Genomic DNA, 72,089 nt, shown 5'->3' on the forward strand with positions numbered 1-72,089 from the left:
AGTCTCCTCCCTGCATGTCCATGCGTTCTGTAGTCCTCCCAGCCTCCCTCCCCCTGCCTCCCTCACTTGATTACGGATAGTGCTCCTTGAACTGCCACCACCCACACTGGACAGCCCGGTTCCGCACTCCATGAATTCTTTCTTACTCTCTACAAAATGGGAACTTCTTCCTACTCACCCAGAAAGCATCCTGGTTTCTGCTGGGAAAGCCTGGCCTCTTGGAAAAAAAATCACCCCAGCATTCAAAACTAAATTTTATCTGTGAATTCTTCTTTGTTTGTTTGCTTTGTTTTCTAACTTTCAAAGCATCACTCGACTGTGGCAAAGGCAGGCACATTTTGAGCGCTATCAGCTGAGAGTGGAAACACTACTTCTGTGTATTTGCTGTCTACTCTTTACAGGCTCTGAGTGGAGATTACTCTTAGAATTAGGTAGGAAGGTGTAGTAAAGAGAGGGTTTCATGGAAGAGAGGATTTTCAAAGAATGTAGAACAGAGTTCCAGTGGAGGAGAGTTAAGGAAAACAAAGCAAATAGTTTTGTACAAAAATTAAAAGGAAGTTACACACAGATACTGGAGGAGTTCAAAGCCATTTAAAGATTGGCCTCTTTTTCTTTAAGTATCATTTTTCTTCTCACAGATTTCCCAAGCAATCCACCTGGCTGACCTCACTGCTCTCCCCTCATCCATATGGAGGTCTCTGGCAAAGTCCGTGGAGCTATAAACAAATATAAATACATAGATTGTGTGTGTATGTATATATATATATATATATATATATAAGAGCCCTGGAAATAACGCTTCAACTCCCAAGCTATGAACACATCTCGTAAATGATGTGGCATTACTGAAGAGTCATTGCGGTCCTCCTGGCCCAGATCTTATCAGGCTCATTCATTCCTATAAATGTGCCCGTGTAAGCCAACACCTCAGCCAACAGCCTTTTGCAGGGGAAAGGTATTTGCCTGCCCTCTCTCTCCTTCCTCTGTCCCTAGGTCTGTCCTGAGATGTCATTGTCAGATCCTGGGAATTACAGTGTCTGCCTGTCTCATCAGTTATGCGGTCAGCGTGAATACATTTTTAACGTGTGCGTCACACACAGTAATTCTGCCAATGGCCAGCATTCTCCATGCCCCCTCCCTTCCCCATCACCCCCACATCCCCCTAGCTGTCTGGAATCTGGGGCCAGCCTTGGGAACAGTCTTGCCTCTCAGGGGAGAGACTGATTTGCTACACTCTTCACCCTGAACAAGGAGCTCTCTCATTTCAAAAGGGAAGATATTTTATTTCCCCCAAATTAGAATAATGAAATATTTCTTGTAAACCTGGAAGTTAAAATGCAGACAATACATGTCCTTCAATTTCCTTTTATTGGTCTTCAGGGGTGAACCCAGGCACAGTTGTAAATATGTATTAGGGTAGCTCCTGGCCTGGAGGTATTGAAACTCCACTGACAGCAGTGCCAAGTGTTGCTGTCTGGCGTCTCCAAGAGCCCCCTCCTGTCCCTCCCTGCCCTCCATCTCCTTTCCATCTCTCTACCCTGTTTACAATGACTTTGAGGCTGGTAAGACGCATTTTGAGGTGACACTCAAGCAGCTGTGTGGTCCAGAATACATGATAATTTTATGTCTCAATTACAATATTCTTCAGTTGATGCGGAAGGCAGGCACAGCCGGGATGCAGCCTTAGAGTGCACTGCCATCTCCTGGAAAACACTCTATACTTGAGGCCTGCTGTCACTGCTCCTTCAATGCCACCAATAGGACAACAAACCCTTAGTCATGGCCTTCTGTCTTTAGAACCAAAGATCAAGGTGCACAGAGCCATCTTCTCCTGTCCCTTCCGGTTGCAATGCTCCAATTCCTGAAGGGTAGGAAAAGGTGTTGTATTGTCATCTTAATTAAAAACAAGTAACTGGGTTGGGAAGGCCACTGGTGCCTTGACCGTGATCATACTCCCGCCTTCTGCTCCCGAGGCTGCTAACAGATGCTGCTTCCTGTAAATGAGGGCCTGGCACCAGGACGATCCTGCCCTTGGGATCTTCAGAAGAAGCTGTAACATTATTTACACCTTTAAGGGCGGCGTTGAGGACTCGGGACAGAAGTCACCTGTTCAGGTGGGGCATTGGAGAGGAGGCAGCCTTGAGCCATTCGCTCCGTGACAATTGCATATTGAGATCCTGCCTTACAAGCATGTTGGGATGACTAATGAGGCATTTTCAGACAGCACTGAAGACACAGAGAGGCATATATGAGTTTCCATTTAAACTCACAACGTATGAAAGCCAGCACACATGACTGTGTCTGAGAGGTACAGTGGACCTTCTAAAACACAGCTTTATTGATTCAAGCTGGCTCGTTGTCAGGTTTTGGCTACATTTGAGAAGATACCAGCCTCGTCATCACAAATGAGAATGGGGTAACGGTTTTCTCTACCAACAGCTTTCTTTTGAATAAACAAACGATTATCTGCATAAAGACAAATAAAATATTCTCATTAACTGAAAGAATTGATTTCAGTTAATTAACTGAATTCTTTACATTCAACTAGTGTCCCTCTGAACCAGTAGTTCTTATCTTTTGGAAGACCCTTTGAAAAATGTGAAAATGAATGTATCCTGCCCCCCAACAAAATGCATACACACTCTGCATAGGATTTAATAAAGTTCCTTCTTCCTAATACAGAGCTTCATCACTACCATTGACAAAGCCAAAGTGATCTTAATGGCACTCCATTTAAAAATACCCTTTGTAGCTAGACTTCTTTGCAAGCCCAGGTTTAGGTTTTGGGCTTCCTGGTTAGTTTAGGGGGAAGTGGGAGCCACAGGGATGTTTGCAGATGAGCTGACCCCTCGGCTGGAGCCTACAAGGAACATTCCAGGGCTATTGCTTCTCTTCTGTGCCCTGGTCTCATATTGAAAGTAGGTTTAAATATTCATCCTTTGAAAATCCTGGACTTGCAGAGGCACACATCTGAAAAGCTCTGATAACACCTTGCTCCAGCCTGGTTCCAGGAAAACAAAGCAGAATCGAGGGGGTTCTGCCATGACACCCATTTAGATGTGTCCTTTGTCTCTACCCCTTGGAGAGAAACCCTAATTAAAATGATTTGGAAACACAGCTTTCCACATGGCAGGAGGATATGATACCGCCTCATCTGACAAGGTCAAGGTTGTCACTCTGCAACCCTCCCAGGGCGATGGTCGTGTATGAAACAAAGGGCAAATTTCATGGCACAAAGGTGAGATGAATTGTTAGAACTTCCCTGCAACAGCAGTAAAATACAGACGTAAAGGAGTTACTCCAGGGGTTCAGTCTTCTAACCCAAGGCTTGTGTCTTCGGCTCCTTAGGCCTATCATCAAGTTCCTGGAAGGAAGTCTATTTTTCTTCCATTCCTGATCTGTTGTCAGAGGCCGTGTGGTGGTCACATGGGTAGACCCTGGTTTGAGCTTCCAAAGAAGTTTCACGCGCCACCTGCTCTTCTGCCTGGACCACTTCAGCAGGTCACTGAAAACTCACCCTTGTTTCTGTCCCTGAAAGTGATAACAATGGCAGACTCTCATATTTATATATTACTTTAAAAATGTGCTTAATTAATTTATTTTTAAACTTTGTTGGGAGGGGGAGTAATAGGGTTTATTTATTTATTTTAATGGAGGTACTGGGGATTGAACCCAGGACCATGTGCCTGCTAGGCATGCGCTCTACTACAGAGCTATACCCTCCTCCTCTTATATAGTACTTTTAATTCTTTTGGAATTTCATCAATTTAAACCTCCTCTCTCTCCACATAGCAGATGGGAAAGCTGAAGCACACGTAGATAGGATAATGAACCTAAACTCCTGGCATGTAGTGATGATCATAACAGATAAGTACTGATTGGTTCTTGGGAATCAGGCAGTTTATTTAGCACTTTATATGCATTCTGTCATTTACTTACTCCGTGGCTAGGGGAGGGGGGAGTCTAGGGCAGACATGTGACTTTGTCCTGGAAAACCAACGTGGTTCAAAGTGCTTTACAAACACTGATCTAGATCATGTTCCCAACAACCGTACAAGGTAGGTCCTCTTACTATTCCCATTTTATCAATGAGGCAGTTGAAACACAAACAGGTTCAGTAACTGGCCCCAGATATACAGCCACGCAGTGACTGAGCTGAGCTTTGAACCTGGGCAACAAGGCTTCAGCATTTTTCCCAGTAACACTGCCCCACCGTGTTCCGCACATACATGAACCGGGAATTGTCCCGGAAGACAGCTACGTACAGAATTTGTGGAAGGGCCCAGAGACACTGTTGCTACAATGAGGTCGACACTATGAGTAGAATGACTTTGGCTTTGCTCTGAGACCCTGAACCTAAATTTGGATGTATGCACAGCACACAGTTCATGAAGCAAACTGTTGACTTACCTCTTGAGGACATGATACTCTGACTCTGCTAGGGCAAGACTTGGGCAAGGCCTTGCCCTCTTCCTGGTAGAGTAGTCACTGTTGGTTTTTGGCTGACCAGTGTCCATTCAGTCTTCTTCCAGTCCAAGCAGCCTGGTTTTATTTCCCATCTCAATGTATGTGGTTTGTGTATTCCAACTTCTTGACCCCAAGGAGTCCCATTTAGTCCCTATTTGGGAATTTTATTGGAACTATTGGAAAGGAGAAGCACTTTTCCTCCAGGATGCAGAGAGGCTAGGATGCGGGCCTCGAGCTGCTGGGGGTCACTTGCCCCTACATGGAAAGAATCTGCTTCAGTTAAACCAACAGAAAAAAAGCTGATGCAAAATTAAAATATGGAAAATTACTAACCCTGATAACATCTTTGGAATTTCCGGATCCTCCTCTTCCTGAACTCCCTCTACACATTTCTACTATTATACAAACCAATAAATCCCCCCTCCTTTCTTTTTTTTTTTTTTTTTTTGGTTTAAAGCCAGACTGTTTTGGTTCCAGTCCTTTGTATCTGAAAAAAACCCTGCCTACAACACCTGTGGTCCCTTGGAAGAAAGCACACCCCTCTGCCCTAGGGCTTAAGAACTCCATTCCTTCAAGAGCAGGATCCTGGAGATTTCCTCCTGTTGTCAGGGACAGCATCCAACATCAGATGCTTGACTTTTCAAGAGGCAAAGATCCAGAGACAACCAGGTGTTTCCTGACTGAGACTCACATTCCGCCTCTTCTTGACTCTGAGAGAGGGTTTGTGAGGGTTTGTCCAGGTTTGTCCCCACCTCCACTGCTGTCCTACCAGCCCAGTACTCCCGACTGCAATCCCCTACCCCATCCCACGCTGCCTCAGTTTGCCTCCTAGAAAACTTTCAGGGTATTTTTCTTTACAAAAGCATAAATGAATGGAAAATCCGTGGCTAATATCAAGGTCTTGAATTAAAGACTGTCTTGCATAGAGCACAGACAATGTAAGCAATCAGACCATTTCCAAGTTCTGCTCCAGCTTTAAGACAAGGAGGTGAAACCGTCCCAGGGCCCCTCAGATACTCCCCATGGGGCCCAAGTTCATGGCTTTTCTACTCTCAGCTCCGTGCACTTGGCCTTATGTGATATCTGATTGTTTGTTTACTGTTCTGTGTTTTGAACTAGACTCTAAGACCTTAAGGGAAGAAACTTCTTTTTAGCTTTTACTCAAGAAAATAAATCAAGGTCCCCCGTGTCTCCCCAGTGGCAGCTTGATCCTCATGCTGAACATGTGCTCCAGTTTAATGTTTCCCAAAGTGTGTTTCCCAAAGCAGCAGCCTCCACATCCCCAGGGAACTTGTTAGAAATGCAAATTCTTGGGCCCCACTTGCTGAATCTGAAACTGAGCTGGAGCCCTGCCAGCCATGTTTAACAAGCTTTCCAGATGATTCTGACGCGTACTGACGCTGGAGGACCACTGCCCTGGCCTCCTGCTACTCAGTGTGTCATCATCCAAGTACCAATAGTACCAGCCTCATCTGGGAGCTTGTTAAACGTGCAGAATGCCATGCTCCACCACAGACCTGCCGCTGTGGCCTGAAAATCTGTGTTTGAACTCACTTCCTAGGTGATTTGTGGACCTTCAAGCAGTGCTTCCTTTTTCAAGATTTCAGGAGCATCAAAGTACTTAGGGATCTTGTTAAACCCAAGCTCTGATGCTTGAGAATTTGGAATTTCTAACAAGATCCCAGATAAGATTGATGTTGCTGGTTTGTGGACCACACTTTGCGTAGTAAGGGCCCAGAGAGAAAACAGAAAGGGCTTCAGGATTGCAGGGAAATTGGGGTGGGGTGGGCGGGGAGCGCAGAATCATCTTCAGATCCACTCACTGCCCATCCCTCTCCCCAGATCAGGCACAGCAATTCTGTTTTCATCTGATTCATATGTAACATGCTTTAAGGGCAATTTTTGTTTGAAATAAGAATTCTGCTGCAAAACAAATCTTCTAAGCAACTGCATTACAGAAAATAGTCAACCTTTAAAGTGATAGACTTGCAAACCTAATTATAAATTAAATGGCATAGGGTAATTTAGTGTGTGTGCAGGAAGAAGCTCGTGGGTATTATATTTTTTAACTTTTTAAAAGCTTTATCAAGTTTCCACACTGAATTCAATTTTCAAACATAATATTGAAATGAAGGTTGCTTGTTCCTACAGACCTGATTTAAAGTCAGACAACAAACCTGAAGTTTCACCTGACTCTACAGTGCAACAATTTTGCATTTCTTACTTCCTGTCTGAGATGAAGTGGCTCCTCATTTTCCCTGCTGCTTCCCCTGGGCTCTATGGCCCTGGACGTCCATATTCAGCACTGGTCCGTTATACCTCTCTTGGTTGGGATGAGATAAAGATGACTTAAGGCAAATTCACATGATCTTATAATATCACAATTTTTCTATTCAGCCACTCACTATAATTTCATCTCTCCTTTTTCCACATGTCCATATTCAAAGAGGCCCCATATTGAATTTCCTGAACAACATCTCTGATGTCTGTCCCTTTGTTTCCATCCTTTTGGCCACCAACTCAACTGAAGTCTTATTCAATTATATGTGCACAGTATAATATTTTCTGAATTGTTTGCCTCCAATATCTCCTCTCCAACTGTCTCATTCTAATTCATCCCTCCAGACTAATCTTTATACAACAGGTGTTTATTTACCTTCCCTGTGCAAAAACCTGGGTACTCCCTGGATCCCATAAGAATAATATCTAGAGGGGAGGGTATAGCTCAGTGGTAGAGCACATGTTTAGCATGCACAAGGTCCTGGGTTCAATCCCCAGCACCTCTATTAAAAACACATACATTAAGAATAATATCTAAACTCCTGCCCAGCATTCAGGACTTTCAACCACTGATTCCAACCTGGTGTTCCACCTTACCTTGTTGGGATCCTGCACCTAGCCAACTGGGCTTTTTTTTGAGGAGGGGAGGATTCAACCCCATGAATACATATTCCTCTACATCCTCTGTGTTTCTGTGGTTGCTTTTGTCCCATTTATGCAAAGAAAGAGACTGTTCATTTTTTTAATCTGTACCGTTTTTAGAATTGACTTACACAAATGTATTTTTTTAAAAGGACAAATTCTCAGAAAAAACATAAGAACTCCAAGGGAAAGGAACATGCAGGGAGGAAAGGGGTTAATACATTCACCGTTTAAGCTCTTTGGAGCTTTATTTTTTACTATTATTATTTTAAATGAATGACTCCTTAGAAAGAAATAAAATTCCCTTTTCCAGGGTAACTAAGAAAAGACTATGCAGTCTTGATTACAGCCGAGTGGAAAAGTGTTATAAGTGGCTATTATTTTCTCGTAAAGTCTTATAACACCAGATACTTCAAAATTTACAAGTCCATAAAGGCTAATCTTTTTTACTGTGCCTTCAGTAGAGACCAAACTGGAAATGCATACGTTTTCCTGAAGTGAATGTCTTTTCTGGAAGAAGATTCCTCATGGACCAGAATGATAACATCTTCAAAATAAGAATATTTCTGTCCATATCACATTGTAATCCCCAGGCATACTCTGAATATTAAATAAGAGCAATACTTTTATTGAAGGTTGTTTTAGGAAGTTAAGAATGTATGATGTTTTGGTAATAATTCCCAAGAGGTTTGTCTTACATTGCGTTCCCAGAGGTAGACCCAGAAGTGGGAATTCATGTACAAGTGGCTTATTCAGGAGATGCTATCAAGAGAAACTGACACAGAACAAGGAAAGGTAGGAAGCCATGCATGGGTGTCACCTCAGAGGAAGTTCTTTGCAGGATAATGTCAACCTTATTCCACAAGATCTCTGGAACATGGGTTATCCTTTGGAGTTTTCTCCAACCCACTGCAAGGGACTGTGTGTTCATACTCCCGGATCCATCAATTTATATCCAGGCAGGGGCTGGGAGTTTCTGGTGGTGGGTAGAACCCCCAAACACTTCTAGCTTTCTGTGGCTGCAGACAAATTATGTGCAGTAGCCCAGGGCAGTCATCGGGGAAAGAATCCCACTTGTATGAGCTGTTGGAGGCCAAAAACACATTAAAGACAGAGAAAGGTGCAGGAGGAGGGGCTGAAGGGATCTGGGTGAAGCACAGTTAGTGGCCACTAAGCCCTACTTCCAACATCCTAGAACCAGAAAATTCCTATCCCAATAAATTATCTGTTCAATCAACAATTATTAAGAACACTGTGACCCCAGGTGTGCTTCTTACCTTCTCTTTGTCTCAGCTTCTTCTTCAAATTAATAAAAGTACCTAACTCAGGATGCTTATGAGTGTTACACAAGGTAATACATACAAAGTATTCTAATCACTGCATTTGGTATCAAATTAATTATTATTAATTTAATTTTAAAAAAACGCCTTTGTATTTAGTATTGCAATTTTCTGTACTGGGGCTTTTCTTAGTGCCATAATAACTTTATGCCAGATTCAAATTATAGGCAGATCAGAATAATACCAGGTGACATGAAGAATCGATTTTTAGTAACATTTCATAGGGGATATGCTAAACTGCATGAGAAAAGGAAGGGGAAGAGGAGCTTGGTCATACAAAGTGGCACCAAAAGCAGAACTCATTTTGACACTGATGAAGAAAAAAATTAGAGCTTGAAGGTTGGATCCCATCTGAATTTATCATTTTGCATCATTTTAAGCTTTAAATTCACCCATAGGTCAAGAAGATCTTGATCCTTTGAAGGAATAATTATGGGGGAAAAAACAGCATCAACCAAGGTGGGTGGAAAGAAAGAAATAGTAACAGAAAATGCAATATGTTCAAACTTGAGAGCAAGAGGAGCCAGTGTAAGCAACGTGCTGATGATGGTGCTTCCTGTGCAGCGGGTAACAACGTCCTGTCTCTGACTCAGGGGTTTCATGTCTTCTAACACCCATGGAACAGCAACAAGCTAACTTCCTAGCTTTATTATTATTATTGTTGTTGTTGTTGTTGTTGTTATTATTTTTAGTGGAGGTACTGGGGATTGAACCCAGGACCTGGTGCATGCTAGGCATGCACTCTACCACTGAGCTATACCCTCCCCCACTTCCTAGCTTTAAAGTAGGGCAAAATCAAATCCTGGACCCAACAGAGCCTCAGCACGGGAGGCTTTCAAGATTGCATTGATTGCATTAATTTCATCAGTTGTAAAGTTTTCCCAAACTGTTACCATTTAAGACCAGAAAGTTGAAAGCATCCTTAAGAAAGATCAGTGTGGTCATCCATCATCGTTCTAGCCTTGCTCTTAGTGTCTTTCCACATAAAACACTTTTAGAAGAAGTAAAAACCACGTCATGGCCCTCAGTCTCCCAAGCCCTCAGAGACATGTAAAGCACACCCACCTCCGAAAGCTACGACTGTGTCTTAGACTTGTGGGAGGTTTCAGGCAGGCTGATAGCTTGCATTTCCACCTGTTCCCCTCCAGCTGTATTTGGCCGTGGACTCAAACTTTAGACAGGAGTGAAGCTTTGGCGATCAGAGCTCCGATAGCACTCCGAGGTCCCAACTGTTAACAGACAGCCTTAGAAAGTGAAATGGAGGCAAGTTACAGCCGATAACCTGAGCCTCAAGCCACAGCTCCTCTGTCTCCCTCTTGAACATGGTGTTGGTGGCCACGCTGGTTTTCTTTCTTCCCAGCCTGACCATTGATGAAATCCAGCCGTTTTCTCCTGACAATGCCACACTTGTGGAGCTGGCATTTTTATGTAAATAGCTGTTCGCTGATTCATTAAGCCCCACTGCCCCTGACATTTTCCTTTCTGACCCTTATCAGCCACACACCAGCCAAACATGAAGAAACAAAGACGACAAAGAAAGGCAATAAAAGGGTTACAACCAAGAAGTGTATTGTGACTGACCAACAAGGAAATTCGGAAATGGGTGACTGAACACCCAAGGATGCCCTGTCAGCTGGTCACAGTGACAACATTTGTTCAGAGGCTGACAAGTGCTTAGCACCATTTCAAGGTGTCACACAGAGATATACAGGAAATGACAGTCATAGAGGCCAGCAGAAGAGCACGTGCGGTGTAATGGACAGGATGCACAGTTCAACGCCGTATACCCGTATAAACATGCAAGCTAGTCCTTGCTTACCTCTCTACTTACTCTTTATTTCGCTCATAGCACCTGTCACAAGCTGCAGTATATAATTAATTTATTTCTTTTTGTTCTTGATACAGAGCTCCCCAGAGTTGAGATTTGCCTGGTATGCGATAGCATCCATTTCATTTATTTATAGCTACCATCCTCAATCTCACCCACTGGGACAGAAATTCCAAGAGGACAGGGACCAGGTCCACCTTATTTACCTTTGTAACCCCAGAGCTTAGCAAAATGTACCTTGGAGAGTCTCAAAAAAACTTTTTTGGGTAAATCAATAAAATATTACATAAATAAATAAAACCAGCAACAGCTACATGGACAGGTTATAACTTTATCTGCTGAAGGCTGCTACTCACTCAATAACACAAAATTAAGTGCGGACTTGGTGCCAAGGGCACAGGCAAAATTTTCGAAGAGTTTAGATGGGAAGAAAATTCTCTAGACCCTGGGGCGGCTGCCCTGAAACTGACCACAGGTATGTAAGTGAGAACAGCCAAGATGCACAGAGCTTCCTTGCTGACCTACAGATTTGTGAGCTGCTGACTGGTAAGCAGGTTTGATCTGTAGCACTACTGTAGCAATGACTAATATGATACTCTTTTAAAGTAATACAAATTAATTACCCAGCAAAAAAAAAAAAACATTAAAATACAAAGATGATTCCTCTTTATTGAAATAGGAAGTATTTCTAGTTAAATTATTTGGCTCCACCATAACCACAAACACCTTCCATGTGGTCCTGTCCACATCACTGGGGCTGAGCGGCCCTGGGGAGGATGCGCTTAGAGAAGAGAGATGAAGGACATTAGCAAGCTCAGCACCACAGCAGTAGACGTCGCCTTTTCAGCGCTGTTTGAGTGCCAGTATTTCTCATATACGTCATCCAGGACTGAAAGCACAGCCTCCATGGCTTCCTCGCAGGTAGCCTGAATCTGAGCTTCTGGCAGAACAAAACCATAGGTACCATTGTCCCTCAGCTCAAACGTGTATGAGAAGGGGATCCCGATATCCCGGGCCCAGTCTCTTGAAGACCCTGATGTGGCATCTACAAATGCAAACATGGAGGCAGAGTTGGAAGCTGTCCTGTGAAAGATTTCTATTAGCCATTTCAGGGAATAGAGGTTCAACCTAACAAAGTAAATAAACTCTTTCATATTAAGATTTTGTGAGTAGGTGTCTTCTTCCTCTCCTTGATATCAAGCCCCTGTAGGGCAGGAATTACGTCTCGTTCAGCCTCTGTCTTCCTTTGCCCTCCCCACATTAGCTAGCATTTTGCCTGGCACATAGCAGAGGTTTTGTTGAAGTGTCTTAACTGAATCAAAGACAAGACTATCTAATATTGAAGGTAAAAGTGAACTGGCAGATAAAGGAACAAGAAGCAAAATGACCAATAGGAAAAATATTAGGAAAATATGACCTCGGTGGTCCTCCAGTGGGTAGAGGAAGCAGTAGTTGGGGACGGAAAAAGCAGTGCTCTCTCCTTTCAACTAAATCCTCTTTTTAAAAAAGATCCTCTCTCCAGGCCCCATCTGCTTTACTTTCTTAGCCTGATGGTCTTCTGGGAACTGAATCAACTGACCAAGGGTCCCTAGGGAACATCTTTCCTGTTAACTCCTGTGTCTCCTCACTGCCCGCTCTTTTTAACTGAAGCCAGAGGGAGTTCTGAGCCAGTGTATTAATTTTTGCGTTGTGCTCACACCTTATCCCTATTTTATCCTTGGTCGTTTTGATTTGTACAACTTTCTGTTGATCCAAGGAACTTTTCTATCCTGTCCACCCCACTCCCCAAAGCCCACTGACTTTTTTGTGCCTTAGATACTATTGAAGAGGGAAAAAAAAAGATACTTACATAAAATATCTGCACTCGATCCAACTCTATAATTGGTTCCATGCTTTGCTTTCAATGCATTTGCTGCCTTCTGTCCAACTTGGATCTGTAGGTGGGAAATGAAGAGACAGATATTTGGTGTTAAAAATAAATTCAACAATCCAGAGGGTTTGCTATTTTGTCCAAATCCATCCTCAGAGTTCCAAACCATCTTTCTAACTTCCCATTGAACATTTCTACCTGGGTAGCCTGCTGGTACTTCAGACTCAACACACTCAAGCCCAGTTTCATCATCTTCCCTACTAATAAGGCTGCTTTGATGTTCATAGTTCTGGCCTATCATGTGCCCCCAACATGTAAAATCCTATCATCTTTGACTCTTCTCTCAAATAGTTATCAAGATGCACTTCCAGTGTCATCACTTTATTTCAGTCTTATCACCTCTGAAATGGACTATTGTCATCTTCTAGTTTTCCATTCTCTTGCAAATCCTTAATCCCAATTGATCTCCCCTGCTTTCCAGGTGAGCTTTCATAGAGCAGAACAATGATCATGAACCTGCTGAAAAGCCTTCAGTAACTCGTAGTTGCCCACTGAATTAAATACAAACTTCTCAGTCTAGGATTTGAGATCCTCTACCATATGGACCTAATGCACCTTCCCAACATCATCTCTAGATTCCACCCTAGATTATAGTCAAGCTCAAGTTCTCCCACAGTTCCTCAGACATGCCCCTGTTCCTCAGCCTCTCTGCCTTTTTTCAGGATATTCCCTCTACCTGGGATGCCTTATCTCTCATAATGTTGAAATTCTACCCAACCTCAAGGGACCTCAAATGCCAACTACTCCATAGGCTTTTCTTGATCACCCCACCTGGATTCTCTCTCCCCACTTTTTTCTCCCACAGCCCTTTGTTCATACTTCTCTTATTACCCACCTCTTATTCTTCCTTAAAAGTATTTGATACTTCTCTCTCTTAGGCTCATAGAATAGAATTTCAGAGCATGAAATGACACACTTGGCCACACCTAGCACCATGTCACCTTACTACACTGGAAATCTCTCACAACTGGATGATTTCTAAGGTCTCAGCCTTGCTCTCTGCAGACCCTTTCCTGAGATCAGAGACACTAACTGAGGTCCAAGTGTACTGGCCATGCTCATTGGCCTTCGGATGAATGTCCTTGAGTACCTTTGACAGTCTAAGTATCCCCCAGCCTAGATTCCCTCATGCTACATTCTACCCACCTGATGGCACATCCCACTCCTTAGGTTCTATGTGAACACCACCAAAATCCCCTTGGCCACTCCTTGCCTGGACTGTGATCCACCATGGCTTTACCCCTTAGGGCAGCCTGCCTGCACTTACAGGTGCATCAGCTCCCCTGACGTCTGACTAGCGACAGGTCTAGTTTTAGATCCTGTCTCTCCTTTCCTGGTCCTGCACTGTCCAATTGAATCCTAAGATGTGACATGGTGGTGCCTGGGTCTCAGAGTGCAGACAGACATGGTGAAATTCAAAGGAAGAGTAGAAAAGGCAATAAGTGGTGATGAGATCACATGCGGCAGTGGTAGAACTCGGCACTTTCTGTGTGTGTGCTAAGATACAATGATAAATTGAACATGTTTGCAGGCTTGTTGCCTCGTCTCCACTCAGTACTAAGAATTTCACCTGCACTCTCTTCCTGAAAAGAGATTCCAAGTCTGCCTTAGTTCCTGGGCTTGTGTTGTCCAGAACTGAGATGATGGGTAGGAAGGGCTAAAGAAGAGGGAGGAATAAAGCTGGTTTTAATCATTTACACTAGACTCTCCACATGTATGAGAGCTGTTTGCAGAAAGAAGAGGAAATCATAAGGAGGAGAGGAGATTCAGAAAGGGGGATTTCTGGAGAGAGAAATTCTAGTAAGGAAGTAAGAATGAAGAGCGGAGTGAAAGGAGTCAGGGTAGCTGCTGTGTGTGAGTGAAATTAAAAGCATGAAGCCTGGAGAAAGAGTTGCTAAGATTTACCAGCTACACTCTTTTCTGAAGTCCTTCCAGAGTCTCTGGTAGAGATAGGAATTGTTTTAAACTATTTTTAATTCCCATGTGTTTCTGTGTTTCTTTGAATGAAACTCCATGCTAACTGGTCCATGTGGGGTCTTAACTTTTATTTGGGTTACGTAGAGTAGCTCCAGGCTACGTTTTCTATTCAAATGGTTTCTTCTATTTCTTGTTTTCTCCTTTCCTGCGGCTCACCCCAGACAATGACTCTTCCCACTGCCAGCCTTTACTTACTTTATCCTATATAGTTCCCTTTCCTCAAATCCTGGCTGTGGGGTAGGAGAGGGTCTTTCCAGTTTCCTCTTCTTTATTGACAAAAAGAATTTTTGTTTTTTTTTTTAATGATTCCACCAGGAATTACTATGGAGTCAGAAGTAGAGTCAGAATTACTAGGAGTCAGAAGTAGAACATATATGAGAAGAACACAGTTGTGATGCTTTGCTTATGGGTTTGGTCCTTTGTGAAAAGATGAAATGGAGATCCTGTAGATGCTGCCTTCTATCTCTAGGGGTGGAGCTCCTGATCATTCTTTTCTCTCCTTTTGACATTATACTGCAAGGCCACAGAGAGCCCATTCCTCTGCTATTCTTCTTCTCAGCCCAAAGGTACTGGCTAGACAAAAAAAAAAAAAAAAAAAAAAAATCCCTTCGCTAGTAGTACATAATTTACATTGCTAAAGACCTCATGCCAGCTTAGTAACTTCTTCACTGGGCGCAGAGAATTTCCTATAGACATATTCTCAAGGCAAGCATCAGAAAGATTGATTAAGGCCCTGGCATGTGTGTAGGAAGAAGGCGCTTGGAATGGGATCCAGGGGCTGATATGGAAAGAGTTCAAATGGAAAGAATGGCAGCATTGAAACATTAGACTTCTTGTAGCTACTCGATTTCCAGAGCAGTTTAGAAAGAGGCTATATATAGTTATATTTCCCCTATTTAATGATTGCCAAGTTGTCTATCATGCAGTATAATATTTATCATGATTTCTACAAATTTTTGATTTTGTAAATATCTAGAGATTAATTACTAGTCTCTGGTGGTTGTAAATAGTACCAGAAATGGAAATCTCCTTGAACAGTTGGTGTGACGCTGTCTCTGTACACTCTATCAAAGCTCACCATTAAGAACCTGAAAACACTGCTAACTAGCTTCAATAAGTTTGACACATGGTGGCAAAATGTTCACAGTCTTTTTATGGCAGAGTCTTAGTGATGAATGTTATGCTAACTCTTCAGCACCTGAGAGTGTAAGAGAGACAGAATTGAAGCCATCTTTCTCAATTCTATTTACCAATCTCTACACATAGTACTGAAGGATTGCCAGTAATTCCCGTCTTAGAGTTCCACCTTCCAGGAGTGATGATGTCAGTGCCCCACCTCTAGCCTGTGGCCAGAAAGCTCTAACCTTCAGCCAGTCAGCAGCACAAGACCCCGTGACCTTTGAATACAAATCTTGCGAAATGACCACGTAGCCTCTGTTTTCCCATACCAAAAAAAAGGCATGAAATTCTCTAGAAAAATACTGGGATATACAGGTCTCTTTTTTCTGCTGGTGGAAGGGCCAGTCCCATTAAAAGTTTATAATGGCCTGTCTTTGGTGATTCATTTGTGTTTGTCACAGAACCCTTTATGCAGAAAGTAGACACCTATGGCAAATACCACCAGAACCGGGAAATATGGAGGGCTCGATGCTTCTTGACTGAAATCTCTGTTTCTGCGGGTTTCTTTACTGAAGAAATAGACCTCCTGGGGCACAGAAAGGTGGAGGAAATAGGATGCAGTGGACTATGCATCCAAGTTGATGATGGCTCCCGTAATTTGCAAACCCTCCCTGAGTGGAGAGAGGCAGTGGTCAGATGAATGTGACCTCTGGAGTCTGAAGACATGTGTTCCAGCCCAGGCTCCCCCATTTACCATCTACAGGGGCTTTAGAAATATAATTAACTCAAGGTCTTAATTTCCCCATCTCCAAGGTGAGCTAATTATATCGTCATGAGGATCAGATGAGATAATGTCCATAAAATCCCTTAGTAATTTTTAAAGTTCTAGGTAAATGTTAGTGATTTCCACCACTTGCAAAATGATCATGAAGAACAAACGTCTATAGACAGTTGCAGGAAAGATATTGGGGCACTGCTGGGGAAGGGCTCCCTTCAGCAAAAATCTATAGCGGTTTTTCTTTTAGTGTACAGACCTGGGTTTTATGAGTCACCCTTCAGTGGGAGGGGATGAGACACAACAGAATCAATGGATCACCAGGCTTCTGTAATCTTAAGAGTAGAGCACGCTTAGCCCCCATCCAGTCCAATGTTTGTTAATAATGTCAAGTTTGTTCAAACAAAAAAATTTTTAAAAATATACAGGAAAAAACAAGTGTTGGGGAAAATATGGAAAAAATCAGAACTCTTGTTCACTATTGGAGGGAATGGAAAATGGTGTACTTGCTGTGGAAAAACATATGATGGCTTCTCAAAAAGTTGAAAATGGAATGACCATATGATCCAGCAACTCCACTTCTGGGTATATACTCCAAAGAATTGAAAGTAGGATCTCAAAGAGATATTTTTATACCTATGTTCATAGCTGCATTATTTGCAATAGGAAAAAGGTGGAAATAATTCAAATATCCATGATGGATGAGTAGATAAAGAAAATGTGGTATATACATGCAATGGAATAATATTTAGCCTTTAAAAGAAAAGGAAATTCTGCCACGTGGTACAACAGGGTTGAAGCTTGAGAACATGATGCCAAGTGAGATTAGCCAGTCACAAAAAGACAGATACTGTGTGATTCCACTTATATGAGGTACCTAGAGTAGCCAAACTCGTAGGGACAAAAAGTAGAATGTTGGTTGCCAGGGTCAAGGGGGATGCGAAAGCTGCTGTTTAAATGGGTAGAGATATTTTAATGATGCAAGATGAAAAAGTTTTAGATCCGTTGCACTTAATGTGACTATACTTAACACTCCTGAACTGTCCACTTAAAAATGGTTTAAGATAGTAAATTTTGTTATGTATGTTTTACCATAATTAGAAAAAATTTTTTTAAATTAAGAAAAGATGCAAAATATCACAATTCTAAATTTACCCTTTCTTTGACTTATGTCTCTTGCTCTCAGGTTCACAACAGGGCAAAGAGCCCAGTTTTTTTCAGCATTTCACTGCCCACCAGGGCTTGGGTAAACACAGCTTCAGAGAAGGGCCCGGATAAGACAAAGCAGACTTTCCCTGCTTTGAATTTCTCTAGCACTTCCCCTTGCAAATATTCCTAGGCAAATACTAGAGGCAGAGTTTAGAAGAAAATAAAGCATTGTGTTTAGCAGGGAAGAGAACAGATATTATTTAGCCATGTTATTTTAGAGATGCCATATTCCACTAACAGCTGGCAAGTTCTTTAAAGCACGGTTCAAAAGCTATAATTGCTGAACGGGAGCTTCAAGAGAATTTACAGAAATGAAAGCGCATTCCTGCAGATGATTAACATAATCATCTCATTTATATTACACACGAATACCTAAGATGTCTCCCAACTTGACACTTTCCGAAACAGGTAGTTAATTAACGTAGGTAAAGCAGCATTTAACCTGAAGCCTTCCCAGCAGGCATCTGGCAAGGTGTGAAAAGCAAGAGTAAGAAAATAAGAAAGAGCAGAGGGAACGAAAGCAGGGCTGGAGCCAAAATCCTAGAAATGGAAATCAGGAAAAGGAAGGCAGGGTCCTGCTGAGGCTTCTAAAGGCTTTGGCACTATGGTCTTACCAGTTCTTCGTGGTTACTTGGTTTATTTGTGGTGTAGCCATAAGGCAGGAGGATGAGCTGCCCATAAGAGTGCATGGTCAGGAAGCACACAATGTTCTCCTTCTTGCTCTCTATAAAGCTGGAAACAGCTTTTGTCTCTGGTTCAGACACAGGTCCTGTCCCACAGAATGTTAATTCTTGGCAGTTGTGAGATGCGCCGATACCTGAAATATAAAGGAAACCCCAAGGAAGGCATCACGAGCTCTGCTTAGCACTGACCGAGGCTAAGGGAAGGACCCATCCTTGCTCAGGGCATCTGTAGATGGAATCTAGGCTTGCCTCTGCTTGTCTAAGTTAGTCCTGGTTAAATAAGTCAACTTGGATAGTCATTCAAGGAGGAACTCAGAAAAGCAAGAAGGCTGACGTTCAGATTTAGAAACAAACTCCCAGAAAGGAAGATGAAAATGGAATGGCAATTTTACTAATCTTTCACTTAAACCTTTGGTGGGCCCTTAGGAACCAGCTCTCGGGTTCCAGGGTCAGACTTGGACATAGTCTCGTTGGTCTAATTCTCTCTCTTGTCTTACCGTCTTGAATCTCATGAGAGCTATTTTGCAAGGATGAAAAAAAAAAAAAGCTGTTTTATAGTCTGTCATTCTCATCAATAATAAGGACCATCAACAGCACCTTTTACATGCTGGGCACTGAGCCCAGCCTCTCCAACATAGCATCTCACTGAATCTCCACCACAATCCAGTGATAAGATGGTATTACTCTGGGCCACATTTTAAAAATAAGACAAAACTAAGGCAAAGAGCTGAAGCCATTTTTCCAAGACCACACAGCTGCCAAGTATGAATGTTACATTTTGCCATCTGGTTGTTAACCAGACTGCTCACAACCATTCCCACCTCTATTTGCTTCCAATGCATTGGGCATGTTGAGATTCAGAAACATGAAAATGCCTTAAGGAGAAGAAAATGTTTGCCTTGTTTACTGCTGCACTCCTGCTGTAAAATAATCTGCAAGGGCGATTCTCTGATTTTTCTTTTCTTTATAACAATTCATATATTCAGGGGGGTAATTAGGTTTATTTATTTTTATTTATTTATAACAGAGGTGCTTGGGATTGAACCTAGGACCTTGTGCATGCTAAGCACACACTCTGCCACTGAGCTACAGCCTCCCCCTTAATAACTCATATATTTTAAAATGAAGTGATGGACTTCAAACATAGTCACACTGGTCTAGGTTTGCTTTGCCCTTTTTTAGCCAGCCTCACTTGGAGACAGTCCTGTATTTGAGTGTTGCTCTTTTTACTGCATAGATAATATCATCTCTTTAGAGGGAATAACACTGATCAGGAAGTCCAGAAAGCTGTACAAAATTAGATATTTATTTCAAAAGTTATATATATGAATTAGTACTAATTCTAGTAATTCACCTCTTTCCTGGTTTCTCTGTTCTATTTTGTTCTTGTTGTTATTTATCAATTCATCTACTAAGTGTGTACTTACTACACCAGGATGCATTGAAATTTCGATTGAGATCTGTCCCAAAACATGTGCCATTATTATGGGACGAACGGGATTTCCTCCAAAGCCGATCCTGCAATAGGAACACAGGGATGTTGCCATTCTAAGGTCTCACAGATCAGTGTTAGTGACAATGGGTGGTCCTCGCACATGAAAAACGTTTCCTAGGATGGTCTGGAAGAACTTGCCTCATCACTCCGAAGCCTGTACATGTAATTTTTAGTCTCACAGATGGGCTAGCGGCTCCCAATAACAGGAACATCTGTATGACCCAAAGCGTACTTACATGGAAACCATCCAATTGGAGGGGTAGTTTGGCCTTTCCCTCAAGACCAGTTCAGCAGTGTCTGGTGCATGTGATCTGCTTAATCAGGAAAAGCTTCTGAGAATTGTATTTTTAAGTCCAAGTGATAAAGGATGAAAGGGAAATAGCTGGGCAGATGGAAAGACGCTGTTCCAGGTGTATCAGAGATGGTCTCTGCACGTTTCTGGAAGCAGAAGACTGATGGGTGGAGATGAGGATGAAGACACGTTTTGCCAGACAAGCTGGGAGGGAAGGACTTGATTCACACATGGGCCAGAAAGGCTGTTGCAGAGAAAGGGGTCCTGCGAAGGGCCTCAGGGGGAGCCTGGGGGAGCAGGAGGAGTTAACACTCTTTAGGAACTGGGGTCTTACTTAAGAAGTGGTATGCTTTAGAAACATTGCAAAGAGGAGGTTGTCTCCTAAATAAAAAAGTTTATGAGATGTTTTCCCCATGGTGTGCATGATCACAATGAAAAATGAAGGTTGGGTTAGTATTTACAGATCATATGTGCCCCTCATGATTCTAGAACTGATTTAAGGCAGACAGAGGGTAGTGTAGAAATTTTATACCAACATAATCCTTATCAGGTGTCATGCAATCCAGGAATTTTAAGGAGATGGAGTTGGAGAAATGTTGTCTGGCTGGAAAACTGGGAATATGTCAAAAACAAACAAACAAAACACATGTTCTGGACTTTTAAAAAATGCCTTCAGCCTCTTCAATCCTAAACTGCACTTAGATTGTTGGCTGGAAAATGTTGATTTTCATCCCAAACAAGATTTCTTCCTTTCTATGGTCACAAAACATTTTTATAGCCGTGGTGACTGAAGTCAGAAAAATGAACCTAAGTCAAGATCTAGCTCGTGAACCCATCCCAGGACCAGACTCGATAAACTCACAGTTGTCCAAGTATAGATGTAACCATCTATGTTAAGAACTGGAAGAACATAGAAGTCCAGGTTCTTAAGGAGCCGTCTTATCCTTGAGTTGTCTTTATAGTTTTGCAGAATCTAGAAATTTAATACAGAAACATTTGCAATGATCCTGGGGAGAGGTCTTTTCTCTTTTAATTTTCTAATAATTTCAACTTAATTATAAGAGGTGACTGCACATCTAACCACCACCCTCCACCCTCCAACCTAGCCTCAATTGTCCTATTCATTACGGTGGTCGTTCTGAAACTTTAGCATGCATCGGAATCACCTGGAGGACTTGTTGAAATATGGACTGCCTGGCTACACTCCCCATCTCCATCCCCACCCCTAAGTCATTAGGTATGAGGCGGTAAGGTGGAAAACAAGAATTTGCATTTTTATCAGGTTCCCAGTTATGTTGATGCTGTTGGTCTAGGAATCACACTTTGAGAACTAACCCTTTGTGGGGTTCATTATGTTTGGGTTTCTGAAAAGACTATCACAAAAAGTCTCTGATATTAATTTTAAAGGTTCCTTATTCTCCCAAGGGCAAGATATAGGTAATATGCAAGAATTCACCGTACTGGGTATTTCCCATGTGTTAATCTCTTAATCCACACAACAGACGCTGAAGTGGTCATTTCATATACCTTTTGCAGGTGAAAAACTAGGGGTCCTAGTGTGAGAAATTTTGCACAAGACTATTAGAAAGAGTCAGCGCCAGGATTCAAACTCATCTCTGACTTCCAAGATGTATTTTCTTCCACATTTAAATATATTTACCTTCCAACAAAAATGATTTGCGGTGCACTGGAAAGAGATCAGAACATCTAACTCAATTTTCAGTGAAGCTACTTATTAATTCCATTTCCCTTGGGGTGAAGGGGTAGCTCAGTGGAGAGGTGCACTGTCAACATGTGGAAGAAGTATGCTGTCCAAATGGCCGAGTCATGACAGGTATTTTGTGGGGTGGTTAACCATTATGAGAAAGTTAAAGACACTTACTTCTTTCACAAACCACTGGCAAAAAGCAGGAGCAATCCATTCCCTGGCATGAATTCCACAGTCCATCCAAATAATCTTCTTGGGGTTATTGGATGGTTGGCTGATCTAAAGGGGACATTTGTGCTCCATTACCAAACAATTACTTATTATCACAAACCACTGTGCAAACTTAGCAGTTTTTTGTTTTTTTTTTAATTTCCCTAGAGGTACCTGCCTTCTTCCCTTTCCTTTAGAGAATCCTCCACTCCCGGCTAACCCATTCTTCTTTCTCCTCTCCCCATTTATCATTCTTGTACATCAGGTCAGCCACCAGGTCAGTGGGGTAGGTAGGAATGAACCTGGAAATTATAGATTCTCTTTGGTGGAGAAAAAGCTGTGAACATGCCCATGTTAGTAATAGTCACATCTGTTTTGGGTTTGTGAATGGCCAGGACTCATACTGTTCACTGAATACTACTGGGAACTGGGCTGCTGAAGGCTCTCCCTCTATATCTGTGAGAAACTTGCACATTGGAATAAATATGGGGCTGGAGTCATCATATTCAAGAACTTTTTCCTTTTATCCTCACCCATTTTCAAAGTTTGCTGGCATAATTCCTGATCCACCTTTTACCTTAACTCTCTCCTATAATTACCCCTTTTATGAGTATATGTACATGATCATATGTTTATCTTTATTGCCTCCTTATTATGTACCAGCTCTATTCTTTAAAGTATGTCCTGAGCAAAGGATGTTTAAATGCCTTTTCGGCTGACTCAGCTCAGCGTGTGATGGCCTATCTAAACTCAGGTAAGTAAGTGGCCCACACTTAACATATTAACCAATTACTCAACTCCTGGGTAAATTCTATTTCAAGCCAATAGATATTTTTGTAGTTGTAGGTAACTGTCAAATTTGTGAGTGTGTTTGTCAGTTAACTCATCTATGGAAAGTATTAAGAGGACAGCAAACAAAGGCATGCCAGTTCTTGATGCCGAAGTGCTTAAGTGCTTTGGTGGTGGTTCTTGAAGCACAGTTGTGGGCCAGCAGGACCAGCATCACCTGGAACTGGGAAGTGCACTGTGGCTGGAAAACTTGAGTGGGCATCAGGGTCACTTGGAGGAGGGCCTGTTAAAACCCAGATTGCTGGGCCCACCCCCAGAGTGTCTGATTCGGTGGATCTGTAGTCGGCCTCGAGAATGTGCATGTCTATCAAGTTCCCAGGTGATGCTGATGCTGCTGGTGCAAGGAGCACCCTTTGAAAACCAAAGGTTAGGTGCAGTGCTTGTCATTCCTGCCTGCTCATTAGGATCACCCAGGGAGCTCTCAAAGCGTGCCTGGGCCCCATCCTGGAGCAATTATCTCAGAATCTCTGTGGATGGGGCCCAGGCATGAGTATTACTTGAAAGCAGCCAGAATTGAACTATCACTGGTCCAAAACTGAGAGACCGGCCCTGTGGAAAGTGGTTATTCAGCCTCAAACACTTCATCATGTCACACGCAGAAGGGGCAGAGAGCCTGGAGCTTGGGTTAGCCCTCTGACTCTGCTACAATCCGGCTGTGCGATCTCGTACAAGTCCTTTCACTCCTCTGGGTCTTTGTTCCCTCATAAAAATGAAGGAACCAAAAATGAAGGTTGTCTATGATTTCCAAACATTTTTATGGAGGAAAAAAAGTTTTAAAAAAGAACAATTTTCTAAAAACTCAAAATACACATAAAAAGGGAACTGGCTTTGGTGGAAGCATGAGTGGGGATTTCCCCTATAGGCAGGACCCCTCTCCCACTCTGTCGAGGCACGGAGACACCCAGGCCCTGACAGAGCACAGGCTGGAAACCACTCAGCCAGAACGTCTAAAGTCCTCTCCAGCCACCAGCCACGATTTTAAGCTCCCCAGTCTTAGTGGGGATGAGAGAGGCCCAGCATGAAGAAAGCTAAGGAAAAAATTCTTACCTCGGGGCCTTTATTTTTAAATCCTACCCACATGGTCTCACCCAACCGTTCCAAATTCTCTTTACTCCCTCCAGAACAAGACTCCATGCAAATGAATAAGGTGTAAGCGTTTACAAGTTTTGAATTTTTAAAACCCACTTTGAGGTGGAAAAGTCAAAGTCTTTCTGCCCTGCTTCTTTTAACCTTGTCCATATTTCTCACTCGAGCCTCGATCGTCAACACGTAGCCTTGGATGGGGCAGGAGAGACCCCTGAAATTCCCAGCCTCTCACTCACCTTCAGACAATACATGGGCCGGCTCTCGTAGGTCATTCCTAGGAAATGCTGTGTCACCACTTCTGTGTACTTCTCCCTTATCTGACTCATCCACTGATAGATCTGAAACAGCCAGGGAGAAGCGAGGTTATCAGTAAGAAGACTGTTTGCTTGCCCCTAATTAAGATAACTGCTTCTTACATCAAGACACTGAACTCTGAACTCTTTGCTCTTCATTTCAACAGCTGTGCACTAAACAAACTAGAAGACTAAACCAACGAATTATGATCACCCCCGACCCACCATGTTCTTTAAAGATTTACTCTGCCATCTAGTCTTAGGACATCCTGTTGAACTTTACAAGTAAATGATTGAGAATAATCAATTGCAACAATCCACTATAACACTTCTGAAACATTGTACAATAATGGCCACCAGACTTCCAGATTTCCCGGTGGCACTCAGTCATGCCAGAAGTTTCAGGTCAAGTCTATTTTGTGGGACCTTCTTTAGTCTTTATGACTCCCCAAAATATCTTTAGCTAATGTCCATGGATCCAAAATGAGAGAAGACCTGGGTATGCCCTTCACCAACATGCCAGCAGAAGTTTCTTAATCAAGCCAAGTCAATCACTTTATTTCAGCTGAATACAACTGAATAGATGTTGATTTAATTACAAGTCCTAATGCCGTGCTTACAAAGGAAGGGTCTTAGACTTCTGCCTGTAAGTCAGTAATTTGGGGTTCTAGAAGAGAGAATGAAATAAAGAATTCACAAAGGTAAGACATATTAAGCTAGTTATCAGCATGGGATAGGATACCTCCCACACTCAATTTTGGTATAGTTAAAACACCTGAATGATGAGTTATGGTACATATAATAATTTGGCGTAACAAATATTCTATTTGAAAATTCTTGTGTCTCAACTGAAATTCATCTTAGCATGGAATATCTACAGATAAAAGGCATTATTATAACAGTAAGAGGACTAACAAATCATCACATGAGTATTGTGTGTGCTTCTGTGTTGGGCTGGGTCAGACGCAGGTGCCTTAAATCTCTGGAGAGACACAAACTGCAGCAGCAATTGTTCATGCTTAACCAGTAGTAGTGCAGTTTTTTTCACTCTTACAACAAAGCTGCAAGATAGGCATCGCTACTCCCATTTCACATATGAGGAAGTTGAGGAACGAAGAGGTTAAATGTCTTGGTCAAGGTCACAGAGCAAGTGGCCAAGCCAGGTGTGACTCATCTCTGATACCAAAGCATACACTTCCCGTGGGTCTTACTGGACTTTGTTCAAAAATCTAAGAAACTTTGGGATGATTGTTATAGAAGAAAATGTAAATTCTTTCTTGTACTCTTTGAAAAAAATTCTGGAAAACATTAATATATTCCTCAATATGGAGGAAATAAATGGTAAAGCCGGGTTGGAGGACAACTTGTACATTTATATCAAACACGTATATTCACATACCCTTTAACCTCATAATTCTATTTTTGGAAATTTATACTTCAAAAGAAATTTATACTTCACAATATCACACACACTGCATATATTCATATGTACATTTTACCATATCCAGTTTCAGAAACCACTGAACTTAGCAGCAATACAAATATTTCTTTGGGAAAAAAAAAAGTTTTCCCCTCTTGAGAGCAGCTGCCCGTGTTTCTTGCATCCTACTGGAAATAATGCCACACTTTGGGGCTAAATATGATTCAATCAGAAGTTTTCTCCACCTTCCATCCCACATCTATATACACATTGGCCCTGCCCTGCTTAAACCAGCTAAAGACTTGATGAACAAGAGTAAAGGTTCATTCTGATCCCCGTTTACACTATCAAAACTGGTTCGGGTGTTCTTTTCTTCCTTTTTCTTTTTGTTGTTGATTTGCCTTTTTATTTCATATCGCCAGGATTTGCATATTTAGTGGTGGTGGTCAGGGAGTAACGGTTGGGAATTCCTTGACCTTAGTGCACAGACAAATATCAGTTTCACATCCTGAGGCTCTCTAGTCCATGGATATTAGCAGTGAACTATCCCTCACTCATCCTAAAGTAGGTTGTGACCACCACCAACACCCCCATTTTGTGTCTTTGCTTACCTCCTCCATGGGGTGGTATCTGTTATAGGAATATGTCTCCAGGCTCCTCCATGGACTCACTATCTCATCCACAACTTCTTGTCTGTGTTGTGCCAGGGATCTGCAAAGGGAAAAAAGTCAGACAAAACACAGTGAAGAGACCAGGATATCATGAGGGTTATCCTAGTCCTTGATGAAAAAAGATAGTTGGAAAAGATACAAGAAAGCAAAATGCACAGCATTTTGAGGACAAAAGTCAGTAATAAAGTCTTGCCTCTGTGACTTACTAACTGCGAGAACTTAGGTACCACTGAGTCCTTCTGGGCCACAGTTTCCTCATCTGCAGGATGAGAAGAGCCATTCTAACCTTGCCGGGAGGCTGGGATAATTCAGCAAGATGCTGTAAATAAAAACACTTAAAATTTATAGAAGAGAGAATAGCTAAGATTTACTGAACTGAAACTTACTATGAGACACTCACTGGTTTAAGCAATTTAATTCTCATTTACTTCTCTCGAAAACTCCAAGATAAGGTACTCATTATCGCCATTTCAGCAATGAAGAAACTGCATCACAGGGAAATTGTTATTGGGATTTAAACCCTGACAGCCTGACTGAAAAGCCTGAAATATTAACCACAATACTGCATATAATTCTAAGAATTTTTATGCAACAGTTCTTTATAAATAAACTTTATTTTTTAGGTATGTCTTAGGTTCACAACAAAATTAGATGAAAAATACTGAGAGTTCCCTATACCTGCTGTTCCCCTACACACACAACCTCCCCCACTATCGAAATCCCACAGCAGAGCGGAACATTTGTTGTAAACAAGGCACCTACATTGACACATTATTATTTCCCAAAGCCCACAGTTTACGTGAGGGCTCACTCTTGGTATTGCACATTCTATGGATTTGGGCAAATGTATAATGACATGTATCCACCATTACAGTATCACACAGAACAGTTTCACTGCCCTAAAAATCCTCTGTGATCTGACCATTCATCTTTTCCTCCAGCCTAACCCCTGGCAACCGCTGATCTTTCCATTATTTTGACTTTCACAGAATGTCACACGGTTGGAATCATACAGTATGCAGTCTTTCCAGATTGGCTTCTTTCACTTAGTAATATGCATTTAGCTTTCCTCCATGTCTTTCTATGGCTTGATAGCTCATTTCAAACTACCACACTTTATCTGCTCACATCAAGATGTCAAAGAGGACATCTTGGTTGCTTCCAAGTTTTTGGCAATTATGAATAAAGCTGCTATAAACACCTGTGTGCAAGGTTTTGTGGGCATAAATTTTCAATTCATTTGGGTAAATACCAAGGAGCATGATTGTTGGATCATATGGCAAGAGTATGTTTAATTTTGTAAGAAACTACCAAACTGTCTTCCAAAGTGACGGTGCCATTTTGCATTCCCTCTAGCAATGTTTCATGTGTTTACTTGCCATCTGTATATCTTCTTCAGTGAGGTTTCTGTTCAGGTCCTTTGTCCATTTCTCATTGTTGAGTTTTAAGAGTTCCTTGTACATTTTGGATAATGGTCCTTTATCAGATGTGTTTTTGCAAATATTTTTTCTCACTTTGTGGCTTGTCTTCTCCTTCTCTTGACATTGTCTTTTAAGGGGAGAAGTTTTTAATTTTAATAAAGTATAGGTTATCAATTATTTATTTCAGAGATCATGCCTTTGGTGGTATATTTAAAAAGTCATCACTATACCCAAGATTATCTAGGTTTTCTCCTATGTTACCTTCTAGGAGTTTTATAGTTTTGCATTTTATATTTAGGTAATCCACTTTGAGTTAAGTTTTGTGATGAATGGAAGGTGTGTCTAGGTCACTTTTTTGCATATGGATGTCTAGTTGTTCCAGCATCATTTGTTGAAAAGACTTTTGCGCTATTGTATTGTCTTTACTCCTTTGTCAAAGATCAGTTGATTGTATTTTTGTGGGTCTACTTCTGAGCTCTCAATTCTGTTCCATTGATTTATCAGTCTATTCTTTCATTGATACACACTGTCTTGATTACAGTGTTAATTAGGCAGATTTATAATAAGTATTGAAGTTTAGGAGTATCAGTTCTTCAACTTTGTTCCTCTACTTCTACTTGGCTACTCTGCATCTTTTGCTATTCCTTATAAATTTTTTTTTTGATATCTACAAAATAACTTGCTGGAAATTTCACTGGGATTGCATTGAATCTATAGATTAAGTTGGGAAGAACTGACATCTTGACAATATTGAGTCTTCCTATCCATGAACATGGAACATTTCTCCACCTATTATTCTACTTTGATAGCTCTCATTAGAGTTATGTAGCTTGCCTCACATAGATCTTGTACATACTTTGTTAGGTTTATACCTAAGTGTTTCATTTTGAGGGGTGATAATTTAAATGATAATTTTTTAAAATTTTAAATTCTATTTGTTCATTGCTAGTATACAGAAAAATGATTGACTTCTGTGCATTAACTTTATATCCTGAAACCTTGCTATAATTGCTTATTAATTACAGGTGGGTTTTTTTGTCAGTTCTTTCAGCTATTCTACATAGATGTCATCTGCAAAGACAGTTTTATTTCTTCCTTTCCAATATGCATACTATTCATTTCCATTATTTGTTTTATGGAATTGACTAGGACCTCCAGGGCAATCTTCAAAAGCAGTGATGAGTGTGGAAGTCCTTGCCTTGTTCCTGGTCTTAGCAGGAAAGCTTCTAGTTTCTTACCATTGAATATAATGTTAGTTGTAGATTTTTTTCTAGCTATTTTTTATGAAGTTGAGGAAATTCCCCTCTAAGTCTAATTTACTGAGAGTTTTTATCATGGATGGGTTTTGTCAAAATTTTTTTCATCTATTGATATGATTGTGTACATTTTCATTTTTAGACTATTGATGTAATGGATTACATTAATTGATTAACCAATGTTAAACAAACCTTGCATATCTGGGATAAATCTCAGCTGGAGGATGTGGTGTATAATTCTTTTATATATATATATTTTTGGACTCAATTTGCTAACATTTTGTTGTGGATTTTTACATCCATGTTCATGAGAGATACTGGTCTGGTTTTTTTTTTTTTTTTTTTTTTTTGGTTTTTTTGTTTTGTTTTGTTTTGTTTTGTCATAATGTCTTCGCCTAGTTTTGGTATCTGGATAATACTGGCCTCATAAATGAATTAAAAAGTATTCTCTCTGCTTCTAGCTTCTGTAAGAGATTATAGAGAATTGGTACAGCTTTTTCCTTAAATGTTTCATAGAATTTTCACCAGTGAACCAATCTGGGCCTGGTGCTTTCTGTTTTGGAAGGTTATTATTATTGATTCAATTTCTAAAATAGATACAGGCCTATTCAGATTATACATTTATGGTTGATATTTTAACAAACAGTTTACTAAAACTATTGAATGCCTCTCCTTTATGCCACATATTGTGCCAGCAAAATCGTGCACATTATTTAATTTATTCTTATTGCAACCCTGGGAAATGTCATCTTCAAATAAGAAAACTGAAGCAAGAGAAACTAAGTAACTTGCAGTCACAAAGCTAGTAAGTTACACAGCTAGTACTCTTATTTCTAAGCCACACAAATGTTTGATGAATGTTTTAGTTCCCTAACTAAAAGGCTTTATTTAAGTAAAAAAGAAAAAAAGCTTATATTTTCACTATGAAAATATACTAATTGATCATTCATTTACCCCATAAATATGTATGGAGTGGTTACTAGGTTAATAGCCCTGGGATGTGAGATTTTGGAGAAACTGGGGTGTGAACTTTTGGACAGTGACCCCGCATTGCAAGGGAAAGTATTAGAGATCTAATCAGCTAATGTTTTAATGACTTTTATTAATTTTCTCACATTTTTTCCTCTGAGCATTCTGGTATTATATTTACTCTTTCCCTAAGCCTTCACTTTTCAGTCTGTAAATTAAATAATACTACTTTCCCATAAGATTCTTATGAGGATTAAATAAATTAATCCATGTTTAAAAATGAGCAAATTTTGGACACTTAGTTAATACTTAATAAATGTTAAAACATAGTAGTAGTTCAAAAAAAAAAGCAAAGGAAGAAACCTATTTTGCTGCGATAATATTGAAAATAAAAATTATATGGAGAATAATTTAGCCATCTAACTGGTATTATATTCAAACAATACCAAACTACAAAATATTTTCAATAGAATTAATTAAAACTCAAATTCCATTCACATCTACAAAACTTCAGAAATCAGATTGACTAAATTTTAATTTTTTAATCTGGTTCATTTAGCACCATGTACCACAATCACTTACTGTCATAGAAATCCATTCATTTCTCTACACAATTCCATGACCTTAATTGTTACTAACATTAATAATAACAATCTGAATTTAGCAGAAGCTCTTTATCTTCAAAATTGTAAGTGTTTTATTGTTAAATACATTTTACCTTCTTCAGTTTGTCCAAATGAAAATCTCATGTGATACAACTGCCTAAGTAATTAGTTAAAACAATGAAATGAATTTTGGAAGGTGATTACAAGAAACGAATGTTAGTAAAATTGTGATAATTGAGGAGCAATATGTTTCTCTGTATGGTGTTGAAAGTTTGGTAATCCACATGTTCTCACCTCAGTAATGAATGTTTGTGGTATCCGTGATGCATGTAACGTGTTCAGAACACGGAATATCACGCTGAGGGAACTATGTAAATTACATGTCGATTGGGTAGAACTCGCTTTATGTAATATAGGGATTCATTTCTAATGTTTATCATTTATTTGATTTTTTTAATAAACCAGAGTGCTTCAGAATGAGCAATTGTAATACAGAAATATATACAGGTGTAAGCAATATGTTGAGGTTGATTGGTTCACAAAACATATTATTATTTTTATAAAGAAAATACATATACCCCTTGGTGTGTTTAAAATTTTTTAAAATTCAATTTGCAAGTACATTTTCAGGAGCACATTTCATGTCCTTATCAAATAATCAGCAAATATATATATTTTATAGTAACACTCATTAACCCTTATAGGGCACTGTGTTCTAGGCATCAGTCAAAGCATTTATATTATTATCTTATTTAATTCACCAAACAACCCAATAGGTGGGTACTCTTAGTACTCTATGCCAAAGTGATAATAGATAATAGTAACAGAAACATATATGTCTTCCTCACAGAGCTTAAAATCTACTTAAGAGAATGAGACATCAATACATGAAAAGCAAAATAACTTAACCATTAAATAATGAAACATGAGGTGTGATAAGCTAGAGTCTGATAACCAGCTCAATGGTGCATTAAGCATATTGAGAACAGGAGAGGGAGAATTCCAAACTGAAGCATAGCCAGTAATAATAACCAACATTTTATGAGCAGTTATGCATGTCAGCACTGTTCTAAGACACATATATATCATCCTAACAACAGCCTTTAAGGTAAATACTGTTATCTGAGGGGTTTTTTTCCTGAAGATTTTGTTACAGAAGCTAAATTATACTTTTATTATACCCTAGCAAATAAGCATAAAATATTTATTAGCCTATTTTAAAAAATTGTCTGTCTATCTCTGATTTGGACTACAAAGAGAGCAAAATATGTCTCAGCATTAAAAAGTCATCGGGAGATAGTTTCAGTACTTTTTCAGAATGGAGAGAGGAAAGGGACTGAAGCAAATGAGAAGGATATTTTTTCAGTCTTTCCTTCTTTCTCATTCCTTGCACTGGCTGTCCTGCCAGGACATGAGCTCAGATCATTGGAGATTCTTTCACAGTGTTGGGAGGGGATGGTGGTTGTCCAGAGAGATGCTATTCCTTCCTTCATGTAGTTCACATAGTTCAGGTCATTCTTTATCACATTTATCTACTCAGTGGGTAGGACAGAGCGTACACTTAAAAAACAGTCCTGGTAGCTGCGAGTTCCTGTTTCAGTTGGGCTGATATTCCCAGGCAATGTACAATATGGAAGGGAATGAATGATAGGTAACTGGACACCATCAAGCATCAACATTTGGCTTTCTCCCAGCTAATGTCTGCAAAATGTGTGACTCTGGTGTCCCCTAAGCCCCGAATTGAATGACTGGGTCCATATAACATGCAAAAAAAAGTCAACCATAAGGGAACTGAGTGAAAACTCCTGATATTAAAAGTGCTTATCATTTTAACATGAAATTAAACAATACTTAAGCCTCAGAACCTCAAATACTTAGTCCAAGAAATGTTTAAACTATATACTTAGAAAAGGCAATTCCCAGTTTCTAGGCATTTCCTTGGGTGATGCATAATACATGTAGAGAGGGAAATAAAAAGCTGGCTAATCCCTCAAATCACCACCAAGTCTCATCTCACCAATCAAATGAAAAGATTATTGTACTTTGTGTATTTTTTAATAGGAATTCATAAAATGTTTAACAGAGAAAATGATCCTTTGGGGGTACATTATTAATAAATACTGCAGATCAACGATTGTCTGATGAAATTTTGGCTAGAATGTAAAAAGAGGCAAAAAAAAAAAACTAATGAATATTGAGGCAGATTTTGTATTTTAAATACTTAGGAAACAGTTACATGAATATTTCATGATAGTAATGTATTTTCAAAGTTTTTTTCCCCTTCTTACAAAATTAACATATGCATATAAGTGGAAAATTTAGGAAGCATGGAGAGGAGAAAATTAGAAAAGAGAAGGAAGGAATAGTCCTCCATAATCCCACCTCCCTGAGTTAACCACTGTTGAAATTTTGGCATATTTCCTTTCAGTCTTTTATCTGTGCATGTTTTTTTATAAACACAGTGAAAATTATATCTATATATAATTTTGTATTCACTCCTTTTTATTATATATTCTACCAGAGACATTCTCAAACCAATAAAAACTCTTTATAAACATTATTTTTAATGACTGCACAATATTTGACAGAAAGTGTATATTTACATAGTATCATGTATTTAAAGATTGTCATCTATGCTGGATATTAAAGCTGTCTCCCTTTTCATTTTTTTTTTTGCCATTGTAAATAATTCTGGAGTTAATGACTTTTTGCATCAATCTTTTTGCTCATTTCTGATTATTTCCTTGAGCTACATTTTAGGAATGGGATTAGTAGGTCAAAGAGGATGAACATTTTCAAGGCATTTGATTCATAGTGCTAAATCCCAAATGATTCTACAGATTTATACTTTTATTGGGAGTATGCTATATATATATGACAGACCACCTCCCTAAATGATCAAGAGAAAGATTGCAAAGCTTGTCATCTTTGTTAATTGTACATCTTCTGGACTGCCACTACGTCACACAGAATAAATGAAAAGTATCAATAATGGCAGCTAACCTATATTTCGAGTTCATAAGAGCCATATAAAAGTGGACATAATTTATATCAGTAAATAATAATGAAAATAAAACAATCAATAAGGACCAGGACTAGCAGATATGAAATATTTTCCTCAAGCAATGACCGCTGGAAGGCATCTTGTCTGAGTCTCATCTTCTGAGCCAAATCACTTCCGTAATTTAACCTGGGCTTGGCAATCATTTTTTAAAATAAAAGTTTTATGTATTGTCTTTGTAAAATATTTGCAAAACAAAGAATAGTTGAGGGGAAGGAAAAACAATTACCAACCAAAGATAATGATGTCCATTTGGGTACATATTTATTCTTTTATTTTTCTAAGTATTTTATTACATTTTGTATTCTGCATCTTTCCTTTAGCATAAAATATGCCTTCTCCCATGCTATCAAAATTTTTCATAATTATTCTTCTAATGGATAAATAATATTCCATTGTCATATGTCATGTATCAACATTTACATAACCTAATATGGGACATTTAGATTGTTTCCAAATATTATAATTTTTAATATAATCTTTATCTTATAAATAAAGCTGCATCTCAGTGCATACAATTCTTTCCATAGTTTGTTTTCTCAGTATAAATTTCCAGAAGCAGGCATACTAAGCCAAAGCATGTGTAATTTTAAGGCTTGTGATATTTTTAAGGCAAGTTGATTTTTTTCAGTCAAAGCCCTATGACATGTGTAAATCTTTTTCTCTGATTTACATATGAGGAATCTTAGAAATGAAGCTAAATGCAGTTTCTATATGAAACCAAGTAAACTGATGGAAAATATGAGATGGCAATGTCCGAACAGGTTTAGGCATCACGTAGATCCTGGATACTCTTTAGATATCCGAAATCAGACTGTCTATGAAGCTAAGGGGCAGGTTGAGGCCAGATGGTTAGTCTGGGGCAAAAATTGGAGTGGATTTCTATGTTCCGTGAGAGCAAGTTTGTTGCAAGATGCATTTAACCATGAAACAAAAGAGGAAATGCAATTTATAATCACACATACCTGATGAAATATACCAAATGTGCAGAATAACAAGCTATGTATGAATGAAGGAAAATATACTTTATATGGAAACTGCACACACACACAAAATGTTTAATATATGTTACCTATTCAAAGAAGTTATTCATGATGAATAGGGAGAGAACACAAAAATGGGCAAATGGCATGAATGAGCAATTTATAAACCAATGAAATGAATAATAAACCAAAAAAGTACTTAACCTTATAAGAAACCAACAAAATGCAAAGTAAGTCAGCTGTTGGTATTTTTCACTTGTCAACTTGGCAAATACTTAAAAAGAGCTTTCGTACACTGATGCTGACGTGTAAACTGATGCAACTTTTCTAAAGGATAATTTGAATTTTCCTCAGCTTCTAACCCAGTAATTCATCTTCTTATAACTTATATTAGGGAAATAAAGATTTGCAAAAAATTGTTATGTAGCTGGATGATTATCACAGCATTATTTGTATAAAGTAACAAAGTAGAAATCAACTCTGCCTTATAGGGTAGCAATGATGAAATATTATTAGTGATTGCATTATGTTTTAAGTAAATTAAGCATGTCCTAGGAAAATTTTTACAATACAACTTAACTGAAAAATTCTGGCGTTAGTACTGTATACATAACTAACTATCTATCCAAAAATAAAAACACTAACAGTAATTTTCTCTTGGTGAAATTATTTGGTAGTGTTAAACATTTTAAACATTTTCTCAGTAATTAGAATAATGTGACTTACCAATTGAGAAACTATGTAAATGAAGGATATATAATTTTCACTACAATTTTCTTTTTTAATTACAAAACATGACATAGCTATTGCTATTTATCATACATTGTGGTAGGAAATCTTTGTTAGATATTTATTCATTTATTTACAGATTATTAAAGTAATGTTCAGTGATAAAACTTCAGTGATTATTATTTTCATCTCATGGTGTGTATGGGTGAGAAGATAGGAGAATCCAGATGCACTGATCTTGAAAAAAGTTTTCCATTTAGACAATCTAAATCATAACAGTCAGCCCCTCCTCCCATTTCACACTTACCTATCATATCCCAGCCCTCCAGGAACCAGCATCCCCAAGATATAAAAGGTTCCAAGCAGAGGCTTCATTTTTCTGCCAAGAGAGCTAAAAAATCCTGTGCTTCTCCTGCAGGTCAGTGGACCAAGTATCTCTGAGAAAGCATAAGGGCACAGGCTCCCACAATCAAGATAAGATAATTCAGTTAGTGTGTGTCTCAGCAGAAATAATATGCAAGCAATTGTTTCATTAACTCCCATCATGTCTTCAAAAGCACTTTTTAAAAAATAGTGGAAAACACAGCCATTTGATTTTTTTTTTTTTTTTTTTTTTTTGTCCTCTAAAACCAACTTTACACAAGCTCTTGGCCCCACCAGATCCATAAAGTAATGCAAAGTCATCAGTTCTAGGAATCCCTATCACCTATAGTCAAGAGCCGATCACTCCTGCTTTCTCTTCCACACAGGTCACTGGGTACACTAGGCAGTGTGTCTTTTGCTCTGGTCATGATGGGTGTGGTTATTACTCAGGATCTCCACTCCTCTTTGCAATATAAGGCTTTATTTGGGGTCAAATGTCTTCTCTTGTTCTGATGGACAACATTACCAGCTTCTTAAACAATCTCAAGTATCTCTATACCCGAGCAGTGAAAATATGTTAAATCCTTTCCCAAGTGGATTTTCCCACACATTCCTCCCACAGAAAGGACTCCATCAGACACTACCTCCGCCCCTATGTTTTCAGACGAACCCAAGATATGCCTTGAATCTCAAACGGTGACCAGTAAAATAGACTCAAGTTAAGATCACTGTTAAAAGTTTAATTGAGCAAGGCAAAATTTAGTGCAGAGAAGTAGAGGATTTAAACAGAATTCTTAGCATTTGGGGGTCTAGTCTAAATCCTTTGCCCTGTATGATCATTTATGTATTCATTTATTCTACAAAAATGTCATGAGTACTCACTATATACCAGGCACTAGTGCAAAGATGAATATATAAAAGATGCATGAGGTAGAGTCTCTGCATTCATGGAACTCACACTAGAGCTGAGAGAACAATAAACAAGTTTATAAACAGATAATAAAGTTGTAAGTAAAAGGAATCAAATTAAGGAGAGATATGGGCCAAGAATATATGGAGCTAGAGAAGCCATTCCTGACTGATTCAAGACAATTTTTGAGTTAAGTTCTAAATAATGTGGCTCATGCAAAGTCTGTAGGAAAATTGTTCTAAGTAAAGTGGACTGCATGTGTAGGGGGTCTCAGAGAAGAAATGAACTTGGCCTGACTTAGGAACTGGAAGAAAAACCAATTTAAGTAAAGTGGAAGCAAGAGAGAGTGATGGAAAATGAGGTCAGAGAAATAGGTAAGGGCCAGGTCTTGTAGAAACCATAAGCCAGAGTAGGACTTTGGATTTTATTCTAAGAAATTATTTAAAAGGTTCTGTTTTGATATTTTAAAAGGTTACTCAGGCTGCTGCTTAGAGAGTAGACAAAAGAGGGACAAGAATGAAGACAGAAAGACCAGCTGGGAGGATACACAGCATTCCAGGGGAGAGGTGATGGGGCCTCTGTCTAGCCAGTCATGGTGACTCAGTGAGCCATGGTCACGCTGGGAATTTATTTTAGAAACAGACCTCACAAATTTGCTTGTGGAATGAATATGAAGTATGAGAGAATCAGGGACCTCAACAACAACTCTTAGATTTGGAGACCAAGAAATGGAGCAAATAGTGATGATTATTTATGAGATGGGAGAAGTTGGGGGAGGAGTAGATGTGAGGGGAAGAAAAGTCAAGAATTTGATTTGGCTCTGATAATTCCAAAATGCTTATTAGACATCCAGGGGTTGACAAGTGTGTAGCAGCTATGGCAGGCTAGACTTCAAAGGGAAATTGGAACAAAGTGTATACATTTGTGGCTCTTGGGCATGAACGAGATGGTGTTTTCAGCCACACAGAGGAGCTCTTCTAGGGTCTAAGTATAGATTGAGAAGAATGAAGATTGAAACTTGAGTCAGTCTAACATATAGAGATCTTGGTAGAAGAGAGGAATCCAGCAACAGAAATTAAGAAAGAGCAGCCAGTGAGGCAGCTGGAGCAGTGAGACACTGTTGTGTCCCAGAAGCCAAATGAGAAAAGCATTTTAAGAAGTGAGAGTTACCAAATCGGCCAATGTTGTTAAGAAGTCGAGTCACATGAGGACTGAGAACTAGCAATCTTATCCAAAAGGATAGAGGCTCCTGAACCTTAAAAAGAGCAATTTCAGTCAGCACATGGCGTGTGATAGGGACAGAAGCCAACTGGAGTTGTTTAAATAAGGAAAGGGAAGTGGGAGAGTGAAGGTGGTGGGTGTAAAAAACTCCAGCAGCATGCCTCCATTGCCTAGTGGAAACGTCATTGTCTATGATCTTCCTTCATCCCCTGGAGTTATCATCAACTGGAAATCTTGAATTTTGATGATGTTCAGAAAGAGGGATAAAATGCAACACACCACGATACTCTTTCCCTCACCCAGGGGCAAAGACAGGGTAGCCATCTTGGTCATCCTAATTCTGAAGCAAGGATTTTGAGGAGGGCCTTCAAGATGGTGGAATATAAAGATTCACAGCTCACTCTCTCCCACAAATACATGAAATACATCTACATGTGGAACAACTCTCACAGAATATCTACTAAACTCTGGCAGAAGATCTTAGACAAATGAAGCTACAAGAAAAATCTCCACATAACTGGGTAGAATTTAAAAAAAAAAAAAAGAAAGAAAGGACAAGTCCTGTAAATTGGGGAGGGAGCAGTGAAAAAGAAAAAGTGCTGTCACCCTGGGAAATCCCTTCACCAGCGGGGAGATCCGCTGGGCCAGAAGGGGAGCTCTAGAGGCTCAGAGGAGAGAGCAGCAGTCACCCTGCAGAACACAGAACAGAGAAAAACTGGCTCAGAGGGTCTGTGCATTCCCCAGCCTGAGACGCAAGCCTGCTGGTGCATGCTGGGACTGGGTGCTGAAACTTGGCTCCAGAGGACAGACCTGGGGAAAGGACTGGGGTTGGCTGCATGGAGACAGCCTGAGGGGGCTGGAGTGGGGTACAGATTAACCTGGGAGTGTGTGCATAGGAGCCTGGTTTGCCATAGGAAGCTCCATCGTTGGTACACACGAAGGGAAAGGCAGGACCACCATAGCATCCTCCTTCTCTGCCAGTCCACAGGGCCTGGCCTGGCCATAAAAAGCCCCACTGTTAGCCTGCTCTTGGAGCAAGGTGTGGGACCCTGTCATAGTGGTCTCCTTTTTGGCTTGTTCTGGAAGGGTGCAATAGCTGGTGGGTTCTTCCAAGTGGAGGCAGGGCTGAAATCTGAGCCCATTCCCTAGGGCTATGTAACTTTGGGAGCTGGGGATGAAATTTGGGTTGTATCCCAGGCAGCTTTGATGGATTTACATCACCAGTTCCTTTATAAACTCAGCGCATCCAGGACATCTGAGAAGAACACCGGTGTGTGGCTGGGGCAGGTCTGGTGTCAACAGTGGGTGTGTGCACGCGGTGGCAGGGCTGGGGTCTGTGCTGACCCTGTGGCCCATGGTGGATTCAGGTGTATTACTATGTGCAACTACAGTGGGTCCTGGTGACTTAAATGGATCTGCCCTCTTGGCTTTGAGTGCACTGTGCATGAGGGACACCCAGATAGACTGCCTGCGAAATTCCGTGGCTGAGGTGGGGCCAAGGGCAGCACCAACAACAGTGTACTTTGTGAGTCTGCACAATGGGTGACAGGCAAACCACAGAGGGCACTTTCTGGTGGACATCTCCTGTGGAGGAATACTCAGTGGTTCCTCTTCCCCTAGAAGCACTCCAGTCCTAACTCACATAGCAGCTTAGAAGCTGATCTGGGGGCTTCTACTCCAACAACTGTGGAACGCACCTGGCTCCCAACAGGGCTGTGACAACCACAGAACAAAGAGCATGCCCCACTCAACATCCAGTGCAGGCTCTAACACACTCATCACACCCCCTATCGAGGGGATAGCAGCCAGCACACATGGAGGAAAGATGTGGCAGGCATCCATACTAAAAACAACCCTCACACCAAAAATATTAGATGCACACAAGCTACACAAGGACATTCCCACATAAAAACAGGCCTTCAAGATGGCAGTAGATAACTGTTACTTCTACATGCATGGAGCCAGAGAAATATAAGTAAAATGAAGAAGCAGAGGAACTACTCCCAGTTAAAAGAACAAGAAAAATCCCCTGAAAAAACACAATGAAATAGACCTCTCCAGTCTGCCAGAATCTGATTTTAAAAAGGAGATAATAAACAATACTGAAGGAATTAAGAAAAGCTATTGATAAAAACGCAGATCACTATAACAAGGAATTAGAAACTATAAAGAGGAGCCAACTAAAATCAGAAAACTCAAGTGCTGAGATGAAAGCCAAGCTAAGGGCAATAAATAGCAGACTCAATAATACAGAAGAACGAATAAGTGATCTGGAAGATCGAATAATGGAAATCAATCTGAACAGCAGACCAAAACAATGAATAAATAAATAAATAAAATAAATAAAGCAATATAAAAGACCTACAAGATAATATAAAACATGCCAATCTATGCATAATAGGGGTCCCAGAAGGAGAAGAAAGAGAAAAAGGGATTGAAAACATGTTTGAAGAAATTATGGCTGAAAACTTCCCAAACCTAAAAGGGAAACAGATATACAGGTACAGGAAGCATACAGGGTCCCAAACAAGGTGAACCCAAACAGACCTAATCAAGACATATTATAATTAAAATGGTCAAAGTTAAATATAAAGAGAAGATTCTAAAAGCAGCAACATAAAAACAAAGAGTTAGTTACAAGGGAAACCCCATAAGGCTATTAGCTGATTTCTCTGCAGAAAAGTTGCTGATCAGAAGGCAGTGGCAAGATATATTCAAAGGTCTGAAGGAGGAAAACCTGCAAGCTAGGGTACTCTACCCAGCAAGATTATTACTTAGAACAGCAAGCGAGATGCAGCAAGGGTTTTAATGGAGCCATGAGTTCCACAGAGGGAGAGAGAAACATAGGATTAAGGGTGTTTTCTTTCCATTCTTCTGCTAATTACAGTGGGACCCAGATGCACTCAGGGACACATGATAGTTTAAATAAAAAGTAAGATTAAATAGCCTCTTTTCCTCAGGAGATATGTAATCCCATTCAGTTATTCTGACGAAAAAGAACATATATTAAAAATAAGAAATACATGAAATGCACAGTCAAATAATACACACAAATTGTTAATGTAAACCTGCAAATCATTTTTAAGAATATATTTGAGGACATTTGGCAGTACTATACAGGGTTTTCCTATCAGTCACTGATAATTGGATTTTCCTCAATACTCATGTCCAATTTCACTGTAATATGCGGTCTCCTGCCAACCCAATGGCCAAAGATTATCTTTCTGCAACCTTATGGAATGCAAGCAGTAACCCAGAGCACTCGGGGCCAACGAACTGGAACCATGAACTCCTCACTAACAAGGGTGAATTATTGTCACATCTTTTTTGGTGATTAGATTATTCCTTATCGCTGTGTTTTATAGCTTTCTAGTTAGTCATTTCAACACAATGTATTCACAATAATAGTGTTTTTTATTATTGCTGTTTTATAGTTCCTATAGCAGTAAAATTTATTCTCAACTCTATTATTATAATATTCAACTACTAATGGAATTCTTGTTTTTATTTGATTGTGTTTTAAAGCCATAACAATAAAATTTACTCCCAAAAATATTACTACAAGTTTTATGTTCTCTGAACTACATGATAGAATGCCTGCAAACACATGTGGTCCTTTAAACAACATGTGAGAAGTCCAGCCAAAACATAAACATGGCTCTGAAAAAAAAAAGGAATCGGTTCCTATTATGGTGAGACCCATGTTCTTTGATAGAATAAGTAATAGGATGAAAGAAATGAAAAGGACCTTAGAGACTGCTGATTTAGAGGAAGATTAAATTCTAATTGGCAGGAACATTTGTTTTAAAAAAAAAATCAACCTCTTTTTTTATTGCCTACCAAGCTCTAGACAATTCTACCATCTTTATCCTCCAAAATAATGTGCTCTCAAAATTATGCCTATGATTTCTCATGGCTGGATGCCATATTAGTTGGAGATAAGAGGCTATGAAATATTACTACCAAATGCCGGAGTCATTTTGAAAGTAAACAGCTTCAGTAACTTCAGAACTGGAAGGCACACAGCCAAGCCATCTCACCATCTCTGCTGCTCCTTAGTTGTTCTCATTGACCTGAACCCAAGGACATCTCAGTGAACCTCATCACTTACCATGCACCTTTTATGCCCGGATCACTGAGTCAGAGGGTTGTAACATAAATTATAGTCTATCCAGTCGAGGAAAGTACCAGTAGGACTCAAAAGAGGTGTGTCAGACTGGCAGAAATTAGGGTTTACTTAAGGACTTGGTCTCAGATGTACAGTAAGTTGACTTATGGTCACAAGCAGGGATGGAAGCAGACTGCGTGGAGATGCAGGTTAGCTGTCACTCAGAGATTGTGGCCTTGGTAGCAGGACAGGCAAAATCTAGTTTTGGTTCCTGAGACAGCACCAAGGACAGGTTCTTATTCTGACAGAAGCCTCAGAGATTGCTGTTGTCATCTAAGACAATAAATGAGTGGCTGGGTGGCTGCGTGGATAGACGGCAGGACCCATGGATGCATGGATGGATGTATCCACATTCTTGTCAGGTGGCATAAATCCACTGGCTAGGTCTAGCCTCCCATGGATGCAGCTAGCACTTAGCTTTCTGTGACTACTTGCTTCTCTTTGCCCAGCTGTGGTAGCTGTGGGAGTGCCCCCACTGAAATCTATTTTCAAGAAGGAAACTGCTGCCAATCTCTGGCTGTGGGTGCCTTCAGAGTCTGACTCAGTATTCAAGCTGAGACTAAGTGCTATCTGGACGTCCCTCCAACCAATGACTGAGCACAGAAAGTGGCACAGGGCTCACCATTGTCTCTATGCAGGATTCTTTTATGAGCAATCTTGGAGCCACACCACAGCCGGAGGTTCTGTCTGTCCAATCCTCCTTTCTTTCACCTCTCTTTAGCAGGTGTCAGAGCTGTATCAAGTTCTAAAAGTTCTCCTTGCCTTCTCCTGCTTCCTCTGCCTTTTATCTTTTACAAGGACAACCACCTATAAATATTTTCCACTTCCAACTCTATCCTGGCATCTGCTTTTCAGATGGTCCAGCCAACACACCAGCCAGATTCTGGGACAGAAAATAAGTGAATACTATCGACCTTGAGTCATATGGATCTTTCTGGACTTTGTGAACAATTAGGTGCAGAAACCAAACTGAAGTTTGGAAGAACAGGAGCAATCCTACATGGCCAGGTCTTATCAGGCTTCCAAAACACAGCCAGCAAACTACAGAAAATCACACAGTAGCTAAGTAGCTCCCCATACTAGTTGGCTTTAAAAAAAAAAAAAAAAGCATTTTCTATCTCATTGCTTGCTTGCCCTGTCCAATGTGTTCACAGTTCTGTATGGCAGGTCCTCAACATTTTTGTGGAGATGATAAACTTTGCTCTTTCTTTTTTGTGCTAAAATGTCTTCTATTTAGATCATCAGGGGAAGAAAGAGGAAATAAGGAAGAAATACATGCTCTCAAGTGCCAGGAGTACAGGAGGAGACTGAAGAGGTTCCCAAGAGGAGCCTGGATTTCCTCCAGAACCTGCCTGGGGGTGGGATGGGCACAGAACCAAGGTACAAGAAGGGCAATGAGCTTGGGAATTAGCCATTTGGATACTTTTCTAACTCTTTCACAGTTGGAAAGTATCTTATTCACCCTCAGCCACCAACTAGTTTTCAAAACAATTTTTGCTTTTTTTAAAAGTTTAAACAAATTGAATTAAAAAGAAAAATAAAACACTTCTGATTTATTACCCTGAGGCTTTGCTTCCATCCATCTCTGAGGTATTTAAAGGGAAGGCAAAAGATATGGAAATGACCTAAGTGTTTGTCAGCAGACAAATCGATAAAGAAGATTATATATATGTGAATGTAAGATGGAATATTATTCAAGCATGAAAAAGGGAAATTTTACCCTTGCTACAGCATGGATGGAACTTGAGGGAGCTATGCTAAGTGAAATAAGTCAGAGAGAGAAAGACAATTACTATATGAGCTCACTTATATATGAAATCTAAAAAATCCAAACTCATAGAAACAAAGAGTAAGAATGGTGGACAACAGGGAATAAGGGTTGGAGAAAATGGAGAGATTTTGATCAAAGAATATAAACTTCTAGTTAAAAGGTAAATGATTTCTGGGGACCTAATGTACAGCATGGTGATTATAGTTAATAATATTGCATTATATTCTTGAAAGTTGCTGAACATAGGTCTTTAATGTTCTTACCACAAAAAAGAATTAGTAATTATGTGACATCATGGCAGTGGTAGCTAACATTGTTCACCTTAAACTTACACAGTATGTTTATCACATCTCAATAAACCTGGAAAAATTTTATATATATATGTATAAAGGGAAGGCAACAAAATTAAAACAATCTTTCTTCCCTTCCCTGGATTTTGCCCCAAGTTCATTGCCCTACATTTTTTCATTTCTGTTTACTGTATTTAGCAAGATCATTACAGAATATTACATTCATTATCAGAGCCTCAGTGTAATATTAGGGGGGCCAAGTGCAGAGCACTGGGTTAGATATCAGAAACCTTGGATTCTAATTTTGTTTCCAGCATTTACCAGCTGTGTGATTTGGGGTAAACATCACCTGTCTTTTTTCATGAACGTTTATACCTGTCAAGCCTCCCACTCAGTGTTGTGGGGCATATTAAATGAAATAATGGATGTGAAAGGTTTCTGAAGATTGTAAAGACCATCAAAAATGTATGGCATAATTATCGTTGACACTAATAATAAGGCTCTGTTACTAGATTATAGTTCTACACAAGATTATTCCAGTATGATAACCATACTATATAGAAGAGAGAAACAAAATTCCCCGAAAAGAAAAGTATGGAATTATTTTCTCTTTTACCATGAAATTTCTTAATGTAACGTTCACTAGAGATTATTCATGGGAGAGTGGGGAGAGGGGCTTCTCAGCTTTATATATATTAGAAGAACAGATTTCTGAAATGCATTTCTGAAATACAGCATCTGTTGAAAATGAGCTATATCTTAGCTGCTAAAATCAACTGTATATAAGCTATATAATCCTAGCTTTCTGTTTATAAAATAAGAACATTTTTCAGCATAATTAACTTCTTATATAAAAATATCTCTAATTTAATGTCATCCCTATATTCCTATTCCTGTGAATTTCCTTATTTCTCTAAAATAATTTCTATAAAAGGATAGAAGTGAGATGTCTACTTTATTTCATAAATTGAGATTAATTTTATACACAGAAAAACAGTTGTTAGTAAAATTATGGTGAGGTTTAATAAACCCAGATAAATTCAGAAAGTTTAGTTTCACACTTGTACATGAAGATCATCAAATTCCACAAGGCAAGACTACTTTTTATTTCCATACACGGACATAATATTGTCAGTGAGGATGGATGTGCCCCACACTAACTTTCCTATGTCCTGCTTGCTTTAATTATCATTTCCTTAACTCCCTAGACAGATACCATGTTACTCTGATGAAAAATGTTTTCAATTTTTTAAAAAAATTATAGGGTTACAAAGAAAGTTTATAAAGTAATTACCACGTCCCAGACACTGTGCTTTAAAGCACAAACTTTATGAAGTAGGATCAATTATTCACCCCAGTTACAGAAAGGGAAACTGAGTCACAGAGGTCTTCATTGGCCATGCTATCTAAAACCTAAAACCAAAAATTAAAATGTGGGTTGGGGACCAGCAGCATCAGCACTGTCTGAACCAGACACCATCAGAAACACAGAATCTCAGGCCCCAACCTCAGACTCTCCAATCTAACAAAACCCCCAAGTGAGCCACATTTTGTTATTTCTGTATTTGTTTATTGTGGGTCCTATTGGCTTCTAGGAGCATTTCCTTAATATTCTAGAGGAATGCTTTGTTCCTATTGCCTCTTGCTCTTCTCTCTACCTGGAGCACTCTTCTTTGAAAAGCCAAGTAGCTCGCTGTCACTCAGAATGATGACAGGGACTTTGCTTTGACCATCACATTAATTCCCAGTCCCTAAAACAGAGCCTGGCATGTAGTAGGTATTTGGTAAATGTATGGTGAATGAGTAAATTCTGTTTTCATAAGTACACCATGTAATAGCAACATTAAAAAGTTATCCACACACCACCCACCCCTAATCAAACTTCCCTGCATCCTCTTAGCAGCAAGTCACAGAAGTTCTTCTTAGCAAATCACTTAGTCTCTCTGAGCATTTTGTTTCCTCATCTACAAAACAGGGATGAAAATACTACACTTATGAGGTCACTGTGAGGGCTAAATTAAACCAGAAAGCACATGGAAATTGTGTGCATCAAACTGGTGTAGCACCCGTGCCTCCAGCCCTGTTCTAGGGACACCCTAAACTAGACACTAAAACAAGATAATTGTTTTTCAAGTATAAAATCAAGACTTTCATACACGATAAACATGGCTCAAAGATTTTACTTAATAAAATGTATTTCATTTATGAGGGACAAAATAAGATGTTATAACCAGTCCAAAGAGGAATTTAAAGAACCATAGATATCTGAGTGAAAAGGGATGTTGGAATGAATTTACAGATAGATGAAAAATTCATCACTTGCATTCCATGGAATGCTGTTCATTTCTTTTTTATGGACAAGGACCATTTGAATTATTATTCATTTTCTACACTGTACAGAGTTTTAAAGCAGACCAAAGACAATGAAAGCCAGAGACAACCACAACAGTGTTCTAGACAGTGTCTCATTTTTCCATTGTAAATGTCTCATAACTCTTGTGGTCCATTTCATAGCTTTTCCCAATTTTTCTTGATAGCACTCAGTGTTTTTATGGTCTACTGAGTGTTGGGACAGATAGAAGGATTAGATGAAAACCAACTAAAAATCCTCGCTTTGTTAGGCTCTTGAGTGAAATTAATTCAGCTAATGGTATGTTCAAATAACTGTGGCCAAGGTAAAGCCCAAATTCAAGTTTTACGTGGAGTAGCCCAGACTTTTGAGATGTCTGTTCAAATTTTACTGGTAAGAGGTCAAACTTCTGATGCTGCTTGGAGTAAGAAAAGAGAAAGGAGTCATCATCAGGCTGGCCAACCTGGAAAGGAAAGGGGATATGCACTAGGAAGCTCATTCAAGTCTGTGAAAGAGAAGAAGGAACATTACAGAAGGAACTCTAATGTCCCAGTAGTGTTCTTTACGAACTTGCTTATATAATACTTCATTTCAATTTCCCATTAAACCTGAAAAGTAATTACTTTTATCCCTGATTTCCCACAGAGAAATTGAGGGTCAGAAGAGCAATGGGATTTGCCCAACAAAGGGGAGGGATTGAACCAAACCCATCTTTGCTAAGATCCATACTCTTTCCCATAGTTTAAGTTGCAGATTAGATTAGTTCATTTATTATCATTTCCAGGAACCTCTAAAAATTCTTTTTCTGAAGCTGTAGCTTTATTCTGAAAGGGAAAAATTGATTATTACTCAGTGTGGTCTGGATTTATACTAGGAGATTCAGTGACAACTGGAATTTTATTTTTGGTCACCAAATTTCACTAATATTTAACAAATTGCTTTCCAAATATCTGAATGTTTCACAGATCTACCTCTGACTTCTTCCATTTCTTATTAAGCTGAAATACTTGAGATGCAATCACTTTCCACAGGCATATTGCAATTGTGGGGAAAAGATACTATGAAGTATCAAAAACTTGGAACATATAGTTATTAACATCATGATGCTAAAGCTGAGCATTTGGATGGAAGATCTGTGTATTAACAGCCTTTTTTCTGAGAATCTGTGACTAGCAGATCAAGTACAATTCTATGGTACAGGAAGTACAATCGTTCATCCTTATTTAGGGAGCATGTGTGATTGAACCCCTTCCCTGTTAAATAAGTAGACTCCTTCCCCAATACTACTGTTAAACTCAGGCATTACTCTTAAATCTTTCAAGCCAAGTACCCAAGCCAGAGGAACAATTTTGATTTCTCTTCTGAACTTTGTTCGTGAGTTTTCCATAGTAATAAATATGCTGCTAATAATTTGGATTCAGGTTGCTTTGCACTTTATGTATGCACATCACCCACACTTTCTTGCTATACTTAGTAGCTGTGCAGGATCTCTTCATGCTGAAATATCATAGCCCATTTTGTCAGTCTCCCTACAATGTGACATTAGGTCAGGGGCAACCTGGCTGGGGTATGTGGATTTCCAAAACTGATAATGATGAAATAAATATGAGCGATTGGTTGTTAAAAATTTTAACACTAACTTAGCTACCTAAAACCCAGTTTGTCAACTTTATTCTAAAATGTATTGTTATCAGTCTAATGTTAGTCACCGATCACTTTTGATCAATGTATACTTAGTTGCAGTGAATTTCCTTAAGGCTCGCCAAAATACAGTTAGTAGGTCTACAATGACTTTATGGAGAATTGAACTACTTTGTAGATTACAAGACTTCTACAGTAGTCTCCTAATTTATCTACCTGCAGCCGTTCCTCTCCCTGCCAGTCTGTTCTTGACCCTGATCCCAGGGAAGGCTGTCCAAATCCCCGCTTTGGTCAGCCCTTTCCATGAACTTCCCATCGCTCTAAGGGTTAAGACAATCAACCCTGTCAGTTCCTACAGGGAAAGCTTCTTTTGACCCTTTCCTGTAACCCTACCCTGGTCTAGATAATGATCACTGCCCTCTTAATACCTCAACTCACTCCTTTCTCAGGAAGATCTTCCCTGCCTCCCTCCCACTCCCAACTGGTTTCCATGTTCCTATTATATGCTTTCCCACTAGCAATGGTCAGGAGCCCTTAATAGCACTAATTAAGTCTGCAAATTTGTGTTTATTGAATGTGATGATTTGGTTACTGTCTCTTTCATCAGACTGTAAGTTCCATGAGGGCAGGGATTTCCCTTTTTCAGTTCGTTGCTTATTTCCAGTGCCTTTCACAGCGTCAGGCCCAGAAGTGGCACCCAATAATTGCTGAATTGATAACTGTATAAACAGTCACCAGTTATACACAAATGTGACAGTTTTTTCTTGGTTCCTAGAGTTTTATCTATTTATTTGCTAATTTGGGCTTTTTGTTTTTGCTTTGCTTTTACAGGATTGCATCAGAGACATGGGAAGGAGGAGACATGAACTGAGAAAGTGCCAGGACCTTCACAGAGTATTTTCACACAATCCCATTTAATCCTCACAATCTGTGAGGTGGGTATTATTTTTTCAATTTTATGGAGATAAACTGAGGCTTAGAGATATTATACAAAATTATAGCACTCAGAAATGGTAGAGCCACGTTGTTTGAGCCCAGATTTGCTTTTTACTGCTGGACTTGGCGTCAGAGACTTTGCTCAGTCAGCAGGCTGGCAAGCCATCCTTGCACCACCTTAGTAAGGCTTTGGGACTCAAGTTTCTCCTCTACAAAATGAAAGCTAAAAGCCAATGTGACTGTTCCCTTCTTAAATCACTAGTATGAGATAAAGTTTCTGTGCAATGACCTACATGGTTAAGCAGTCAGTCTCCTTTGCCAGTCATTGATGCGGCATGAAAATGGCCACAGGTCTGCCCCTTCTCTGATTCCATGCTTTGGTAGTGACCCCCAGGGACCGACTCTGAGACCGACCATGTGACTCTTTTGGTTCATGACACAGTAGCCAATGTGATGTAAGCAGAGATGTGAAAAGCGCTTGTGCATTCGGGTTTGCCCTCTGCCTACACTTGGAACCTCTCTGCCCCACAGGAACGAATCTTGCCTAGACTTTCAGATGATCAGAGAAGGTGCCTCAGTGCACCTGCCAACAGCTAGCCAACCCTTAGGGGCAGGACCACCTACCTGTCCCCAGATGCCTGAGTAAGCTGGCAGAGACCAGCAGAAGGACCGCTGAGCCAGTCCAAATCCATGGACTTGTGTGTTAAATAAATGATTATCATTTTAAGCCACCACGTTTTAGGTACTGATTATACATAAAATTTCACTATTTTTAACAGTAAGCTTCTATCATGTGTGGATCCTATAATTTTCTCATTCTGAGAGAAATGTGTCATATTTTGTAGATTTATTCTATTAAATGATGTAAAATGTATAATTTAACAGACACATATCTCTTCTTCATAGGTGGGAGAAATACACTCTTTTATTTTCTTCTAACACCATTTAACCTACTAATTCATTTGGAATTTAATGACATTTTAGGGATGAGGCACGGACTTAAATTATTTTTCTCCACATTAATAACCAACTGTGACATTCTTTTATCATTTAATAATTCCTTTCTCAATTGCTATATTGCATCTTGATTTCCAGGTATTAATTTCATACAGTATGTTAGTTATCATCTTTGGAATTACTATGGCACTCTACAAACTTCTCTTTTTATAATTGAATACCATATTTTTATTATAAATGTATGATTCGTTAATATAAAATATATTAGTAATATGCAATTTATAAAAGTTGTTTATTTATGACAGTGTAAGTAATGAAGGCCCTCTGTGTATCGCAGATAACAGTTTCATTCTCTCTGCTAAATTTCCACTGCCTTCCTGTCTTCCTTCTGGATCCTTCACAATTCTGCTTTCTCTTGTAGCTATTGGTGTCACTCTTATCATTCTCGGACTGTAAACTTCTTGAAAGCAGGAATAGTATCAACTTTCTTTTGGCTCAGTGTCTTCCACAGAGTAGAGGTTCTGTCCCTCTTTGTTAGAGTGATGTGAAGTTTAATGATCCCGGCAGACCTTAGTTCTTAATGCAGTCTTCCTAAACCTGTGGATTTTCCTTGCTTATGAAGTTCTCAAATCTGTACAAATCTTCTCTGTTTTATCTAAATGGAATATCTGCAAAATGGAAAGGGGAACTCCTGGGTAGCTCAAAAAAAAAAAAAAACCAAAACATTAAAAGAGGCACGTAAATTTAACTAATTGGGATATCCATAGAAATAGGTTCTAGTTATTAGTAAAATAAATGAAAGCAAGACCTGGAGAATCTTTTCAGGGCAATGTCAGCCTTGTGGAGAATATTCTATATACCAGACCCAGGGTCTACAAAAATGACTTGGGTGTGGCCCCTGCTTTCAAAACCGGGATGATAATAGTGACCAAAAGCTATGAGAGTCGAAGGGTTTAACTACATGGCTGTGCAAATCGCATTTTAACTACTTTAAAGAAAAAAACATCTGTAAGAATTGAATGTCAATACCATCATTTAAAAATCAAGTTCTAATGTCTGTTCCCTTCTCCCACTCACAACTCTATTTTTCAAGTAGAATCTACTTGTTGTTTAAACTTTTCCCCCCTCCTTATCCTTAATGATGGGAGGTTCCCACTGGATTGTAAGGAATGCCTTGAGAAGTAGAACTTAAAGTCCAGGAGCACATGGGGAACTGCCAAGGTCACATCCCAGCCCCGCCTCAAACCTAATGCTTCCCATAAGTGCTCCACTCCCATGGCCTCACCCCAGACCTTTCCCTCATCTTGGCATGCACCACTTTTCAGATCCTATCCAATCTAGCCCTCCTGGAACATTGTATCAACAAGGCTCTTGTCAGCACCCTTAACATCCTTACCCCAGGGTACTCCCACCCTACAAACGTTCTAATCACTCTGGGTCATTTATTTCTTCTGCTTCCTTTGCGTCTCTACCCTGGCACCTGAGAGCAACAGGAGAAATCTCATGACTACCATATTGCTGACGCTTATTCAGCCAGTATATACTGAGCACCTACCAGGCACTAAAAACAGTAGAATTATCTATACTAGGCTCAGAAAAATACAACAGTAAATAAAAGCAGGGTCTGTGACTTCTCAGAGCTTAATGTCCGATGGGAAGGGGAAGCTTAACAAGCACACCATAGTGTGATAGGTACGATCAGGATGGAACTACAGAGTGCCATGGAAACAGGGGGGCACCTAACCCAGAGACACAGGGAGTCAGGGAAGACCATGCCACTTCAAATTCACGGTCTTCAGCCCCAGCAGGGCCCTCAGCACCAGTCAGCGATCCTTTTACAGTCATCTAGTCAACCACAGTTCCCCTAAATGAACGTTAAACCCCGGGTCCACTCTGGCTTTACTCATCTCTCAGTAGATGAGATGGCCTCTGGTGGCACTGAGGAAGTCCAGTCCATGTTTACAAATCCATTTCCATCTCAACGTCACCCCTCCTGACTCAGTAGAAACAGAAACAGTCCCCTTCTCTTATCCTGTTTCTCCACCATTTCCCCGAGTTCCATACTGCTGGACTTCGGGTTATTTTCAATTGTTTGTGATTGCAAATGGAGCCAGATTTTTTTTTTAATGCAAGTTTCCATTGAGACATCAAGATGTTACATTCTAAAGTGAGGTAGAAGAGCATATAATTTCTAAAGAAGGTGAAAAGCCAGTTTTGTGACCTTAAGCTTCTCACCCATTGGGGGGTTATAAAGGGTTTGGGATTTGGAGATTAGGAAGCATTCTGGAGACTGTAGTCTTGGGCTGAGAATTCTACAGGGGCCCACTGGGGATCCTTACTCTTTATTTCATGACAAAGGAAGAAGCTTCAAGATGATCACCCAGAGAATTTCATATGTGGCTGTACAGTCTATCTAGAAAACCTAAGAATAACAGGCATGCATCTAGCTGCTTAGAAGGTAAACAAAGAGATGACTGCACTCTTAGACTTGGAAAAAGGATTGTGCTTCCTTAGGACTGGATGGGGACCCCAAGCAAGGACAACATGGAATGTCTTAGGTTTTGTTCACGAGGAATGCCTGGAAGCAAAATTCACAGCAGAACCGAAGCTGAAGTTCCTAAGGGCAGAGGAGAGCGTAGAAGACTAATTGGAGTAAGGATGGATCTACCTTTATGGAGGGTGAGTCAGCTGAAAGAGTCCCTGGCCATGAGGGAGACAGACACAGGTGTCCAGAATCCATGAAAGAGCTCAAGGAAGAGTGGAGTTAAAAAGTCTACAATATATAAAGCAATGCAGCTAGAACACTCCCTCACACCGTACACAAAAAGTAAACTCAAAATAGCTTAAAGACTTAAACATAAGACAAGACACTATAAATCTCCTAGAAGAAAACATAGGCAAAACATTTGCCGACATAAATCTTAGCAATGTTCTCCTAGGGCAGTCTACAGACAACAGAAATAAAAGCAAAAATAAACAAAAAGGACATAATTAAACTTATAAGCTTTTGCACAGCAAAGAAAACCATAAGCAAAACAAAAAGGCAGCCTAGGAATGGGAGAAAATATTTGCAAATGATGCAGATGACAAGGACTTAATCTCCAGAATATATAAACAGCTTATTCAGCTTAATAACAAAAACAAAGAAACAATCCAATCCAACAATGGGCAGAAGACCTAAACAAGCAGTTCTCCAGTGAAGACATACAAATGGCCGATAGGCACATGAAACAATGCTCAACATTTCTAATTATTAGAGAAATGCAAATCAAAACTGCAATAAGGTTTCACCTCACAACAGTTAGAATGGCCATTATTAAAAAGTCCACAAAACGATAAATGATGGAGATGGTGTGAAGAAAAGGGAACCCTCCTACACTGTTGGGAATGTATTTTAGTGCAGCCATTATGGAAAACAGTATGGAAATTCATCAAAAGACTGAAAATAAACTTACCAAATGATCCAGCAGTCCCCTTCCTGGGCATATATTTGGAAGGAATTCTAAGTTGAAAAGATACATTTACCCCAATGTTCATAGCAGCACTATTTACAATAGCCAAGACATGGAAACAACCTAAATGTCCATTGACAGAGGACTGGATACAGAAGTTGTGGTATATTTATACAATGGAATACACTCAGCCATAAAAAATGATAATAAAATAATGCCATTTGCAGCAACATGGATGGACCTGGAGATCGTCATTCTAAGTGAAGTAAGCCAAAAAGAGTAAGAAAAATACCATATGATATCACTTATATATGGAATTTTTTTTACAAAGGCACAAATGAACTTATTTACAAAACAGAAATGGACTCACAGACGTGAAAAACACTCATGATTATCACCAAGGGAGAATGGGGGTGGAAGGGATAAATTGGGAATTTGAGATTTGTAGACACTAACTACTATATATAAAATAGATAAACACCAAGTTTATATTGTATAGCATGGGGGATATTATTCAATATCTTGTAATAACCTACAGTGATAAAGCATTTGAAAATGAGTACGTGTATGTATGAGTATGACTAAAACATTATGCTGTACATCAGAAATTGACACAACATTGTAAACTGACTATACTTCAATTTAAAAAACACTTTCAAGCAGAAGTTTTTTTAAAAAAATCTACTACAGTCAGAATTGGTGATGGTCAAGTGAGGCATTTCTATTTCCTTGCTCTTTTCTCTCCTCACTCTTCCCACCTTGGACAGGTCTGAAAGCAGACTAGAAAGACAAAAGGAAAAGGAGGAGGAAGCCAGTGATGCCCTCCTGTCCCGTCACCCTCCTTTCCAGCCTGCAGTGAGCCAGAACTGAGAAAAGAGAGAAACTTCAATGAAATTTTAAGTATTTCTTATTATATTGGAATGAACATTTGAATTGCTGACTATAAGACCTTTTTATTAACTGAAAGAGATCAGAATAGTCATAGGGCTTATGCCAACTTTCTCAGAGGGATTGAATTCCACAAATAAATTTTAAAAGATGTTGGGTGACTTCCATTTCTTATAAGAGTCTGTAAAAAGCCAGGAGAAACTGTTGTTTCATCCTAGCAACAAGAACACTCCAGAGAAGTTACTAAATCATAGTTGTGGGTGTTTTCTTCTTAATCTGTCAGATCTAAGGACACAAAGAAATCTAAATGAACTAAGTTCCAGAAAGTGACAGCCCTTCCTAGGGGAAAAGAGAGCCATGGCTGTGTTCATCCCTGGCAGAGTGGCGAAAGAGGGAAAATCAGATATAGGCAAGGGTAAGGAAAACCGGGCAAAATCTAAACAACCTTTTAACGGCCATGTGTGGACCAGCATAGCGGATTTGAAAGCCAAGGATCCCAGCCACAAACTGAGTTTGTACTAATTTAGCACCTCTTTCCCACAGTCCTTCACTAAGTTCCTGGGGTTAGTACTCAGAGGATGGGATAGGACAGGAGAATTGAGAGAAATACCTCTGAACCACCGGGATGAAGAAGGAGCAGCTGAAATGGTAAATTTGTTGAGATCGTTCTATTAACACACACATATATATATATACACACACACACACATACATTACTATTGATTGTCTAAAGCAAAAATTATAGCAATGTATTTTGGGATTTAGAGCATTTGTAAAAGTAAACTTTATAACCACAAGAACATATAGGGATTAGAGGATGGGATAAGCATCTTTATACCATTTTAGGGTTATTTACACTGTGCATGATATAATTAAAATACTGTTTGAAGATAGACTATGTTAAGTTAAAGATGTATATTGTAATATCTAGAGCAAATAGTCAAAAAAGCACAGCTAAAAAGTCAATAGAAGGATAAATTTAAATTAAAAAATCATATTTAATTCCCCCCAAAGGGAGTTACCAAAGAAGGAACAAAAAAAAAAAAAAAGACTAGATGGAACAGTCAGAAACAAACAGCAAGATGGTAGACTCAGACCCAACCACACTAATAATCAAATTAATTTTAAATTAATCAACCCCATTAAAAAGAAGATTGTCAGACTGAATTAAAAATATCAGATATAACTCTATGCTGCTTGTGAGAAACCTACTTTAAATATAAAGACAAAGATAGGTGAAAAGTGTGTTATCAGACAAAAAATGTAAAAATTAAGCATAAGAAGGATTGTGTGGCTATAATCATATCAGACAAAATAGATTTCAAGATCAAGAGTGATACCAGAGTTTAAGAGGGACATTACTTAATGATAAAAGGATCAAGTCATCAGAAGACATTATAATCCTTAAATGTGCATGCACCTAATAAAATAGTTTCAAAATACATGGAACAATAGCCGAGAGAATGACAGGGAAAAATAGGAAATTCTACCTATTTTTTAAAAAGTGGAAATAGGAAATTTTAACATCTTTATCTCAGTAACTGATAAAACAAATAGGAAAAAACCTGTAGTGATATGGAAAATGCAAAAACTGCTATCAGTCCCATAACTAATTGATATTTTAGAACAAAATCCAGTAACTGCAAAGCCCAAAAGATTCATTCTTACCAAATGCACATGGCGCTTTCGTCAAGGTGGACATACAGAGTATATCCTCTGACCACAATAATATTAAATTAAAAATTGATCATAATAAGACATCTAGGGAATGCTCAAACATTTGGAAAGTTAGATATACACATTTAAATAACCCATGGATCAAAGAAGAAATCACAAGGGAAATTAGAAAATATTTTTAACTGAACAGTAATGAAAATACCACATATTAATATTTGTGAGTTACGTTAAATCAATCTTAGAGTGTTATTTATTACTTTAAATGCCTTTATTAGAAAAAAAATGATGTAAAAATCGACCATCTAAGTTTCCTCTTAAGGAACTAGAGAAAGAAGAAAAAATTAAAAATAAGTACAAGGAAGGAAATGAAACAATATATATGAGAGTAGAAATTAATGAAATAAGAAGACTAAAAAATAGAGAAAAATCAAAAAACTCAAAGGTGTCATAAAAAACCTTAATAAAATTTATCAACTCCTAGCAAGATTGATCAAAAGACACACACACATACACAGAACAATAATAACATGAATGAAAGAGGCAGTTTTATCACTAATCTACATTCAAAAGATAATAAGGGATACTATAAGCAATTTATGCTAATTGTCAAGAACTGTAAAGCATCTTTAACTGTCAAGAACTGTGAAGATGTCACTATATTTGCAAGCTAATGAGTTAGCCTACAAGTTTCGTGTATGTCCGGCAGAAGACACAAAACTCTTAGGTCAGAGACAAAGGATGTTATTCCTCATGACACAGAAGGCTGCCATGGGCTTCATGTTTGAGTTGGATCTCCCTTGATCCTCAGGTACCACTGGGTGATGCAAGCAGTTCAGGTGGATGCTGCACACTTGGCTGGTTTGCGTCACAGCTGAGGAATCCCAAGGTAAGGAAATCCCAATCATTTATAAGGAGCAAACTGCCCAAATTTGCCCAGAGGAAGACATTATCTTTATTACACTAGATGGCAAACAAACTTGCTCTCTATTCCAGACAGAGAAACAGTCTCTATCTTTCAAGGCTATTTGCATACAAATATCTTGAAAAGCTAGTCTGGCACAAAAGTTGTACACCCTTCTGTTCACAGAACACGAAGAACTTTGACAGATCTATGTATAATTATTTCCCAATGTAAATTAGATGAATTGGTCAAATTCCTCCTTGAAGAATAAAATTTATAAAAATTGACACAAAAGACACAAGATATTAAATAACTCTTTATCTAGTAAATAAGTTGAATTTGCAAATCATAACACTCTCACAAAGAAATTTTCTGTCTAGTTACTATCAGTTTATTCTAACAAAAACTTTAAGAAGGAAATTCTGAGAAATTGGAGTGGACATTTACCATTTTTATGATGTTAGTTTAGCCCCAACAACAGTACTTGACAAAATATTTTTAAAAGTTACAGACAATATGCCACATGAACATAGATTTGAGTAAAATAAAAACAATTTAACAAATTCAATCCGGCAACACATAAGAAACATGCCAAACTTGGTTTTATTCCAGAAATGTAAAGCTAGTTTATTATTTGAAAAATCAGTGATTGACAATAATAGACTAAAGGCTAAAAATAATGATCTTAATAAATGCATAACAACATTTGACAAAATTCAGTGTGTATTCATAATAGAAATTCTCAACCAATGAGGAACAGAAGGACAGTTTTTCAGTGTAATAAATGTTACGTATGGGAAACCTATAGAAAATATCACTAGCATAAAACAAAAAGCATCTTTTCTCTGTGATCCAGAATAAGGCAAGAATGTATACTCTTAGCATTTCTATTAACATTGTAGTCTAGTGCAATAAGAAAAGAAAAAGGAATGAAAAGCATAAAGTTTGGAGAGGAAAAAGTAAAATGGTCACTATTTACAGACTGCATAATTATAGGCATAATTACGCATTTAAAACACTCTTTGAAATTTAGGAAAAACTACTAGAACCAACAATTGAACTTAATAATGTGTTGTGATACATGGCCAATTTGCCAATCCACTTGATTTCTATATACTAGCAATAAGCAATTGGAAAATGAAATTAATTTTAAAATTCTGTTTATAATAGCATCTAAAAATAAAAATATCTGAAAATTAAACTAATGAAAAACATACAAGTCCTACATACTGTAAATTACAAAAGACTGCTGAGAAAAATTGAAGAAAACACAGAGGGAGAACTATATGGTGTTCGTTATTGACAGATTCAGTATTGTTAAGATATTCATTCTTCCCAAATTTATCTACAGATTCAATACAATCTCAAACAAATTAGGCAAGGTTTTTTTTAAGAAATTCAAGCTGATCCTAATTTTTTCTGAAAATGCTAATGATCAAGAAGAGCCAAAACAATTTTGAAAATAAACAAATTTCACAGCTTGGAAGACTTACACTACCCAAAGTCATCAATTACTATCAAACTATAATTACCAAGACAGTTTGATATCACCATAAGGCTAGACACATAGATCAGTGAAATAGAATATACAGTAGAGGCTTTTCCCACATGATTAATTTTTGACCAAGTCACTGAGTCAATTCAATAGGAGAAAGAAAAGTCTTTTTAATGAATAGGGAGAAAAACTGGATATCTGCAAAGAAAATAAAACAAAAAGAACCTTATAATGGCTGCTGCGGTGCGCCATTCAAATTCCTTCTTCAGATTCATTTTCTCTGCCACTGGATGCTGGCTGCTGATGTCTCACAGCTGAGTCCCTTGTTCTCCAGGAATTGTTCTGACCAATCAATGTCACAGCTTCTTCCTGGTGACAGCTGGAACCCAGTAAGTAGCTGATGTAGCGGTACCATGACCAGCCCTCTTGTATTATTTGAGACAATGCTAAACAGCCATCCTAAATCTCAAGCTTCTCATAAGACTGACCTTTTGCATCACAGTTCAATTTCTCCCTCTGCCCAATCCTGATTCCTTCACCTTTTACAAGTATTTTTCCTTGGAGAACTCCCCAATAAACCTCCTGCATGCAAATGTGTTTCATGGAGAATCCAGTCTATAGCAAACCTGACCTTTACTTCATACCAAATTAAATAATTTGAGATGGATTATAGGTCCATCTGTAAAAGTAAAAACTAAGATTTCTAGAAGAACTCATGGGAGACTATCTTCATGACTTTGGACTAGTCCAAGATTTCTTAGGATGCAAAAGGCATTTTACATAAAAGGCAGACATTGATAAATTGGATTCCATCAGAATTAGAAATGCCTGCTCATCAAAAGATACATCCCCCCAAAAGTGAAAGGCAAATCACAATCTGGGGGAAAAATATTTTAAATATCTGAAAAAAAAAAAACTGGTATCCAGAAGTATAAAAAATTCTTTACAAGTCAACAATATAAAGATAAATGACCCACTAAAAATGGGTAGACAAAGAGAGACTTATGAAAAACACATATAAAGATATTTAACAACATTGGTCATTGCAGAAATGCAAATTAAATTAAAGTCAAAATGAGATACTGTTTCACAACCACTTAGAATGACTAACATTTTAAAAGACTGACAGCATAAGACAAGAATGTGGAGCTCCTGGAACTCTTTTCCATTGTTGGTGGACTATAAAATTCTATAAAAAAAACTTTGAAAAACAGTTTTTCAATTTCTTATAAACTTAAATATATATCTACTCCATGACTTAACAATTTCACTTCTAGGTAAGAAATGACAGCTTATATCCACAAAAAGACTTGTACAAAAATGTTCCTAGTAGTCTTATTCATAATGGGCAAAACCTGGAAACAGCCACATGCCCATCAACAGAAGAACAAATATACTGTTACACCCAAGCATGGGCTTACTACTCAGCAACAGAGAAATGAAACTACTGACACACACACCAATGTGAATCTCAAAAATATGTTGAATGAGAAAAGCCAGACTCCAAAGAATCGTGGTGTTTGATTCCATTCGCATGAAGTCTACAAAGAGAAAAATAAATCTATGGTAATAGAAAACAGAAAATAATCTCCTCTAATTGAGTCAAGAAGCATGGTGAAATTTCAGTTGTGGTTGAAATGTTCTAACATATTTTTACTTGCAGAGTTTTAGAAAGAGCAGAAAAACTGGGTTCTCCAAATAAAAGATATAGCAGGTATTTAAAAAATAATCTCAAGTTTACCAAAGTTACATTTAATCTTTTCAGAGTGAGATAAACAGCAATTTCTTCACACAACTATTGTATCTTCAAGGAATCTAATATCTGACAAATTCAGTATTGCAAAAATCAGGAAAAACTTTTTCCTAAAGAGTGAGCAACTTAATAGAAAGGACTTGAGACTTAATTTATTTTGAAGACTGGTGCTGAACAGTGTTCTCTTATTTTGTCTTGTTTTGATTTATCTCAGGAGGCAAAGTGCTTGTTGTTTTGTTTGTTTTTTCACTCTGGTATATGATGCATCAGTCATTTGGTAACAAGGTAAGGATCACTTTTGTTTTTTCAAAATCAAAGACCCCCCTCTCAAACCTGTAGATTCTCAGGAAGAATATCAAGGTTGTTCTTTCTTTATTATACTACATTGCCTTACCCTTCATAAGTAAAAACCCTCCCCTACAGTTGCTAAGAGATCAAGAAGTATGATGAATCCTATTTTAATTATAGTAGTCTTCTTAATAGCTTCCTTTTGTGGTTTTCTACGAAGAACAGTACAATTCCCTAGTAAGGGGCATTAGAGATGTGTAGAAGCACTGTTTGGTTGTCATAGTGACAGAGTAGCACTACTAGTATTTCATAGCTGGGGACCAGAGATACTAAATATCCTGCAATGTACAGGATAGTCTTGGAGAGTGAAGGATTGTTCCAACCAATGTCAGTAGTGCTCTGTCTTAGTCTGCTGGGGTTGACATAACAATACACCATAAACTGGATGGCTTAAACAACAAGAATTTCTTTCCTCGTAGTTCTGGAAGCTAGAAGTCTGAGATCAGGCTGCCATCATGGTTGGGTTCTGGCAGCCTTCTTCCTGGCTTACAGATGGCCACCTTCTCACAGTGTCTTTATGTGGTGGAGCAAGAGAGGGACAGAGAGAGAGAGAGGGAATAAGCTCTTTGTTGTCTCTTCTTTTAATGACACCAGTGCTATTAGATTGAGATCCTACCCTCAAGACTTCATTCAACTTTAATTACTTCCTTACTTAAATCACTTTGGTGGTTAGGGCTTCAACATATAATTTGGGGGGAGGGAGGCATGTACAATTCAGTCTAAAGCACACCCCTATTGAGGACAGTAAAGGTTAGTCTATTCTAGCTTAAGGTTATATCAAGACATTAAAACTAACATTATTCCTTTAGGTTAAAATGAAAATGATGCCTTCAAGATAAATCTAAACTCCTGATCATGGTAGTCAAGGCTCTTTATATCCTGGCTCCAAATTATTTTTGCAGCCTTTCCCCAAATTACTCACTATTTCCAGAATTCCATTCTCAATTCCGTATCTCTGCCTTTGCCCACATTATTCCCTCAGCCTGGAATGCTCTGCTCTTTTAAGTCTGCCTAGGAGGTGGCTACTCGCCTTTCAAAGGCTTGGCTCACACGATCCCCTCTTTGCAACTTTTCCTCACAGCCATCACTATTGTCAGAATTAATTTCTTCTTTAGGGTGTATTGAAATTACTTCCAGCCTGTCTCTTATGACAGAGTGTGACCTTTATATCTGTAGCATCTAACAGTACAAGGTATATGCTCAACAAATCCTTCTTGAATTCCATTAAAATTGTGATGTAAATTGTGACATCATTTATTTTTATTTACTTCTAACTGTGCCACGTATCTTTTTTTTCCCATGACTTTCTGTTTCAGAAAATTATGATTCAGTACCATACCACCCCTCATGCCTTCACTTCTTGTCTCCCCATTCTCCAGAGACTATGTTACAACTTTTTATAAAGGGAACATTCATTGTTTACTCTATAATAACGATATACGTGCATATAGTAATGAATGAATATATCTCTTTCCTTATTTTTTTTGTATGTATATGTGTGGTTTTTTAATTAATTAATTAAGTTAATTTTGCTCTACCAACTTAGCTAGCTGGGCAATTTCTTTTCTTGCATATATTTGATTACCAAATGAATATATACTACCTGATTCATACTTGGTCCTTTTCTTGGACATGTGCTTCAAAACTCCTCTCCACTAAAATTTCAACAATGCTGGTAAATCTTCTCTGAATACAAATTTTGACTTTCTCAAAATCTAGAGTGATCCTTTTGCTGAAGGATGAAATTCTCCATCACCTATCTGTGAAACAAAGAAGCTAAATGTATTGCTTACTAAGCAATAGAGAGCTGTTCTTATAAGTCTCAGTCTCTCTAGACAAAGCGAGACTTGGTATCATAAAAGGTTTTAGGAATCCACGGAGTTCAGGGATTGGCAGACTTTCTGAAGCAGGAGTGTTTAGAGATTGGCGGACTTTCAGCTGTGGAGTTTAGGGATTAGCTGGCTTTCAGAAACCATTCCTGGAGTGATGCTGTTGCTGATTGGCTGACCTTCAAAAGCACGGGACTATCACTAATTGATTAGTATGGATTTAGTACTTGTTCTGTGGTTACTTGTTTATTATTTTGGACTAGGACCAAAGAAGTCTTTCAGTCCTCATTTCCAAATTAGGAGGCAAGATTTTTCCAGTTAGGGCATGCATCAGGATTGCCTGGAGTGCCTGTTAAAACACAGATTGTTGGGCACCACTCAAGAATTTATTATTCACTCTAAGTTTAGAGTTGTACCCAAGAATGTTCATTTCTAACAAGCTCCCAGGTGATGCTTCTGCTCCTGGGGCAGAGACCACACTTTGAGAACCACTGATTTAGAGAACGGAAATGTTACAAGGGTAAACAGTAACTAGGGTTAGCCAGGTGGAAAGAACTGTTTGATGGTGGTAACCTACAAAATGAACTGGGCTATTCTTGGATAGAAGAATGTTAAGGCAATGGATGGAGGCATGGGCAGTGCAAACACTAACCATGGGAGCTTTCTCAGGGGCTCACAGGTGGCAGGGCTTAAGAACTATTGGTGTGGAATACTGGCAAAAAAGACTATCAAAATGACAGCTTTTGTTCTTCTTCCATGCAGTATACGAATGCTTTTCATTTCTAAATTGTCATTTAGATAAGAGAAGTTATTTATCATATTTTTTTTGCCTTTTCCTAAACATATACTACCTAAATAAAATAGAATTTTAATCTTCCCTTTCCTCTCAACATATGTACATAAATTTTGCCCTTGCTAATTAGCAAATCCATTCAAGGTAGTGGATACTTTATACATCTCAGCAAGCAATTTAGTGCCTTAAGGAAAGGAATATCCCCAGGGGAAAAAATGCGCATCATCAGTTCCTAGCACATGAAAGATGTATGTTGAAAAATCAAGGTCCTTGCTCAAATGTGCAATTTATTTTTGTCTTAAATCCATTTCCAGCATGAGAAATATGGTTCCAACTAGACTGAAGATTTTTCTTCTCTTAAGAAATGTGATAGTTGCCAACTAGTGATGGAGTTTCCAGAATTCTTCTCCCAATACTTAACAGATGAATTTATTGGATAGAAGAGGAAGAGCAAATCTGAGCCTCTTTGGAAGCATGCCCAAACTCAGCAACAGTGATATCAGTAAGTGTCACATGGAGGCATGTACAAAAGACAGGAAAAGAGTGGAGCGAGCACAAAACCACCAAAAAGGCAGCAAAGTAGAGCATCTCTAACCTTGATGGAGTATTGGAGTCAGGCTGAGAGCCTCACCCATTCATCAGCCCTGGTTGGTGGCTCATCAGGGTAATGTAAGGAGTGACAGAGTCCTCACTGAAGTAATGAATGCTCAAGAACATGGCACATTGTCCTCTTTGTCCTCTATAAAATCTAAGACAGTTCTGACCCTCCACAGGTCTCCTCTACCAAGTGTTAAAAACCACCCCTTTCTGAGAGCTCTTACAGCTTCAAGAGAAGTTCCCCAAAATCTGAGATTAGAAATCTCTACATTTTGGATCTTTCTTAATGGTGGGAGAATGAATGCAAGGCATTGGGCACAGACATTCATACTCCTTACTTTTAATTCTAAGCATCCGATCAGTAGTTGATGATTCACCCCAAGTTCTCTGTGCTGCTTTCCGCCTACCTAATAGAGTGCATCATTTACCCAATGTGCACATTTTCAGCCAGAGTGACATCTATTTTAACAATATTTTATTTCCAGTTTTTTCACGGAGAGTAAGCAAGCACTCTGTGAGTAAGATTTTTTTTTTAAGTTTCTCAGATGAGTCTCCTAGACAACATTCACAAAGGCACAGGTTTTCTGTGCACATACAATTTGTATTCTTTCTCTTCACTGAGGAATATGCTAAACTGTTCTGACTTCACTGATTCAACAAACATGTCTGTGCACCTACCTTGCGCCAAACAGAATTCTTGGTGCTGCGTGTCCCAAGTGACTTAAGTCTGTGGTGGCCTCTAAGTCTGGTTTCCTGTTTCCCTAATAGTTTCTTAAACCCAGCACTGCACAATTTGGGTTCTGTTCCTTCTGTTCAAAATACAGTCTTTGTCCCTTGCTAAAAAATGGAAACAGTATCGAAAAAGTAACATGGTCATTTAAACTTTTCTGCCATTTAGCCCTGGCATGTGAATGCTTTCCAAGAAATAGGTCTTGGTTAGAGGAAGATGAACAGTCCACCATCTACAGGGAGGGGAAAAAAGCAGGCAGGTCTGGAAGAATGGGGACACGTAAGCCACATTTCACTTCTTCCCTGCTCCATTTTTTGTACATTTTCCAAATGTCTAGCTTTGCTTCTCAAAGCGTGGTCCTTTAGCAAAGGCTATCAAAATCACATGGGAGCACTGGTTTAGATAAACAGAAAGCCAAGTATAACAGACAATGGAAAATCTACTTGTGGTTAACTGCCAGAATCACCCCCATCAACCTAACACTTGGTAAGTCCCTCCATTTATTCAGCATTTGTGAATGCCTACCATGCCTGCTATGTGCCAGTCACTGGGCAGGTGCTAGAGATACAGCAGAATAAAACACACACATCCTTCTCCCAGAGGTTACATTTTAGTGATGAAAATAGATGTGACAAGCAGTCATTTCACTATTTTGTGATAAGTATTTTTTTAAAAAAATAAGAATATGCCTATAGATTCATTGTTGCAGCACCTAACCTAGTCTAGGGAGGGCTGCGAGGGAAGACAAGTAGGAATTAACCAGGAGGAAGGGTTTGAAGGTCAACAGTGAAAATATCATTTGAGGCAGAGGGAACAACACATGTAAAGGTCTAGAGTGAGAATGGGTGTGAAATAAGAAAAATATATTGGTTTCTTTCCCCGGTTCCTGCTGATGTTTGATCTTTGACCCCGGTTCTTAACACAGAGATCCTAAGGCCTTAGTAATTTCCTGAGTATTGAGGGTGATGGGTGCAACTTACACAGGGCTCCTAAATCCCTTAAAATTTCCTTGATAAAAGGAGCATCTTTCATTCCAATAGAGCAATTCTTAGTAGACTCCCAGATAGCAGCTGGTCAACACAAAGGCCAATCATGACTAGAAGCTTGGAACTTTCAGCCCCACTTCCCATCCTCTGGGTAGGGAAAAGGGGCTAGAGATCAAGTTAATGATGGATCAGACCTACATGGTGAAACCTCCATAAAAATCCCTAAAGTACAGGATGGGCCAGTGCCTCAACTTATTTAGAATATATCTACTGTATGCACAGGGAGATGTATAGAACTTGGTGATCATAATGAACTCACTTTGCAAAAAATCTACTTACTTTATAATTTTGAGGTCTCAAAGAAGAAATTAACATCTATTTACTATATTACAGGGAAGGCTGTTACCTCTTTGTTCTCTAGCCTACACTACTTTCCCATCTCCTTGGACATCTGAAAGGTCTTTAATTTTTTTTTTTTTTAATGGAAGCTAATCTGTATTTCTAGAAAACTGCAATAAAACCCCAGCTGAGTTCTGCCAGCCTGGCCCCAACCATGGACTGCTCTTCTTCCTAAATTTCTTCTTTCTGGCAATATGTATCTTCCCTAAAAATGAAGGTGAACCTTATTAGGTAAAAGTAGAGTCTATAAAAAAGTACCTCCTCATATCAGTCAGGGTCCAGTTAGGAGATGACAATCTCAACAGTTATTTTATTTATTTGGTTTTTTATTGAAGTATAGTTGATTTACAACATTGTGTTGGTTTCTGGTGTACAGCACTAGTGATTCAGCTATACATATATCATTCTTTTTCATTATAGGTTACTACAAGCTATTGAATATAGTTCCCTGTGCTATACAGTAGGACCTTGTTTATCTGTTTTATATACAGTAATTTATAGCTGCTAGTTCCAACTCCTAATTTATCCCTTCTTTCCCTTTCCCCTTTGGTAACCATAAGTTTGTTTTCTATGTCTGTGAATCTGTTTCTGTTTTATAAATAAGTTTGTTTGTGTCATTTTTTTAGATCCACATATGTGATATCATATATTTGTCTTTCTTTGTCTGACTTACTTCACTTAGTATGGTAATCTCTAGGTACATCCATGTTGCTGCAAATGGCAGTATTTCATTCTTTTTTATGGTTGAGTAGTATTCCATTGTGTATATAAATAGCAACTTCTTTATCCAGTCATTTGTCGTTGGACATTTAGGTTGCCTCTGTGTCTTAACTGTTGTAAATAGTGCTGCTATGAATTTTGGTGTGCATTCAACAGTTATTTTAAAATAAGGAATTTAATATTAACAACTGCATATTAGACATAAAGAATTGTTAACTGAAAAAGATCACAAAGGTGAGATATATAGCAACTTCTGGAAGCAGCTATCACTCTTTATTGTTTAAAAGTAAACATAAATGACTATAACTCAATAAAAATGTTTAAAAAATTCTGATTACTTAGGACACTCTTGCTTACAATTGCATAAAATATTTTGGCAATAGGTATAAAAAAATGGTGTGTAGTTCTTGAAAACAAAAGATAAAGTGTAAATGCAATGACAAGCAGCTTTCTGGCTATATTGAAATTTTAAGCAAATAAACTCTTAATGTAACATGTGGCAGGGTCATTAAATCTGCCCTTCCCCCCCAAAATAGCACACTGTTTTATGTACATTTTAATTTTGTTTCGTTCAATACAGTTGTGGAAAGTTTCAAGAAATAAAAATTTGTAATTGAAAAAAGTAAACATAAATAAACATAAATACACACTTATTTTAAAGTAAAAGAGGTTGGAATTATTAAAACTTAGATGCTTGGAGAAGGGGCTCTTCTGGGGTGAGGATGATAGTCAGATAGTGCTATGAGTGTCAGAAACACAACAAACTAGATTCAGCTGCAGATAATGGTATGAACTGTTATTTCTGAGCTGAAAAAAGCTTTGCTGGGTAACTCTCACAGAAGACGGAGCTGAAAGGAAGCCCACAAGCAGCAAACAGGAAAAAGAAAGTCCATACTTCCTGCTCTAGCCTTCCAGTCCACTCTAGCGCCCCCTACAGGCAAAGCCAAGCATGGACTCAGCTGGTAAAGCAAAAACGTGGTCTACAGACTCCCAGCCTCAGCATCAGAAAGAAGCATGTAGAAGAGTGAGTGGAGAGAAACAATAGCTGAGACATCAATTCCTTAAATAAATAAATGAGTAAATAAAAGAAGGTCTTTAGTAAAAATGGACTATAACTCTGAATTTCAAATCAACGTCTCATGTCCAAAGACACAGAAAAAATAAAACATCAACTCTTAAGTGCAGCAGGTTTTATGAGTTAGCTACCACTTGGACAGGTGTAATAAATGATGATACAGCTCGATTTTCTTAGCAATGGTGAATTTTACTTTAAGCCAAATGTGCTAGATTTCATTACTGGTCCCAGTTGTTCTCTCCCCTGTCATAGAATCATAGAGCCACACCCCTGCCTGGCTTTATGGTGGGCAGAATGTCCTCTTCTAGCTCTTCATTTTGTCCCTTGATATGTTACTTGCTTTCATCAGTGAGACATTAGGGAATGTGACCAGGCCAGAAATGAAATCGCACTTTGGTGATCGTCCCTGAGGTTGACACGCCCCCCTGATAGCTGCTGCTCTTTCAGCCTTGGCCCCAGAATAAGATACATGGATTGAAACATATGCTCTGGATAACCAAGGTCCAAGGAAGAGAGGGGTACACAACGGACAAACGTGAACTCAGCCAGAAGCCTAGGGTTCAGGCTAACCCAGCCAGGTAACATTCAACCTACAGACTGTCAATGTAAGAAGGAGATCTGTTCTGTTAAGCCCTTGAGTTTTGGACCTTGTTATACAGCATTGTTGTGGCAATCGCTGACTAAAACATTAGGTTTCCCAGGCTTCCCTGATGTATCAGGAGATCTAATCAGGAAGCAGCAAACACTCGGATTATTTAATAAAGAGAAATTTAATAAATAGAATTGGTCATCCAGTTGATAGAAAAGGCCAAAAAGTCAACCAGAGGACATGGAGCCAAGCTGGAGATTGGTAACAGTAAGAAACAGCTGCCACCCCCAGGCTGGAGGGGAAATGGGGGAAGGTGGGGGTCACTCAGTGGAAACTGAAACCTTGACAGGCTTCCTGGTGGTAACTGGAGCCACAAAAGACACATAGGTACCGCCAGAGATGCCACCTAAGGCATAGAAAAAATAGCAAGAAATAGAAAACATGATCTCATTCAAGTTTGAGATGATAATCATCCCCCTCTCTTCTCTGAGCCCAAAACCAATTTGTCCATACAGGGGCTTAAAAAAACATCTGATTAGTAAAACTCTCTGGAAGAACATAGCTTGGACTTGAGGCCAATATGGGCTTCCTAACAGTCTTCCGTCCCCGACTCACACAGCCAAGACCTCAGACCAGCAGAGCAGACATTCACCACCCCCAGCTGTCTAGAGCATCCTGGCTGCCTCCTCCCTTGGAATGCAGAGGCTCTGTTACCAGAGACGAAGTGATTGAGGCCACAAACACATGCAACATGTTAACGCCACCCAACAGTAGACCAACCCTCACCATCACACGGAACCCTCACCTTATTCTTGTTGGCCAATAAAATAAACATGTTCAGCCTGTCTGAGGTAAGGGAAGAAGGATTTTTTTTTAATCCCTTTTTCTGGCTCCTTCCCACAAAAGGAGGAGTGGTTTATATCTCCTCTGCTGCAAAGTAATGAAACACCAAATGGTTATTCCTTAGAGAGATTGCATGGTGCTAGGATGGCACTTGCAAAAGCTAATGAACTCCGTCCAGAGGAGGAGCCAGCTAACTGCGATGCCCACAGTGAGCATGAGTCACCTCCACCTGAAGAGGCCCCATTATCCCCCCATTCACCTGATCCCAGGATCAGCACAATAACCATGTGCATGGACAGCCATATACAGGCCCGGCAGCTCAACACATAACAGCCCTCAGAGAACTGGCCAACGAGCACGAGACAATTATGAAGGTGCTGAAGAAGTGTCTCCCGAGACGAAGGATCAGTGAGATGCATGTGATTAACTGGTTCCATCAAGACTGTGCGCCCAGGCCTTCCAGTCCAACTTTTTTCTGTCTGGCTAACATTTAAAACTAGAAAAACTATTCCTCCAAGAAAGTCCTCCCGGTGACCCCAGCAACAAGGAGGACCTGACGGCAGGCATACACGGTGCTCCTTTCAGCTGTGCCCTCTGCAGCTGCCCGGACTGGACACCCGAGTGGACGGTGGGGAGGAGGCAATGGAAGTGAGGTTAGGGGCTGCCTGAGCCTAGGCTGACCCACCCAAGGGAAGCTGGGGCTGTAAAATCAAGAGGAAAAAAAAAATCCAGTTGACCAAACAATAGACATCTAGGGACTCTGCTCATTTCCTATATGGTTAACTGGAATTTGGGGTTTGGAAATAAAGTCTCTTTTCCCCCTTTTGATAAATTGGAGGAAGGATCTTCACAATATTCAGAAGGAAGCAGCTGCATATTTTGGCAACCATTTAGAGGAAAAGAGTGAATATGTGAAATATTACTGCAGGAATATGAGGGAGAAATTTGAGTAGACAGCCAAGAAGGAATGAAGGGTAGAGAACAGGAAATTTAGGAAATCTCCATATGATGTGGCTTCTCAAAGATGATGCATTAAACACACACACAAACACACACACACACACACACACACACACACACACACACGCACATGCACACACACATGCAGCAAGGATTGAGGGGTAGAAGCCAAAGTCTTGGAACAGTGAGCACCAAATTGAGGGAAAACTTTCCTGAGAGACACTTAAAAAGTAATCAGAGAAACAAGCTCAAGACCCAGAAAGGGCATTTTGACTGGAGCCTGAGCTGGAAAGCATCACAAGGAGATTCCTCTACTATATCAAACTCCCAATGGACCGAGAAATCTGCTGTGCTAATAGCTCCGAACCAACTGCTTTGCACGAGATCTGGGCTAGTCCAAATGACTTTGTCAAACTTCAATTTCCCACTTGAAACACTGAGCAAAGAATTTCAAGGTGTATATGGCATTAGAGCTATTAAGTTGACTCATTGCAAAGAAGCCAAGTGAGTTTATAGACCCAAGAGTTTTTCTCCTGTGATTCTGAGAAAGGCTGGATGAGCCACTTTGGTAACACACTGTTCCCTCCTTGCTCTTCTCACCTTCAAAGTGTGCTTTGCTTCATCTCATAGCTCATTGCTGGGGAATGCTGTGTCACCACTTCCCTGTTCCTCTCCCTTATCTGGCATATCCACCAATAGATCAGACGTGGCTACAGAGAATTAATTGTTGATATAAATTTAAAAGTTTCTGTGACTTTAAATAACTCTCTGTTCTAGACTTAAGCTGACTGCTTATCACACTTGGATAAAAGGCACGCCATTCTTAGATAATCAAGTGGTATATTTTGCTGAAAGCAACCCCGAAAAGTGTCATTAGAACCTGAAATTAAGATTAAATCGAACCCCAGCTGATAAAAGTGACAATCGTTAAAAGGTATTAACATTGAACTATGACTGAGTAAGGGATCAGTTAATGAAGCCTTAAACATCTGAACTTCTAAATGATAACATCAGGAACAGTTCGCCCTCTGCTAATCAGCCAGGTGGCAGGATGGAAAGGTGGGCTGGCCGAAATATGCTGGACTGTCTTCTAGAAGCAATGGAAAGAAACTACAATTTAATGTGAGTTTTCCAAATGCCATACACTTTGCCAACTGATTTTGTAGACTTTATCTCATTGTGGCAATGGTGTCACTACTTTCATTTGAAAGATGCATAAACTTATAATCAAAGAGTTTATGTCACTCATTCAAGTTCACACAACTATTACATGGCAAATCCAGAATCCATATTCCAAGTTATTTAGCTCTAAATTCACTCCCATTTCATTTTTCAGAAGTTAGTTCTTAAGAGTTGGCCTGATGGATTTTTGTTTTTTCTTCTTTAAGTCACAACTCCTGGTCTCATCTCATTGGACCTTCCAGGGAGAAGTCACCATCCATTGAGAGAAGAGACACCTCTGTGAACCAGGAAGAACTCAGTTAAGTCCAATGGATAACGTGTCCCAGACACAATGATTGGTGCTGGTGATGGGGAGCAGGGAATTAGGAAGAGAAATACAAACATTAGTTTGACATGGCAACAGCCCTTCATAACAATTTTTCTTCCTACAACATCTTTTCTGCACCTCCCTTCCTAGAATTGACTTCTCCCACTGCAGGTCCTCACTGTACCAGGGACATCTTCTACCACAGCACCTATAATGTTTCATTACACTCTGAGCCTACTTAACAAAGGAAAATTCAGCAGTTGATCTTCCTCAAAAGGCTGGAGGAGAGGGAATATGTGCAAACAGAGTTAACATTTTTTTTCTTGTATTAGACTGTCAGCTCCTTCCAGGCAGGAAATGCATCTGTGCTGAGCGTCTAGCACAGGATCTGGAGTATAATCAGGGTTCAGAATGAACCAACATGAATGATTTAAGTTAATTAAGGAAACCAGTCTAGTAGTGGAAAGAAATAAACATCTAAGTAAGAAACAGGACAGATTCAACTAAGGACCAACTCAAGTGATAAGATTTTTCCAAATGGAGGTTTGCAGCTGAAAACAACAACAACAACAACAACAACAACAACAACAACAAACAATGTTAAAACAAACCAAAAAGAGGGGAGGGTATAGCTCAGTGGTAGAGAGCATACTTATCATG

General features: G+C 39.2%; 1 protein-coding gene across 1 annotated transcript; it reads right to left on the bottom strand.

Moving 5' to 3' along the window:
• Positions 1 to 11,206: 11,206 nt before the first annotated feature.
• On the bottom strand, positions 11,207 to 36,319 carry CPO (carboxypeptidase O). Its single transcript, XM_006182134.2, has 9 exons — positions 35,606 to 36,319; positions 26,215 to 26,314; positions 24,127 to 24,228; positions 21,920 to 22,024; positions 20,900 to 21,010; positions 19,678 to 19,768; positions 18,182 to 18,384; positions 12,407 to 12,491; positions 11,207 to 11,602 (listed from the first exon to the last, which is right to left on the bottom strand). The coding sequence occupies exons 1-9, from the start codon at positions 35,980 to 35,982 to the stop codon at positions 11,340 to 11,342; spliced, it is 1,437 nt and encodes a 478-aa protein (XP_006182196.2). The 5' UTR covers positions 35,983 to 36,319; the 3' UTR covers positions 11,207 to 11,339.
• Between the last annotated feature and the right edge of the window lie 35,770 nt (positions 36,320 to 72,089).

Source organism: Camelus ferus, chromosome 5 (genome assembly GCF_009834535.1).
Source record: "Camelus ferus isolate YT-003-E chromosome 5, BCGSAC_Cfer_1.0, whole genome shotgun sequence".
Taxonomy (NCBI): domain Eukaryota; kingdom Metazoa; phylum Chordata; class Mammalia; order Artiodactyla; family Camelidae; genus Camelus; species Camelus ferus.

What these genes read in the sequence shown, in the direction of transcription:
- CPO (XM_006182134.2), bottom strand. Translation starts at nt 35,982, where the DNA reads ATGACTTTGCATTACTTTATGGATCTGGTGGGGCCAAGAGCTTGTGTA. An exon ending in GCCAGTGGTTTGTGAAAGAA is followed by an intron (nt 21,011 to 21,919) that starts GTAAGTGTCTTT and finishes TTAAATTTCTAG; the next exon opens with ATTCTGCAAAACTATAAAGA. An exon ending in TTTCAATGCATCCTGGTGTA is followed by an intron (nt 18,385 to 19,677) that starts GTAAGTACACAC and finishes TTTATATTTCAG; the next exon opens with GTATCGGCGCATCTCACAAC.